The sequence below is a fragment of the Rhyacophila brunnea genome, unplaced genomic scaffold (genome assembly GCF_057557595.1).
Source record: "Rhyacophila brunnea isolate RB1 unplaced genomic scaffold, BYU_Rbru_1.0 scaffold_4, whole genome shotgun sequence".
Taxonomy (NCBI): Eukaryota; Metazoa; Arthropoda; class Insecta; order Trichoptera; family Rhyacophilidae; genus Rhyacophila; species Rhyacophila brunnea.
In genome coordinates this window covers 35,927,929-36,000,017 of record NW_028233068.1, presented here as the reverse complement: position 1 = coordinate 36,000,017, position 72,089 = coordinate 35,927,929, and the positions used below count along the sequence as shown (strand labels likewise).

The following is a 72,089-nucleotide window of genomic DNA, read 5'->3' as shown; positions in this document are numbered from 1 at the left end:
AGGGGCGGATATGGCAAAAGAAGAAATCTATCAGGGCCATATTTAGGGCCCATTTTGGATCCGCAACATTATAGACCGACACGTTATCGTTCGGCGCCGCGTCGTGTGCAACGGTAACATATAATAATATTATATACATATAGTTTAACAAGTTGTATAGTATAGGAACCCAGTCTTCTGTAAATATTCATCCATCAATATTGTTTACAATGCTTTCTGAGTAAGGGCATAACGAGAGGTAAACAGGTGAGTTAGATATTTTGTTTGTTAAAGCACGTGGCTATTTAGATTAAATGCACTTCAACTTTACACCTGCTCAACTTTGTTCAGTTCTCTACCTGATGCTCTTATATTCTTGCCGTGCTGCAATCTACCTACATTCGCTCAATAGGAATGGTAAACCTTTTGTTGTCGCTTCAATTGAAATTAAATGTATTTTTAAAAAGCTCTGTGTTATCACCATACATTTACATTTCATGAAAACCTTTCTATTTTACAACGTTTTTATTAGCTCGTATTCTTATTTGTCCGGTGGTTGTTTATCCAGTACAAATCTTGCAATCGGTTTTTAACTAACTTCCCGACTAGCTAGACATTTGAAACTTTTAGAATATATCAGAACACGATGCCAATGCATTCTTTTAATACTTTTAGCCATCTTTAAGTAGAATTGAATTCATTTTCAGTTAATTCTGTTTTGTATGAAAAGTTATTTCGGAAGAAATCCGTAATCCAATCCACTATTATTGGTGGCTAAGTGGGTGGTCCTAGCAACAAAATTATTAATATATACGAGCGTTACTATGGAAATCAAAATGAAATTTCAGTATTCTATATTTGTTTGTTTGTTTGTTATTTATTTACTTCATATCAAGTACAAGTTTGAGCATATTGAGCATAATAATTGAACAGAAAATTTAAAAACGTTGTATATAAAAGTTCTATTTATCTTGTAATTATTTCAAGTCAAAATAAAAAAAAAATCTTTTACACCTATATGTATTAAATTTCTCATGCAAATAAATTACTCGCTACTGTGGGTTTAGTTTATTCTTCGCCGCGTCATATCTTTAATGGCTACGGCGTGTCACAGAAGTGAAATTAGCAAAGGAAGCATAATTTTTTTCAGCTTGCAGGATAGCGTTGAAATTCCAATTTAGTATGCATGCTTTCCAATAGTGTTCCAAGTGTTCCATGCTTTAGATTTTACCATATTATTGTATCTATGGTTATCAGTCTATTGAGGGCTTTCCATGCTCCATACCTATTCGAGACTGGCTCTGGAGGGGAGATGATCTGATTATTTTTTCATTTTTCCACACTTTTATAGGCAAAGATTCGATTACTGCAGGAACAATGTCCTTTTTGACATTTAAGAAGGCTTTCATGCCGGAAACGTTTTCAATTTAAAATGCATGGTTATTTAAAAAAAAAAAAAACTTTATTAGTATTTTCACTCCTAAGCGGAGCATACGCTTTCACAGAATAGATTTCATATTTAGAGATTTTGTACAAGGAATTTGTGTTAACTATTTGTCCAATGCTGTCATTGTATCGAGTTGAAAACACATTGAAAAAAAACGTACAGTTTTTTGTCCAATCACAGAATCAAACCCATAACCCATGGATTCATATCGTGATGCTCTTCCGACGGTGCATGAGTAGGTTTTTTTTTGTCATCGTTTGTGTTGCGATGCTATCTATTACAATATTCTGATTCTGGTACAAATCTATAGACTAAATTATATTTAAACCATGTAATATTTATTTCTTAAAAATGAATAATGATTGTAACCGCTTTCATCCATTTCATCCACTGGACGGTTGTGTTGCTTAAGACGATACATCAGTGAAATGGCAAATAATTTTCAACTATAGGCGCGACGAAATTTTGGACTCGCTGGCATTCGGAGAGAGAACGTCGAGCTGGGAACACGTCAATTTCTTTCGTGATGGCGACGGGGGTATTAATTCTTAAATCGTGAAAAGATGACTAAAAACGTTTCCCATTTACTTGAAAAAGAAAATATGTCATTGAATATATTATTATTGTTACTAATAGAACAATAAAAAGAACATTAAATGGACGCATGTTGGATTTATATGACAAATTATATTTCGTTCGGCATGCGTTATTTGCACCCGCGACCCGCAATCCGCGCATCGCCTAGCCAAGATCTTTTTAGACCGTGCCTCAACTGAGGTAAGTATAGCCTTAATTAAACTATGTGGAATATTGTATAGATAGGTAATTAAATGTTTTTCCACCAAGCATAATAAAATTGACAGTTGCCGACTACGTTCGAACATTAAAAAAAAACACACACACACACACGCAATTTAACTGACGTGATTATTTGTTTGTTACTAAACTTTTTGATGAAAATTTCCCCAATATCCCTCTAATTATCTCAGATTTGTGCGTTAGCGTCCTGCCCTATCTAATCTGGATCTGTCACTGTTACAGTAAGTAGAAAGAAACAACAATTTCAATACAAAAATATATTATCGTTGTTCTGTTTTGTTCTATATAAAGTCAGTCGATAAATAAAAAACTTTTGGGATTTAGCTAATGGTTATGTATCTCTATTATATTAGTAATTTGTTTACCAATCAGTGACAAGGTCGTCTGAATGTGTCATTTCAGAACTTAAGCAAAGTGCAACCTTCATAGAAGATACCTACAGTCTGCTGTCTGCCGTATAAACCATAAACCTATGCTTATTTATACTTAAATGCAATTGAGTTCACTAACTATCGTAATGCTGTTTGGATAAATAGTTGTAATGAGTTTCAGAACAGATAAACGATTCAAATTTTGTTAATATCATAATTCATAATAGTATAATACCAGATGACATGCAATGTTCGTCACCAAAAAACATAAAAATGTCTTAATTGTTAACTATGGTAATATAATTCAGCCATTGAATTATTATGTAACATAAATGTTTATAATAAATGTATCATTTATTTTTTACGATAATTATGTACCTAAGTAGCAAAAAGATTAACAAAAATAATCAAATTTGCCGTCATTGGTGTGTTTTTAAGGAAGCTCTACAATATTAAACAAAAAAAAAGTGATTGAAAACATGGTTGATTTTATAACACAATAATGTAATTAAATGCTGCAATATGAATACTTTATACTACGAGTATACTATAACGTTTATAGAGACACTCCGGTACCTAGCCCTAAGCAACATAAGCTCCTATTGTCGATTATTCGTTGGTACCCATGAAGTATGTATAATAGTAAGGCTTCATACCTGATGCTTAGTTTATCTGAATTTGAGATCAGGTAAAATTTTAGTAATAATGTTTTTTATGCCTAGTTTTAGATGAATAAAACAATTAGTACTTACTTAAATAGAGCATAATATAAAAATTTGTCTGCTTTGCAGCGAACTCTTTCTTATAAGACCGTCAGAAGCCAACTTCAGGCTAATCCCCGAAGGGTGTCAATTAAGTGGAAGTTAATAATTACTGTATGTATTCTTCCTTCTGTCATGCTTTAGTATTTGAGGTTTGGAGCATAAGCACGAGGTTGAGCTATTTTATTGGCCAGCACCGACTCTGGCGATTCTTGCCATACGAGCCTTGCACCGTCTAGCTAGATTGCTAGATCGTTCTTGTGGTATCATTAGAGAGATACGGATGGTCATCATGTACTACGGAGTCCGAGTGGTTGTGCCACAAAGGCGTGGAGTGCCGCATTTTATGGCAGCATTCTAGGAACATCGATTTTCATAAATTCCAAAGAGAGCTTTGGTCAGATGCTACGTCTCTCAGCCATACAGGAGCACAAGTCGCTCTAGTGGTCGGAACAGTCGGCATTATACCTAATATGAAACTTGATTTCATTGTCAAGAAAAGTATTGTAAGATGTTGAGAAGATGCCAGACAACACGATACAGCCGCTAATCATGACCGGTTGAGTACTCCAAAAGAAGCCAGCCGGAAGTAGACTTAGGAAGGAATGGCAACTGTAGAAGAAACGCAAGAGACAAGAGTTGATGGAGATTTAGTGAAGGCCAAACTCATCTCTTGGGTAGCATAGAAGAAAATATGAAATATGTACCAAATAAGTATCTAAGTATCAAGTTATAAGTGTCTACAATAATGTTGGACGAGATATATTCGTATTTTGAGGTCATATTATTACAGTTCATACGTCGTTTAACACATGAATTTTATATGTAATTTGGTTGCATCTACATACTACAGGTAGGTATCCGTCATTATTAATGTCATCTGCGTGTTTAATGCACCTAAAGATTAAATGTTATCTCAATGCGCTTGACAAAATGCACTTTAGAGATTTGCATCTCTGTTATGACATCATGCTTATAGGGTTGCCAGAAACTAAATCCAATTGCGTGAAGTGGTGTTTTTGATAATGCGATGATCGCATAGCGGGTAGGTAGGCAAATGCATTTTTATTTGTACAACGTTTTCTTAGCTCGTATTCTTATTTGTCCGGTGGTTCTTTGTCAGGTACAAATCTTGCAATCGATTTTTAACTAACTTACCGACTAGCTAGACATTTGAAACTTTTAGAATATATCAGAACACGATGCCATTGTATTTTTTTTAAATACTCTTAGCCATATTTAAGTAAAATTGAATTCATTTTCAGTTAATTCTGTTTTGTATGAAGAGTTATTTAGACACCATTATTGGTTGCTAGGGGTCTGGGGTCCTAGCAACTAAATTATTAATATATACGGGCGTTACTATGGAAATCAATGTGACATGACAAAATGACATTTCAGTATTATTAATTTCTATCAAGTACATTTTTTTTGATCCTTTAAGCTAGTCAAGTCAAGTTTATATGATTCAACAGGAAATTTAAAAACGTTGTATCTAAAAAGTTCTTTTTATCTTGTAATTATTGTTCAATGTATTCAGTGCGATCATTGCACAAGTAAAAACGGTCTCAATGTAATGTACACATTCAATTAATTTGTAAAATCATAACCATAAGCTTTTATGTAATTGGAAATTTTGACTACATATTATGTATGTAATCACCTACTTAATAAATATATTATTGGTAAATAATACTAAACTTATAAATACTCTGTCAAGTTATATGCAAAAGACGTACGAACACAATTTTGTATTTTACGTTATTATTAATTATTATAATTAATTGATGACACATAGTCCAGTTTGCTAAATAATAATGTTCTACCTAAGCGATAGCGCTCACAGAACGCGTCGAGCGGGCGTGCAGTGTTTATTCATAACCATAATCACACGTCTCTTCCCGCGCATTACCCTTCACCTATGTAATATGCGGCTCAAGCAGCACAAAATAAATATTAATTACAGCGCCTCTCATAACAAAGCAATAAAAATATTATATTATTTCGCGGCTTGTAATTAAAATTTACGATGACATTATTCAACCAGCGAAATATAATGACACGAATAAAATAAAACAATGGGTCTCTGTTATTAAGTAATTGCTTTTCGCCCGTCCATCGACAACGCCACGAGCAGCGTATTTTGGTAGCCGTATTCAATGAATGGACTCTATTGTATTTTCTTTCATTCGTATCGCCGAGGAGCGGTGATTCGCGAAAAAAACGATGATTCATGCGGCGCGCGCGTATAATGCGTCGCCATATCCAGTGGGCGCTGGCGTATTCGATTACGTTGTATTTTCAATGATTTATGCGCCACTTGTAGAAATTTTGCGCGAGTGCGGCGCTTGACGCGTTCTGTGGGCACCATCGCTAAGAGAATCATAATATGGGCTTGCACGTTAGTGGAGGCATGTGGTTTTCTTCAATATTATTAGTATATATTATATTAGTTACAATATGTACAATAATTAGTTATTACAATAATATATTATACGCTCTCATATACAATTTATATATTAAAGAGTAATTTGGAATTGATTTTTTAACTACATACAAACGATTTTTTTGTGTAAATGGTATAATATGACAGCACATAAATGGATACTTTCAGCGGTATTCGCAAAACATGACAAGTATGCTGTGAATATAATTCATTAATTTGTCAACCACATTCGTATTTATCGGTTTACGCAAGGAACAAATTTAATTTGTACGAGAAACGTTTTGAGTATCTAAGCTTATTTACGAAGGCATTTTTTTCTTATTCACGTGCCACTACTACGATGACATTATTGTTCATCCATTATTATAAACATACCACATAAGCATGAAGTTCGATAGTTTTGACAGAAAATGTGACGTGCATTAGGCTGTAATAGAGCCGGTACACGTGGATGGATTTACTTGCACCAATTGTGTGTATTTTAAACTATCACGATAATAACTGTTTACACAGTGCTGACTGTCTCGTCGATGTCATTCTTTAAGAGTAAACGAGAAGCGATGTTGTCATTTTATGGTACTATTTGACAGTCGTGAAAATCGGTTAACCTCAAAATGAATCTGCATGGTGTAGTTCGTTTTTTTCCGGCAGGTTCGCCACTATTGTTCTACTATGCAGGCGAAGATCGAACAAATCCCAACTGTCGCGTGAAAATTCAGAAGGTTCTGAATGTTTTTGATTCACGCATGCAATATTGCAATAGATAATACATGTTTACGTACAGGTGCATTTTCTTGTTATGGACGAGATAATACGTACTGTCAGCAGTAAATCCATGCACGTGCAAACGGGGTATAAAATAGGCGGATATACCTAATAACGACTGCAATAATTAAATTAACCATATGTAATTCATGGGCAGTACCTAGAATAAATTGCAATCTGTGCAGTTGCAAGACTAAGTTGTTCCACTATAAGTCAATGTTTAGAAGTTACACAACCCTAGACGAACGTTGCTTGAACTTATGTTATTGATTCACGAGCATTATAAATCAGGGTCATGAAAATTTGAAAACGCTGTGACTATTTTCGATGACAGGAAATTATAGATGAGTATTTCAATGACGCAACGAATAAATAAAATTATTGAAAAAAAACCGCTAAGTAACAAGTTTTCAAAATACGTCACAAGAGTTAATTCAAAAAAAATAATATGTAATTATATGATAGTTCGCTGATCGTAGTAGCATTATACTATATGTACCTATCTAACTTTATAATATTTATAATTTGGTCACAGTAGGTACTGGATAGATAATTATTTAATCAATACTTCTTCTTCTTTCTTTCGACCATGTCCGATCCAAATAGGATCATATGAGCCTCCACAGAGTAGAGGTTTGTATTGACAGATTTTGTTTTTTACGAGAAATGGATGTCAGCCACTTGCTCAACTTATTAGGTCCATACCCTGACACACACAAATTGAAAAACAATATGTGTACTTGTCAGACCCAGGATTTGAACCTGGGACCCACGTCGTTATAGTCCAACGCTTAAACCGCGCGGCCACCGTGGGTGTTAATCAATACTAGGAACTGTAAATAAAATTACGTTTTTTTCGCATTTTGTGTGAGCTTATTCGACAATAAAATTATTAAAACGCGACATCAAAGCGACACATAAAAAAGAAATGCATGCCATTTGCTTGTAAATTTTGTAATAAAATGTAAATATCATATTATGCATTTCACTAGGTACTGAAAGATTAATTCTAAATGTATAATAATCACGGATTTTATATTTATTTAATGTATCCCTCATTCTAAATTAATAAAAAAATATATGTTTATTATGTAATATGAACAAAGGTGTTGAAAAAATCTTCTTCTATAGAGGGGAGAGAGAGACCCGAAATGTATGATGTATAAGCAATAAAGACCTTTGGTAGATAGCTACAAACGACTTTCATTGAAACTTTTAAGTGAGAGCTTTCTGGATTGCAGGAGAGGATCTGTTGCATACAAAGGGGAAATAACAGGATGCCTGGCGACGTAAATCGTTAGTATCAGACGTGAGGAACTCTTATCTGATTATTGTGGATCCGCTGAAAAAGCTTCTCAGTTTTAGTCTGTCACGCGAATATAAAAGTTCCCACCAGTGTTGCCATCTTTTTCTATGTTGATTATAGTACAATAGGGTAAAACTTATAGTTTTTCTGAAAAAAACTATAGTACAGGAACATTTTTCGTCTAGAATCCTTCAAAATTATAGTATTTTTCATATTTCGCGGATTCAAAAATTATAGTATTGTACTATAATTATAATACGGTTGGCAACACTGGTTCCCACTTTACAAATATGGTGAGATTCAGACATCGTGGAGTCATGTTAACATAATATATACCTTCCACGGAGGAATTTCAGTCATACAACAGGTCAAACCTGAAGCTATTGTGCGGATTGATGACTTATCGGTTTGACTGTGATTAGGGAATCCAATCCCGAGCCAAAATCTTGATCCCGGGATTTCGGGGTTACAATTTGACAATCCCGGGATTGGCATCTTTTTCAATAGTTAATATACAATTTTTATAAATGTACAAATAACGTTGATAAAATCGGTCAAAAATAAATCTAGTATAATTTATACAATGGCCTTTCCGCTTCATAAATCTAATTAGTCAGCCAAATATAAAACTGTCGTAAAACGTATTATATCATGGTGGAATCACTTTATTTAATAAACGGAGCATTTAATTACTTCTTAATTACCACATTTAAATGACATGCTAATTATATCCAATGGCCCCCTAATCAGGACACAACAGTTGTGGCGTTCACGCTGTAAGGATTAAAAGTGTGAAGCATTGTTTTTCCCAATCATTCTCATTTTTATTTATTTATGTGAAAAAATAAAATGAATTTGCAACACATGGGTAATAAATCAAACTTCATTCAAACTCAGTTTATTTCTAATATAGTTATATGTTATTAAAAGTATTTTTCTGTTGTATTTTCGTTTTTATTTTATTTTCTATAAAAATTGATAAAAAAAATCAATCCCGAAAGTTTCGGGATTATGTTTACCGATCCTGGGATTCATAGGTATCGAAAATGGGTCTAGGACGATTTGGCACCGGACAACTGGACGCCACGGAATTCGAAAATAAATAGACGTTAGGTACTTATAGGTACTTTAAAAAAAATATTCAATATTATTATTTATACTTCAATGATTATATTATGATTTAATAGTTGGTAAGAATGTAAATATGCAGACGTAAACAATGATTTGATCGTGCATATGTTCAAGTTCCAACGAAAAAAGAGTTCTTTATTTTTATATAAAGCCTAACAGGCGTATGCATATAACAGCAAACTGCATTCAAGCTATTTACTGTAAATTTGCATGCATAAACCTAAATGTATCTGACGGATAGTGACGTCACGTCGCCGACGTAATACGCGTCATGCCATGAATAATGTTACCTAATTTTAAATTTAAATTTCCCGAAAATTAATTTAAAATTTTGAAATTGTGAATCGGTGTAAAAATGTGCAAACGGTACCATATAAATTTAATAATTATAAATAAATAATTATCATGAACTTTAAATAATTTATTTGTTACAAAATCATATTTATTTTTTACTTCATAATGCACGAAATGATCAAAGTATACCCAGTAAATATTTCCATAATATGGCAATACAGCTTCACGGATCATTGTCAATATGTCAATATTATATTTACAAACACCTCCATTGAACCACGATCTCGATCATTTTTAAAAGCTTAGCATCATTTTTATTTTCATTTTTTAGCATCATCATGAATCCTATTGTGGCACAACGACGACGGGCAGTTAACTTCACGCAAGATGAAAAGGAATTATTAGTTAGCTGTGCCGATAGGGAAACATTGATAATCTCTGATGTATCTTTTTTACAGTCGCAAGCGTCTCCTCCTTTCTGTTTCACACACATTTTCGCAATAATTTATAAAACCTACGAAGGTTTCAAGCCTCCTACTAAACGTTTGTTGTGATGAAGTCATTGTGTATTAAAGTGACACTGACAGCTCGCGCAGATCGCCGCCATTTTAAGTTTGGTGCGCATTCCTGTGCGCATCTCGTGACGTATGCATTTTTTATAGTTTCCTTAATCGGCCGATAAACGGCTTACTACGTTTAACGCAGTTCAAATGTATATGAATACGGCAGTTAGGCATGGTAATTCTCAATTCGCGATAATTTTTTAAACATTATGTTAAGAGTAAAATGAATTCAAACTACTAAGTAGTAGATAGAAACTGATTAAAATACCTCGTCTACACTTGTTTACGATAGTGCCGCGCCCAATTGTCCGGAGGCCAGTCGTCCCATTCCCTCGAAAATAGCTCGGGATCCCGGGATTGGAATCCCTAACTGTGATCTATTATATGGCTAGTTCTGACTTTTTTTTTAAAACTTAATATGATATAATATATTATTATTATATTAGATGTGATAGTTAGGGATTGCAATACTGAATGAAAATACCAATATCGATATTTCCTATTGCATACCGGTATTCATGAAATAATATATGAAAAAAACAGTATCAACCAATACATATAAATATAAAATCTCTTTAAAATATTAATAGTTTTTGCAAACACATCTAAATAGGTACTTAAAAATATGTAAAGGTAAGATACGGTAGAGATTCTGATGTTTTAATTTCTATACTTTTATCCCGTAAGAAGTAAAACCAAATGATCCTCACTGTTTCAACAAAATTATATTTCTCCATTATTGTATATACTCTTTAGTAGATAAACATAAAAAAATCCGACTCAGGCAAGTTCACTATAATAGTGTATAATATATTGTTATTCTATCATGAAATATTCGCCACTAGGGCTGAGGTTACTAATGTTTATTCAAACGAACGACGTAACCCGACAAAAAAATTACAGCTGTCCATGTTAATTAATACATTTTGTTTTCACTTTCAATACCGAATCTATCGGTATTGTCTGCTATTTAAAACCGGTATTTCGGTATCGAAAAATACTGGAATACCGATTTTAAAAAACCGGTATTGCAATCCCTAGTGATAATATGATAAAATGATATTATTTTTAATATATTATTGTATGAAACGCATAATATCTAAAAGTTAGCAGATGAAATTTGAAATTAAAAGGGTAACTTTGTAGGGTAAATAAATAATACTATTATACTTTCATATACATACACAACACACAACATACTGAACTTCTAAGTCAACAAAAATACCAAAATTAAACAACCAAGTCAACAAAGACAAGAACACATTGCAACCAATTCACCCCTCCCACGAAGATCTCATACATGAACATATTATAACAAGAAACAAAAACCATCTTCCAATACGGCTGGTCACCGAGGAAGATCACTACCATAACCCTCCAAAGGAAAATAGAACTACGCTAACAAACCTAGCATCTATCCCACCAACCAAGTTTTACATATCCCCCTACAATAGAACAAAAGGGAAACGCTACAGAGGAAGACCCCATACGAGATGGCAAGACGACATCACAAAAACAGCGGGCCCAATTTGGCTACAAATAGCCAAAGACAGAGTCCAGTGGGATTTCTTTCTTTGGAGGTGGCCTTCACCCGAAGAGGGGTTCTTCAAACTAAACAAACTACCTAGTATCTTAGCATTAAAAATATTATTTAAGTTACTAAACGTTACATAGCACTGTTTAATATATAAACATTATTTATCAGTATTATATACAAAATAAAAATCTTAATATATATATATGAATTATACAAAAATATAGATAAACTATAAAAAATCATTGATAGATAGATATATATATATATATACATAATATACCTATATAATCATAGGTTATATATACATTAGATATAGTCAATTCACTGTCATTTACTTTTTTTGTTTGTAAGAAATAAAAAGGCTTTTTTTTATTATTTATGTTTATTATACATAAAAATTATACATACACAATAATCACGTATTGCAAAAACTGGTTTCAACTAATAATATGAAGAAAAAAAAACAAAGACGGTAATAAATAATAAATAAATCACTAATCTAGGTATGCTTGCACGATTGAATACGGATTTATGAATCTAATCTTTATTATTGTTTAAAATAGTACTAAGAATAAAAGTGCATTCATAAGCGTGTAAGAAGTTATTTTATAAACATAAAGCCATTTTAAAAATTCTGTCTATTTATACGGGAATATGTTATATATATATAAAAATTAGCACTATATTAAAAAAAAACAATCAGACAATTATGGAAAATTTCTAAAATCCCTGAAATAAAAATGAAAACATATTTCCATTTGTATATTTTCCACCTTGATGATAGTAAAACAATCATAATTACTACTACTTTATTCAAATTATTACCACCCAAATACACAGCGTTACAGCTGAGGGTATTCTAGAGCAGGAGTCGGCAAACTATTGGACCAAAGGAGCCAAATATGAGTGGCACAACAGTTTAAAAAATTTGAGAGCCATACGTATATTTTTATAAATATGATTTATTTAAATGAATTAATTACATTTTATAATTGTTTATTTATTAAGTGAAGAAGATTTCCCGAATAAAACTAACGTAAATATATGTTTTTATTGTTGAAATTATAAATATATATTATACAGAATATGGATTACATACAATTTTCATGCATTCCTTAAAACTAATGTGAACAATGACCTTCCTTGCATTTCTTTGTGTTTTTGTGAGTTTGGTATGTCACTTGTAGCTTTTAATTTCAGGCGCGACTCCAAATAATTGTCATCGGTTATTCTCCAAATGCTATTTATATTGTTCATGTTTGAAAATGATTGTTCACATACATATCATGTAGCCTCGAATATGAGTTCGGAAAGCTATTCCATGTATTAAAAATCGTAATATCTACCTTAATTATGTATATCTTTTAGTGCACTCCACTTGTGTTGTGAAATTAAATTGAATTTTGCTCTCTCCAAATCCTTCATTTTGGTAGCAAGACCTACAAATTTGGAGCTCCATAACTCTTTGCTTGTTAAATCCACCCATAAAATTGTATTTCAAAAGTGCTCATGTCAATATCAAATGTCGACTTTTGTAATGGGCGAATTTAAATCAACAATAATTATACCCTTTTGCATCAACCATCACGGACGAAACACTAGGATCACGATAATGTCATTATAATATATAATAATTATAATAAGTGTACAAATCAATGACAGAAAATAAAAATTGTGAAGTTTGCAAAGTTTTAGTAAAAATTGTGAATTGGGAAATAGTCAAAGAACCACACGCCAATCCCCAAAGAGCCGCAGTTTGCCGACCCCTGTTCTAGAGTGACAGTGTTTTTAGAATACTGCTCTTCTTGGCAACTCATATTAATATAAAAAAAAATCATTTCGGTCTGGTATCTATAGTTCTCTCAAAGCATTTTTCTCAACTTCAAATTGTTGTCAAAATTAAGTTACCGTTGTAAAATGATTGGTTTTCTATAGTTTATTTTTTTCACCTGGCATTACAACCCGGATCTTGACCTCTTCCAGAATCACCCCACTAGGCAGCTTTTTTACCCATCCATATTACATGTATCTGGCTAATAATTCTTATGCATTACGTTTCCGAACAATAGACCACAATTTTACTGGTTTTATCAGTATCGTGTATAAAGTGTATTTCTAACGGCGACTCATACTAGGAACGCAGAAACTTCAGAAGTTTTACAATACTGTGGACCAGAAATATTAATAGGTAGGTATTTTACACGTTTTTCACGATAAATAAACGTGCTTGTGTAATTATAGATAATGTAGTATCATATTTATACAAAATTTCACATAAAAAAAACTGTAAATAATTGTTGTCAACGTCCTTCTTAAAAAAGCCAGGGTTTCATAATCTTTCGAAGCCGAGGTCCAGAATTGGGTAGATATTTTTAATATGAACATTGGCTTTGGAACAGACCCCCTGTCATCAGAATAGTCACAGTGTTGTCGGATAGTGATAAGTAGGTATATAAATACAGTATGTGGGGAGTCACCACAATACATTTTAGCGAATTCTGAATACCAAAAAGCAGTAACTTTCGAAGTGCAGTGGCTCGAAGAGTAATAATGATGGACGTACAACCCATATAATCGACCCAGTTTTAGGTCGCGACCCATAGGCTAAGAACCCCTGTTCTAAGCGGACAAAATCAATCGTGACCATTATAAATTTATGTGAATAATTAAGTACTAACTTTGTAATATTGTCTTCAAAATAAAAAGTTTCAATAATGTGTCATATTCTATCACTTTAGTGTAGGTACTTACATATTTGAGAAACTGTGAGCATTTGAAATATTATATCCGGTCAACTTATAACCTGATCATCTAAATATTGACGTGGCCGCCGGCTTAAGCGCTGACCTCTCGTGTCGAGGGTACCAGGTTCGAATCCTGGGTCTGGCAAGTACACATATTGTTTTTCAATTTGTGTATGAGTCAGAGTATGGACCTAATAGGTTGAGCAAGTGGTTGACATCCATTTCTCATAAAAATAAAGATCTGTTAATATAAACTTCTACTCTGTGGAGGCCCATATGATCCTATTAGGATCTGACATGGTCGAAAGAAGAAGAAAAGAATTATTAGGATATAGATGCTGTTAACGCTTAAAATCTAAACATAATGGTACGTTTATACCTACCCCCCCCCCTTTACAGGTGCATGGATTTACTGCTGACAGTAAGTATTATCGCGGCCATAGCAAGAAAATATACGTGTAAACATGTATCATCATGCAGTTGCAAGATTGCATGCATGGATCAAAAAAGGTCGGGAGCTTCTGAATTTTCATGTGACAGTTGACATTTTTTCGATCTATGCCTGCGCAGTAGAACGATAGTAGCGAATCTGCCAGCAAAAAACGAACCACACTGCAACCGATTTTTCCGACCTGTCAAATAGTAGGTACCATAAAACGACAAGATCGCGTCTTCCTTACTTTTGAAGAAGGAGATTTGAGAGACAGTCGTTTTTGCCACGATAGTTTAAAATACGCTCTATTGCTGCCAGTAAATCCATGTACGTGTACAGAGGCGCTATTATTATTATTAATATTATTATATAAAAAGGTCATCAAAATTTCACTCGTATATAGCTTTGCATGTATGCCTTTCTTGTAGCCAGTTTCTAAATTGATGTGAAGGTTATGCCTAGAAATGATATAATTATGTACTAAAATAATATTTGGTACCTATATTTAAAAAGTGTTTATTGATTACCTACCTATCCATTGTTGTGAAATGTAAACTATTGATTAAAAATGTACTTTACCGCGATGTTGCCTTCAATAAGGTAGAATGTAGTGTAGATGGATGCTAGTAGGTGATGTTTGCTTTTCAGTAAACAAACTTGACTTTCTGACCCCATAAATACGAATCCATTTTGACACGTAAATAAGAAACGTTATTTACGGTGTTCGATTATGAACTTAGAAAGCAATAATTTTGTAAAAATAATAACCGACACTAAATTACTGTCCGCTTGATGATGTCGTTAAAATTCAAATTAAAATCTTTTGGACGACACACAACTAGTTTAATAAGTATTTACATAGATTAGTTTAATTATAATTCGAGTGCTTAAAGTCAGACAACGCTATCTACAAAAAAGTGTTTTTTTTTTTAAATAACGTTATTTTACATTTACGGCTACATGATAGTCAAACAACGTTATGTCAATCTTTTCTAATTTCTTATTAAATCGTCAGTAAAGTTTAACGCTAATTACATAAGTTACCCTTGTTTTCATATTTTTTTAAAACTATCCCTATAAATTTTTACATCATCATAAGCAAGATAAATGTACAATACACAATAAATTATAAAATGTTAACATTAGGTTTTAAATAAACATTTCCCTTGTTAAGTTACAAGAATCTAAAATAATGATTTTTGGCTCTCCTGTAAAGTTGCACTTTTGTAGATAGTGTTGTTTGACACTAAGCCCTCGAATTATTAGGTGTCATTCAAATATCAAAAGTACTATTTAAAATAATCAAAATATATTTAAGGCATTTAGCGTAGGTAATAGTGACGTCTCTAGAAAAAATGCCGCTCCATTTTTTTATACAGTATATTTTTATCATCCTTTCATGACCCCAATATCTAAGAAATATGTTGTATGAATTACATTACTAACAAAATATGTACCACTAAATCTAATTGAAATGCCATCTCTACTTCAATAGACAGTATTGCGAGTCCACGGTTTCAGATAAATTTAAAAATATACCTGTCAACTTTCAACACTTGCGAGTGACCGGCAAACATATTTGGATAAATTAATTAGGAAGGTATGTAGTATGTACCTCCCTATAAAATCTGTACGTATTATTGCTGGTCATCAAGAACGTGACGTCTAAGGACAACGGTTGTAAACTATACATGGCAAACCCGACAAAAAATTACATTCGTGTTACCAGTGAGCTGATTTTTTGTAATGGAAAGATATTTCCGTTATTTCTAAGTTTGGGTACCTATTTCTCTATATACTTAATGATTCTCCTCGATTTGCCGCCCTTCGAGTAACTGCCGCCCCCAAGCGATGCTCAATCTGCCTACCCCCACGGGACGTCACTGGTAGATAGCTATTGATGGTAAATTATAAAAAAAATAAAGAAGCCACTGTAATCAATCCGTAAATGGTTCGAAATAATCCGGGTCTGGTCTTATTTTACTGGTCCAATTCAGATCTTGTGATGGTGTATTGAAGTAATTGAAGAGCACTGATGATTTTAAGCCTCCTTCTTTGAACGATAACATGTTCAATTAATAAATATTATATCTTTTATACACTGAATTATTAATAATTTATTGCTCTAAAATTAAATTTGATTATTTTTATGAGAAGTTCAAAGCTATAATTTACCTACATAGATAATAAAAAATAAAATAGTTTGGTATTAAGACGCTCTTGCGTCATCTGTATAAAAATAAATCGTTATTTACCATAAACAAAACAACATTTTTATCATTCGCTGTCAGATTTGTTTTCGTAATTTTGTAAATAAGTGTTACTTACATCCTTTTGCTGAAAATTTGACGTCTTCATTCTTCGTTCTTATTACCTGACTACGGCGCTACCAACGGGTACGATTTGTGTAAGTGTGGCAAAAATAACAATTTATTAGATATCGGTACATAGTCATCTGATAATAATTGTGTATGGCTCTAAACAGGGTCCCTTAGTCCAAACGCGTAAAATCTGCTTTGCGCAAGGGCGGCTGAATTTAGAGAGCGGCCAAAAATCTTTTCGTTTTTGTTTTCATTTTAATAATATGTCGCGTAGATATATATTATAATGTTTACTTAAAAGTATGTCCTCCAGTCTGAATAAAAATTAACAAAAAATAATTATACTTAAATGAATGCACCAAATATAAAACATCGGTTTTAGCGTACGTTTTGTAATAATTACTTACACATTTAAAAGAATTATGTATTATGTCAGGTAGGTACAGCATTGCCAATTTAGCGTTATTCTCGCCAGATTTAGGTTTATTTTCGATAGGCATCTAGCTTGCAAAAAACGTAAATGGCTTGAGGCGTTTTTACTAGCATTTTTTGATCCATCCGACATCTCTAAATGTGCTGAAAATACGCAAGATATTTAGTTTATTTATTTTCATGCGCATACAATTTATGACTATCAGATACATACTCAATGCGGGTAGGTCTGTAGGTACTTATTTTAGTTGCGTGAGAAATAGCACAACAAAATTTTACACGTTGAAACAATAGGAGCATGCATAGCCTTATAGTGAACTGGTATCACATAATTGAATGTGTGCTTAGGTATGTAACACCAGTTTGATGATTATCGGAATGAAGGAAAGTTTTTGACTTCGTTCTTGGTAGAATAAGAATTTTATTTTCCTTCCAAATAGCTTATTTTCGTACCCCGTCAGACATGTTTTTGTCAACGACAGTTGGCAACACTGGGTAGGTATATCGACCAAGTTAATTTTCATCGCCTTCCGTACCGAGCCATATACCTACTCATTTTAGTTTGCAAATATTCTTCACAGTAATAATACAATAAAACCATTAATAATATTTTAAATGCAAATATTTTATATACAGGTGAACTTAATTATAAAACTTATCTGAGAAAATATATTTTTTTACATTCCGATTTTTTTAATGAATTTAGAAGGCGTGAGGCAAGGTACGCGTTGCTACTTCCGATAAAACAGTACCTAATTATTTTCCCGCAATATGGCCACTCAAATATCTGTCAATACATAAAAACATGGTCATTTGAAAAATGTCTGTAAACAGTTTTTATACAATCTTTATATGTTTACGGGCAGACGTATGTCGGTCTGGTTCGGCAAATATTTGAGTCCTCGACTACTTGTCGCACATTAGACAAATGCAGAATAATTTCCACTATAGCCGATGCACCTAAAGTTCTACATATTATGTAAGTACATATAGCGGGTAAATTTCTAACGTAAATATGTAAATTTGCAGTTCAAATTATAAATACTAACACCCGAGTTCTCCGATCAAAGTTCTTGCATGAATTTTAAAACATCACGTGTAGTTTTCATGCACCTTGGCACATGACCTTAGCGTCATTACTTCGCTGCCATGGCAACTTGGGCGGGTGCCAGGACCCGATCTCTCTCCAACAGAGAAGAAATCAGTCTGAGCAGTTCTTCCGAATTCACTGACCGGAATTATTCCACTTCCATAATCGTAGTCTTATCTCACGAATGTCTGACGCGGTCTGACGTCAGAATGCGATAGTAAAGTGCATTCCGTTTGAAATAACAGAACAGTGTCGAATACCCATGTGATTATAATAGTTTTTGTTTATTAGTGAGATAAATCAGTTGGTGATAAAATTGTTTGTTTTGATGATATTTTGGCAATGCTATGGTTTTATCATTAGCAGATAATAAGTAAGTTATAAAATAAATATCAAACATTTATATTATAGATAAGAGAAAACTGGTTGCGTGATGGCGACGGCGGGGGGGAGGGGGTTATGAAGGCAGCTTCCCATTCATGAGTAGCCGTTTAATAAAATAATATTATAACATACATAACTTGTCCGCTAATAATCCGCTAAGCAACCACACGGATCGATAGCTCTTTGACTAGAGCACTTGCCTGACAAGCGAAAGGTTTGATGGAATCCCACTCGGTCCAAGATTTTTTTTCGTGGATTTTTCTAATGCATTTGTAACTAGATAATGCCGCATTCTCACGTGGCGATTTTTATCGTTCAGCTGTCTGTTGAATATTGAATGAAAAATCGTTGAACCGATGATCATAATGAAGATGGCGCCAAGTAAATTCCAACCAATTTAAAACGTTTATAGAGCGAAGAACCCATGAACATCGACTAATCGCATGAAGTCGAAACAAGTTTGACATACCGATGCGGGTTGTTATCAGTATCACCATGGTTACTTGCCTATGGAGTTAGTTGGTACTAGAAGTTGGCGAATGTTCAATGAAGAGCTCAACTTTGTTGAAATGTGGTTCCCATTCATCAATAATTGGCGTTAAACTGTCATTCAACACACAAAAATCGCCACACAAGAACGCGGCATTATCTAGTTACAAATCCACTAAGAAAATCTTGGACCGAGTGAGATTCCATCAAACCTTTCGCTTGTCTGGCAAGTGCTCTAGTCAAAGAGCTATCGATCCGTGTGGGTTTTTAGCGGATTTTTCCAATACACACGATCTGACGGTGTTTCGAATTTCGTAAAAACAGCCATGATTATTAAATTTGATTTTAGATGCCGGCAGGATTGCACCATATTTTACCACGTTTTTCTTAGCTCGTATTCTTGTTTGTCCGGTGGTTGTTTATCCAGTACAAATCTTGCAATCAATTTTCACTAACTTCCCGACTAGCTAGACATTTGAAACTTTTAGAATATATAAGAACACGATACCAATGTATTCGTTTAATACTTTTAGCCATCTTTAAGTAGAATTGAATTAATTTTCAGTTAATTCTGTTTTGTATGAAAAGTTATTTCGGAAGAGATCCGTAATCCAATCCACTATTATTGGTTGCTAAGGGGGGGTGGTCCTAGCAACTAAATTATTAAGATATACGTCTGTTACTATGGATATCAAAATGACATTTTAGTATTCTATATTTGTTTGTTTGTTGCAAAATAGCAAAAAAATGATTTGTTGTAACCTTATTTGTCCTAAATTATTAATACATAGAATTGTCAAGTTTATATGATTCAACAGAAAATTTAAAAACGTGGTATATAAAAAGTTCTTTTTATCTTGTAATTATTTCTATTTTAATTTGAAATTTATTTTTATTAAAGTCAATTTTACTTTATTGAAAATATGAAACTAGAACTTGCGTCAGAAACATAGTAAGATGTATTATTATATGATTATACTGTTGAAAATTATTTGCCGTTTCACTTATGTACACTCTTAAGTAGGTAAAATTTAAATAATTATAATTTTGACCTATTTAACACGTCCACCTAATTCGCATTTATACTAGACTTCCGCATGAAAACTTATGTTACGGAAGGGTCACGGGTTTGAATCTTGCTGACTTAATGACGTGGATCACATGACGTGGTGTTTGATTATTAGAATAAAGAGTTGAACAAATAACTCGTAGCTAATCCTTTACCTACGGCGGATATATTATCATTAAGATGTTTACTATTAAAAACTTTCATTTTACATTTACGCCTCATTAGTGGAGGATATTATATAACTTAAAATATTGGAAACTCCTCTTTGTTTCATCCCGGGAATCAGTGTTACTCGTAATTATTTCGATCTGATTTCGACCCATTCCCTAACAATCAATGACGTCTCTCAGAGGTAGGCAGGACATGCGTTGCATATGGCTGCTAATGGAGGAACGAATACAAACATCTTATGAGAGCAGTGGCGGTTTTTTATAAAGCAGATGATACACTTAAGCTCGAAGAATAAAAAAAATCTGTCAACATGTATTATTGTAACAACTGTTGTATTGTAATTAACACTAAATGTAATACATACTGTTACGGCGGTTTATCGCACAGGCAAATTTTCACAAGGGTGCCTCCAAACCCGTCAGAGCCATACACCTTCACATCTCTACAACTGTTTTGAGAGTAGGTTTCGTAGAAATGTTTTAATTATTAATGAGTAGATGATGTGTATGTCAATTTACGATTTTTGAAACAAAAAATAAAAGAGGATTTAAAAGTTGATAGTTTTTTTTTATTAATTTTATGGTTACTTATTAGTCTTCTTATTACTATTGGGAATGTAACATTATCCATTCAGAGTAATATTTTTATTCCACAATACTTTTTTTGAACGAATTGACCGTTTAGTAGAATTGTTTAGTTCAACAAGTGACTAGATAGTATCTATAAAACAATTGAAATCAGAAAGCCACATGGCCTAATTATTTTCGTATTTATTAACCAAATATTCCATTTAACGGTTATAGCAGCTGCCAAATCCATTACGATAACAGTATTTTTTATTTGGTTGTAATCTGCTGAGAAGGAAAGTACATATTATTATAAAATTATAGTTCAGTAAAAATTTATGAAATTATTATAAATAAATAATTATACGATGGCTAATAAATAATAATAAAAGTATAATATGTAACATAAACATTTCACATGATTGTGTTCCGGTGATCTTTTTGTAAATTATCTGTTATTTTTGGTTGCATTGAATGAAGGTCTACCTTGCGTGGGTGATTTCAAAAGCATGTTTCTCTATAAAGCATGCATTGTACCTACATACATTTTACAGGATACGTTTTGGTGCTAATAACAAAGTTAAAAAATGCATAGATGAAATAGGTTGAAATTGTTTAATATTTTGTTTTTAAAACATTTATCGTAAGTACTATTTTAATACCTATAGCTATTAGGTATCTATGCATTTTGTTTTAGAATACTTAAATGTTTTCTCCAAACTATTTTTATTGAATATGTTTTTAATTTTGTTTTTTAATCAACATTATAAAAAAATATTTTGTATCTGTATTGGGATTCTATACGTACGGGTTTTGTGTATGGTTTCCATTCACCATCTAACCATTCAAGAAACCAAATGTCATACGTACACTCTACGTCTAGTTAGTGCGTAGTATTATTGATTATGGGTCTATTATCTGGAGTCCTTATGAAGTTTCCTACAAGCCTATTTTAGAGCACGTCCAGAAGAAATTTCTTCGATGTCTTTATTTTATATTATTCTAGCTGAAGTACCCGGCTTCGCACAGGGTCGCTTCGTGGTTATATTTATCTTAGATATTTAAAAAATAATAAGAGGTAATTATTTTTTTAATATTAAAATATCTGTGTAATACAATATGGCAATATGAAAATAATTCTAATAGGAGTAAAGGTCAAACAAAAGAACACTAAATTAAAATCGAATCCAAAATATGCAAACGTTATTAATGTTATTAATATGTAGTAAAAACAATCAAAATTGGATGGAACAAACAAACAACAAACTTTGTATTTTATATAATACTAATTTAGAAACCTTCGCGTGTGTGCGCACAACAACTGGCGAAAGTTTCATCGCAATCGGATGAATGGTATAGGAACGCATACAAATAGAAGAAGAAGATGATTTTCTCATTCAGAAATCTTTGTGGGCATGCGCACGACAACTCACCAAAGTTTCATTGCAATCGGGTGAATGGTATAGGAACGCATACGAATAGAAGAAGATGGTTGTACTAATTCGAAAACCTTTGCAGGCGTGCGCACAACAACTGGTCAACATTTTATCGCAATCGGATGAATGGTATAAGAACGCATACGAATAGAAGAAGATAGATAAGAAGAAAAAGAAGAAGATAATGGTTGTATCAATTCAGAAACCTTTGCGGTCGTGAGCACAACACTTGATCAGAATTTCATTGCAATCGGATGAATGGTATAGGAACGCATACGAATAGAAGAAGAAGAAGATTGTTGTAGTAATTCAGAAACCTTCGCGGGCGTGCGCACAAAACCGATCAAAATTTTATCGTAATCTGATGAATGGTATAAGAACGTATACGAATAGAAGAAGATAGATAAGAAGAAAAAGAAGAAGAAAATGGTTGTATCAATTCAGAAACCTTTGAGACGTGAGCACAACACTTGATCAAAATTTCATTGCATTCGGATGAATGGTATAGGAACGCATACGAATAGAAGAAGAAGAAGAAGATGGTTGTACTAATTTAGAAACCTTCGCGGGTGTTGGCACAATTACTGACGAAAGTTTTATTGCAATCGGATGAATGGAATAGGAACGCAACGAATAAAAGAATATAGAATAGAAGAAGAAGAAAAGATGGTTGTACCAATTCAGAAACCTTTGCGGGTGTTACCACAACAACTGACAAAGGTTTCATCGCACTCGGATGAATGGTATAGGGACCATACGAATAAAAGAAGATATAATGAAGAAGAAGAAAAGGAAGATGGTTTTTCTAATTCAGAAACCTTTGCGGGTGTGCGTACACTGACGAAAGTTTCGTCGCAATCGGATGAATGGTATTGGAACCATGCGAATGAAAGAGAATAGAATGAAGAAGATGATGATGATTTTTCTGATTCAGAAACCTTCGCGGGTGTGCATACAACCACTCACCAAAATTTCATCGGAATCGGGTGAATGGTATAGGAACGCATACGGGACAGACAGACAGACATTCATTTTTATATAAAAGATATAGCCTATACTCTTCGCGCAAGTGCAAGCAATAAGTTGACAAAGTTGTATCGCAATCGGATGAACGGTATGGCAGCGCATAAAATACGAACAAACAAATATTGATTTTTATATATTAGAAGATTACCTACTATTTTTTTTAATAATTCGTTAAACGATTACTTTTCGACTGGCTTTCTACAAGACATGCTCATTTTTCACTTTTTTGGATCTCGTATATCATTTCTGCCCTTGAAACATTTTTGCCTGCTATCACGAGGAATGGTTTACAATCCTGGCATTCTGAAGAATTTAAATTTATATGCGCCTGTGAATTATCTACGTGGTCATGCTGGCAGCCATGATCTATTCTGAGTCAGAACTGTTTCCTCGAGTCAAGCCTATCAGGCACCATTAGTGAGGGGTGCAAGACATTTTCAATTATGTACTTTGCATGTTGTTTTTGAAACTTTATTTTATTGTATAACATTGTTTGTTTGTTTTTATTTATTATTATTATTTTCTTCTACTTTATTGTGAGAGTAATATTTGTTATAATGTGAATCTCATGTTGTGGACGTCCTGAATTTTGATTTGTTATGTCCACAATGTTTTGTTTTCCTAAATAAATGAACACCCAATCTTAAATAATTCTGTTGAGTATTTTTATCTTATTCACTCATACCACATTAAATTTAGTCGGTAAGCTATTTCAGAGAGCATATTGATTATCATTCATAATATTTCACAAGTAGGTAGTCGTATCTATGTCTTTCCCGGAACTGTCGTTCAATGCGTTTACAAAAATTACGTCTACGGTATTCTAAGTAACTTTAGATTGGCAAATGCATGGTTATGTTATGACTGGTACAGCAATATAATAATATATAAGAATTATTATGGTATATTTACAAGAAATATTATCAACATCGTGCAAAGGCGCTAGGTGAAAATATTTGTTCGTAGAAGTTAGCATTAGCTATAAATGCGCGTGAGAATAAAGATAAGTACAAAATCAAGCAAAGAGGATAAATAGATTTTATTTGAACCGAAAAAATAAATATACGAGTAACATATTAAATCGAAACGGTTACATTTTTCGTATATCTTATGTAACTGTGATATCAGGACACTTATGCCTACTATGAAAGGTGCCAGGCGCACAAACTAGGGAGGGGGGGGGGGTTGTTTTCCGGTCCAGACCTCCCTCAGAAACGGAAAAAATACAAATTATTTAGGTAAATAAATTATTACTTCTTCTTAGTTTTCTCATGACTGAAGATCTCAGCGGTTGGCCCCACTCCTCTGGGCATTCTACGACATGCAAGGCCTACCCATGGCAGTCATGAATTGGTGCAACCATTTGGGGCATCCAATGTTTGTTTTAATATTCCGAAGCGACATGTCTAAAGGAAAAGACAGCGCGAACGACACAAACGGACACTAATTATCATTATATTTATGACTGTAAGGCCACACATCAATCATTTTTGGGTGGGGATGGGCCGCAATAGCTTGTAAATGAGCACGCTTAGCTATAGCTGCAGGGTAGATATTTATCGTTAGACTCTAAGCGCGGAGTGTCTGGGTATGAGTAATGTACGTACACTGAAAAGTGCAGTATTCCGCGGTTGGGGTAAATGTGTAGTAAACGTCAGTGGTATCAGTAAGATTTTGTCAATACCACCCCCTCATGCCGCCTTAAAAATTAATAAAAACATATTTTGGTAATTTTTTCAAAGTGGAGTCATCCAAACAATTTTTGTGCAAGCGCACTTGGAAGGTGCTAATTAGTACACATTACCATTAGGTATATTAATGATGCGATAAATGAAAGTGATGTCTAACTTTCTTTGTGTGGTGTAAGTTTTTTTTGTTAGCGTTGTATACTGCCAATTTTTTTTATATAATTCATATTTACGTATTACCAACTTTACTACAATAATTATAGTAGGTACAATATTAAAATTCTAGCGAAATACATATGCTAAAACTACTGTAATTTCGAAGAATACAATGCGAAAAATTTCTAATGTACAATATATAATCAGTATATATAAAAAATGGCAACACTGATATCATAAAACATGTAGTATTACAATTTGCGTAAATGATTTTGAGAGAATTTTAAATTGACCAGATAGTCTGGTTGAAGGTACGATATTGTGTTTAGTGTATTGAACTGTTTAAATACTTGCCCATTTTTTATCCTTCAAATTTATTATTCACACTGTCATTACTTGCTTTCTGAAAATTATTATAAATATTTTTTTATTTTTACAGATACTCCGGTGGACTAATAATAATATAATTAGAACCAGTTCGATTCTATAGAATAGAACATTTCAATGTCGTAGATCGGTTTATGATAAAATAATAATTTAAAAACAAATTTAATACATACATCAGGACTTATAAAAACCTATACACAGGAAAATGAAAATTATAAATATAAAATAACAATAATAAGATGGTACTTAATTAGTAATTACACACAATAATTTAGCTACATACAATTAATAATTAGTGATCGTTAAAAACTCTTGTGCCTTTACTACTATAAGAAGACTAAAATTGATATTTATACTTGAGACTGCTGTGATACCAAGATTGATAAAATTCATTTGAAGATCGCGAAAATAAAACAGTGCAAAAATGGCGATGGATCCAAGTTCTTTGGTCGTAGACTACATAGTGTTCCTAGTGTTCATAGTGGGAAGCTCATTGCTTCCGTTATGGAATCCACGCAAGAAGTCCAGTGGGCCTCAAACGAAGGCCAGTTATGTATTTGCAGCAGGAGGGAGCGTCTCCATGGCGGCGATGATGCTGTCTATCGCTAGAGGGACTTTGGGAGTGCGGTCTTTTCTTGGTAAGGTTATCAACTTCAATGTAATTTAACCTATATGTATCTCCGGCATTACATCAGTCAATTCTTGACTGGACATGGTGGCTTCGTCGGCAGGCTCTTTGAGCTTGGTCTTGTTACCCGTTTAACATGTCAATCACATCCTCTTGGAATGTCCTTAAATGTGTACAGAAAAGGAACAGCTGCTCAAGTCGGTTCAACCAGCTGTTGGGCTCATCGGACCGTCCGACCTAGTCGTCACAAAGGCCAATTTTGCTGCATTTAGAAAATTTGCGGCGTCATACTGCCAACGTGAAGATCTCTTCAATTAGAATATTTGGCAGTTTTGTATTAGCTTTTGTTACTTACAATTTTTATGATTGCCTATACGTGCTCATCTCTCCCAAAGGTATCTACTCTTAACTTAAAGTTATGTAAATTCAGTCAAAGCACATTTGAGTACATGGCGACCTTAGTCTTGGGTAACTGCTCCTGAGACATACCCAGTCATAAAAATATGTTGCTTCACTTCCAAAATTAGGGTCCCGTGATTTGCACAATTAAGACCGGGTGTGGTGCGGGGCGGTGTGATTTGGTGGTGCCATTAACTTCAATTTATCTATAATACTATTTGCGCTGATTTACAGTGATGTAGTTATAAATATTGGGCCGGATGCAAAAAGTATCAAAACTGCATTGTTCGTTTTTGTAAATAAATATATTACGAGTAGGATATTGTAATTTTTCATTCTAGTTGGTATTTTTGTACACACATACTTATTATTTATCTTATTGGTTACAATATAATAATATATCGCCTGTATATCTTGTAAAATTTAATTTTTAGTGCTAGCACCTATTTTATCGAATGGCTACATATGTGTAAGATTTATGGACCCATAATACGTCTAATAATTGAGGCGTAGAGTTACAAAACCCGCTCTGGGCGATTTTTCAAAAAAAATAGTTATGAATGTACGCAGGAGCTCTTTCGTAAGACCCATCTTCTGTTCTAGGTGAGAGTTTTAAATTCCTCTCTGTTTCTTCAAAAAATCAAAATAAATATCGAGGAGACTGACTAAACCCGCTCTTAAAATAAATTTGTTCTGGTAAAACCCTCTCTGCGTAACCGGCCAATCAGACGCCGCGATTTAAATAATGACTCTTCACGAAACCTTTAATCTCCATACAAACCGTCAAACCGTTTTCTCATGCGCGTCATAATTTTGCTTCAATTATTTTACTATTTTTTACTTTTAATAATGAATGTTTCAATAGTTAGTGTGACGGAATCTCAACAAGAAAAATCAAGGAAGCGTTTGAAAAATTCAGCTGCTTGGAAATGTAGCCTGTTACGCCAAGAAACGTATTTAAAAATTGACTATATTTTGCTGTATTGTCATGAATAACCCAGTGGTGGCTCATATTATTTTCTAGTTTTACGTATATTTTTTGTTGTCATTTATATTTAATATTCTGTGTGATATAATAAAATATCATAAGGTTCTTACATGTTTTTATCATTATTTGGTTTGTGTCAAAAATATAATTAAAGGAAAACTATTTTCTGTCGGAGAAATGCTTTTTGTTTGATAATTTGTACTATACAAATGATAGATTTAGTAGGTTATGTTACGTTAGGTTAGTTTTTTCATCTCCCTTGATAAACAATGACATTCCTTATCATTATCTCCACGGGACAAGTTTTTTTCGTCATAAAATTGTATCATTCGTTAATATGAACGATAATGAATTTTAATTCAAATATGTTTATTAATTTGTAGATTAGCTTAGTTGTAATAACGACACATAGTTAACAATGCTGTGCTATCTTGTAGAAATACCGTTACTTTTATAATACGTTTTTGCAATAAATTTCAGAAATTCCACGTTTACTATTATTTGTATATAAAAAGTAGCAGGAACAACAGAATATATGTAATAAATATTTATGTGGGAAAATAAGTAAGCTCATATTTCGCGACTTTTGTTTATCGGATTTGGTTTCTGAATTAAATGATATAAAATATTTAATATACCTAAGTAGATTATGAATAATATAGCTTAAAAATATTATCATTTTATTTTTAAATTTAATAAATAGGTTGGTAGTTAATGGTGGGTTTCCCACAGACATGGAATTTGGGGACACAGGTAATACAGGGATTAGCTAGATAAAGGCCGGTACTTAAGTCCGCTGGGTTTTTTTATTTATGCTATTGATATTATTAAAAAAATAGTTATTGTTATTTCAAATTATCTTATAATTACTCTTAAAAATATCTTTCTGATTCAAAATATGGTCATTAATATTAAAATTATTAAGAATTATTAGTGCACTTATACAATGATAAAAGATTAGTTACCTATTAAACAAATAATTTGCATGGTATGTAGGTAATAACTAATTGTCTCCAGAAAAAGTAACATTTTTTGATAATGGTTTTTTTTGTTTATTATAAAATAAAAGTACATGACATTAACATATTAAAATTAAAAAGTTTCACAAAGGCAATTTGACATAGTAAAAAGTAGGCAATATTCAACTAAATAACTATTTTTTTAAATCTAAAAAAAATATTTTCAAGAAAAGTAAATACCACTATTTTTAAAAAATATTACATACCAATATAACAGCTAAATATGTAGGTACAATGCGAAAAATATACAGCTACCATTAGGTAAGAATGGCTACAAAATATTTTCTAGACAAATTAAATTCTAAAATATATTACATAATTAAAATAAATACGGACCGCTACTAAACTATCATCTCCTGTCGACAATGTACCATTGTGCGACAAACTCCGCTCTTTTTAAAAAATTCCGCGTCGAACGCCGCTCTGTCAGGTAGAGACTGACAAAGACCGCTCTTGGGATAATTAAAATGCATTTATTTGAATAAATACAGCTTATACATTGGATTTGACATTTTATTATACTTTTTCGTATGTAACGGAAGAAATATATTATCTAAAATTACACTTAAATCATCATGATATGCCCAAAACAGTTTTTCGTCATTTACTCAAAACTCAAAAAAGTCTCTAGAGCGGGTTTTGTAACTCTACGCCTCAATTAAAAAGATCATTCCACAAATACTTTCTAAATAATAGTGACGGGAGAAATGCAAATTTCTAAAGTAATACATACTACATACCAAAAAGCAGTGTTATTTTGTGTAGTTTATTTTTGTGCTATCTTCTTTAATAAAAAGTTTTTATTGTCACTGAAAAAAAATGTTTTTAATTTGTGTGGTTGATGGAAGACGATATTTTTTTCACGATTCGAAGATTTTTAGATTTATTCTTCCTTACATTCGTGTTCAAAAAAATACTTTTAATTACTAATTTTTCGATATTCCTGGAATTCCTAAATGAACTGAAACGCACCGGAGCGCAGATACTGTTCGTGAATTCCCCGAGACTACGCTCCATCTCATGGAAAATCAAATATAGCTTTCCGCTTCGTGAATTATTAAAAAAGTATAAAAAATAATATTTAATTTATATTTTTTTTAAATTTATACGAAACTTGACGGAATCATAGAAAACAATATACATATATTTATGACGAGACGTAAACCTCGATCTACATCTCCGGCGGCGACAAGATTGTGCTTTAATCTTGCATGCCGCAAGTTATTATATTTGGCCGTCTGAGCTTTTTAGGTATATACCACACAAATCTAATACCTATACTTAATTTTATGTACTTAATACATAATAATATATTTACGTAAATATGTTAATATCTTTGAAAAATTTACGAGCGCTCCGGTTTGTAATTTTTTTTTATTTCGAGCACTGAAGTTGGTATAGCAAGGATTTTTAGTTTACTGGATTTTTCTTCAACACTAGTCACAGTGGAGTTATTTTTGTGTGTAGGTACACAATAATTTTGTGAACGATTAAATTAAATAGTGCCACAATAATTTCAACACAAAATTCAGACTGAGAAGCCCTTGTCCGGCTAGGGCTCAATGTTTAGCACACTATTGCGATTATGTAGCCCCATCGCTGTTGTTTTGTTGTTCAGTGTTCATGCATGACAATAATTATTACTATTATTTTAGGTAGCAGTGTTTACTCATAACTGGCACAAATTATTTATTTTATTATATTTTCTGAATTATTAATTTTATTAGGTAAGTAGGTTAGGTTAGTTTACTTATTGTTTTCAAAATGTGTTATTAAAAACAAGAGAGTTTTGTTTAGTGAAGAGTGCACAGTAAATAATACTGAATTTTATTGTATGCAGCGCTCTAAATATAAAATTGTAATGTTTATGTACTTCCCTAATTATTTTATGTGGGTATTATAAAAAAATAAGTAAGTAAGTAGATTGTTTAAGATTTGATTAGCAGTCTTTAAACGTATGGCAAGTAAGATTAGAGCATAGTGTTGTCAACGCCGTAGACTGAAATCGAAATTAGACTACGATTCCGACAAGTTTTGTATAAATTTAAACAATATATAAAGTAAATTAATTTTATTACTTATTAATAATTCACGAACCGGAAAGCAATATTTAAATTTTCTACGAGACAGCAATAATCTCGGAGATTTCATGAACGGGTGCTGTGCTTCGGTGCGTTCCAGTCCATTTCGAGCGCTGATTATATGGTATTGAAATAATGGTTACGTATCAACCCCTATTCAGGGGCTTTGGATAAAAATGAGAAACGGCAACAAAAACCATTGAAATGGATCTAAATAGTCAATTTAACTAATAGAGAAACTATCATTAAAAACTAAATTTAATTTTCAGGATTTCCATCTGAACTCTTCTATCGAGGGAGCGCGATGTGGGAGACGTTATACGGAATGCTCTTCGCGTATCCGATTGTCTCCTTCGTCTTCGTTCCAGTCTACTACTCCCTGGGCATCACGTCAGTATATCAGTACCTGGACCTCAGGTTCAAGTCCAGGGCTGTGAGGTGCCTGGCCTCCGCAACGTACATTTGGAGGCAGGTGCTGAATCTCGGTGTGACGGTTTTCACTCCCTGTGTTGCGCTGAATACAGTGATTGGGATTCCTTACTGGGCGTCTATTCTTGGAATCACGGTCATCAGCATTTTGTTTACTGTTATGGTGAGCAGACTTATTGAACTGAATTTTATTTTCATATCAAAATTTAATCTTAACTTTATTTAGCCCCATGGTGGAGTAGGCAAGAGTAAGGATGTCACGCTGACAGGAAAAGTATCGATGTCTAGAATTGGCATTGTGTCGAAAGAAAGTAACGGTACATATCGGAAGAAAAGGATTGTATCAAAAATAATCCTTGTTCGTGAGACCCTTTTTTTAAGTCCAACCAGAAAGTATCGTTTCGATAGCTGGTATCCATATTGTATTGTATCTGTCAAAAAGTATCGATACTTTTTTGACATCCCATCGCTAGACTGACTGTGTCTGATGCTGTGGACACGGGTTTGAATCCCGAGTCTAGTGGAATTCATATATTTTTTTCAATGCGTGTTTGATTCAGAGCAAGGACCCAATGGGTTGAGCGAATGGATAACAACTATTTCTCTCTCTTTGGATGCTAATGGCGAAGGGTGGAGGTAGGCTGTTAAGATCCGACATAAGTAGTAGGTATACACTAAACTTTGTCAGTCATTCGTATTTCTTTTTATTGAACCAAGATTACAATGTTTGTTAGTTAATAAAATTCAATTAAACCCGGCCTAATCCAAGCCATAATAGTCAAAGAATATTCGTTTATCTATAAAGTAACTAAAATTATGCCATTCAACCATACATAATTAGAAGAATATTTTTTATCGATTATGGTTTGGCTTAGGGAAAAACTAACCAACACCATCTGTAATATTATGTATTCTTAATTCAACGAAAACAAATAGGTAGGTTTGACTGAAAAAAGTGTGCACCATTTTTGACGGATCACTCATAGCATACCTAATACTATTATGGTTTGATTTACACAGGACTTAATTTAATCTTAAAAACTAACCAGCACCATCTGCAAATTGTATTCTTAGTTCAATGTAAACAAATAAGCATGACAGGAAAAGCTTAGTGTGCACTATTATTTATGTCGAATCTTAACAGCCTACCTCCACCTCTCGCCACTGCTAGATGCTCGTGTCCATCGCTGACAAATGAAAATGATAATATCAAAGAGAGTAACATAATTATATACATTTTTTTTTACATTTAATTTTTTGACTTATTTGTGAGCAAACATGTCATATTGTGGGATAGTAGGTTTGTTATAAAAATATGTGTCTATATTATGATCTACCATAGCTTCAAAGTAAAAAACAGTCACTAAGGAATGTATCGTTTACTTTCATTTCACAAACCTTTCAATTTGCAAAAGTAGAAGTAAGAGATGCTTACATACTTAGTAAAAGGTAATGGATATTTTTATTAAATATCAAAAGCCTAGAAAGTTGCCGCAAGACTCGTTTTTCAGTCACGACTTATTTATCAAAAAAGGGCTAAAAGATTTGTATTTTTATGCGAGAATTTGTTGTTGGTGATTTTGTACACAAATTCTGATCACACAATAACTATAATTATTGGTAGTGTATAAAATAAATAGAAGTATAAAAATGTTTTCATGTGATTTTTATAATTTCCAGGGAGGTTTAAGCGCAGCAATAAAAGCTGATGTTATCCAGGGAATCACCATGATCATCATCAGCTTTGCGATCATCATCCAATGTTGCTTCGAAGTCGGAGGACCAGCACCGGTCTACGAGATATCTTCTGAGAGAGGTCGGCTCAAATTCTTTGAGTGAGTGATATATTATTATTATTTTTGTTTGCATCAACCAGTCCAAGGACAGTAGATAAGCAAGGAGAGATTTGTTGAACATGGGGTAAACAATCATGTTACGGTTATCTACCAATAAAATTAAAACCTTTAAATATAATTATTATAATAATTAGGTAGGTATCTACTAACTACATAGGTATTCTAATTCTACTGTTTATTTATAAAACCATTATTCAAAAGTGACAACAAAATGACATAATCGCTGTGAAGTAAAATAAAGCACTTAGAAGTACCAAACAATTAATTATGTTATTTAATACTGGTAATTAGGTAGCACTAATTTTATAGTTTAGTTTAGATACTATTATTGTCATAATACCTACTCATAATAATATTCCTACCAATAATAAAATTGTGACACTGACATCTAGGAAAATTTTATAGTAGGTCTACCAAGAAAAATATTAATGAGAATGCAACAGTGACATCTATGAACACAAAAAAAAATCATGTTCATTAAAAATATTTATTACAATATTGCCATATTATTATTATCATAAGGTATGACTTCTATGTTGTTGGTGATACGCCACCATCATTGCATGGGATCATTCATCATACAAGTGAAAATGATCTAATTTGAATGTAATCATTCAATTTAGTCACGATGATCAGATAAGTAAAATTACCATTTTATAGCTCAATCTGCCCCCTCAGTTTTCTACAGTGTTTGTATTGCCCAAAAAATACTACTTTTAGCAGGAAAACTGGTATTTTTTAGATTGAAACTAATGACATTATTAAAACAATGAAAAATTAAATTTTTTAATTTTGATTATAAATTTCAGTTTCAAATGGGATTCAACGGTTCGCGTGGATACTATGTCAGCCTGGGTTGGACAGATGTTCATGTCTCTTTCTCTGTTTGGTTGTCAGCAGAACTTTGTTCAGAGATACTGCAGCATGGAATCGGAAAAAAAAGTTCGCCAGTAAGTGTTACATAACTAAACTATCCACGGTTTGTTTTGATAAAAATTATGGTTATTTTGGTTACCTTGAGTTTACACAATATACCTGATGCGAAATATAATTTCATGAATGGTGTAGGTACCTGTACATTAAAATGAAACATTTTTCAATAATTTAATTAATCACAAATAAATTTTATTCTTTCGTAAACAGATGAACGTGGTTTAAAAATTCACTATACCTACTACTGCCCCCATAAGCAAAAAGGCAGCTATTTGTCAAAGTCACATTTTGAGATAATGAGACATTAATGTTTTTTCAACTTTTCTTAATAAATTTTTAAATAATGTGGATGATTTGAGCAAAAATTAACATTTAAGCAAAAATCAGTATATTTTCAATCGATGCTGTGTTTTTGCTTATGAAACTCATTATAATATCTTTTTGTTTAGAATAACTACCGTTTTTGTGAAAAAAACGAAAAACAATAATATGTCAATTATTATACTGAAATAAATTTTATACCGCTTTTGACTTTATGTCAAATGTTTCAGAATTTCATGTAGAGCATTATCTGTACACTAACTCAATTTGTGATTTTTGTCGAAAAGCTGCCTTTTTCCTTATGAGGGCAGTACATTGCAATAAGGTTACATTTTTTGAATATGTGTTCATGTTTTTACAGCATTACATATGATCCTATTCTGCCAACATGTCTATTTTAATATTGAGATGTTTTATCTACTGTTGTGTTTCTGAGTAATAAGCCAATGGTCAAAACTGTAAGATGTAAAACTCGGGGCTTTATTGATAATAGTTACTCATTCATTGAAGAAGAAAAGTATATCAACCTTGGTTTTTCTTTATTTATATTATCATATTGTGATGATTACCCGTGATGGGCCTCGGGTTTGAATCCTGGGCTTGCAAATACATGTTGTTTTTTCAATGTGTGTTTGGACCCATAGCATGGCTCTAATACAGTGGTGCACAACCTCTTTGAAAGAAGGGCCAATTTATCCATTTTCTAATTTTTCATGGGGCGCATATCAAAAGAAAAATTATCTACACTGGTATTGTATTGGAAGAAAAATATTGATGTCAAAGTGCGATACTTTTTTGACAGCCCTACTGATAATACAATGAAAAGATAGTCACCAATAGACAATAATGTAATTTTGTAATTTTGTTTCTTTTGTCAAAAACGAATTGATTCGATAAAAATAAATAAAATAATGACAATTATATCTCATATTTTTCAGAACTCTGCTATCCAATATTCCGGTGATAACCGTCCTGTTCAGTTTATCTTGGGTGGCTGGCATGGGTATCTTTGCCACTTACGCTGACTGCGATCCCTTGACTGCCGGGTACACCAAGAAGATGGATGAAATCTTGCCGTTCTTCGTTGAAGACAAGTTTAACTACTTACCTGGACTGATGGGACTCTTCATGGGAAGTCTTTTTAACGGAGCATTGAGGTAAAAATTAGAATGTCATCTGGATTTATCAAGTATTATAATATTATTATAATATATGCTACATCCTCACGTGCAACCAAGGGGTGGTTCCAGAGTGAATTTGTCTTGAATTATCGTGCAATGATCACGTCATGAATCAAAAAAGTGCAGAAGCTTCTGAATTTTCACGCGACAATTGGACCGCGCAATATCAGTAGAATAATAGTAGCAAACCTGCCGGTAAAAAAATGAATTACACTGCACAGAGACTATGCAGAGACTCATGTTGAGTTTCACCGATTTACACTACCTTTCAAATAGTACCATAAAATGACAACATCGCGTCTCGCGTAAGCGTAATCTTGAAGAATGAGAATGGCGAGAACGTCGGCAATTTTACATGTAAACAGTTATTATTGTGATAGTTTAAAATACCTGGTGCAAATAAATCAATACACATACGGGTACTATTATCTAAGTTATCTGATAAAAAGAATGAAGCCAGTCTGAACACAATAAACATTTTAGTTATTAACGTGTGCGACATTAATGATTGGTAATTTACAAATATTACCTATAAATCAGCTAATTGCTTTAAATAATATACTGCATAATTATGCGGTACTCACTTGGATAATTCTTCAAATCCCCGAGTGCCCACTTTAGAAAATCATGTTTGAGTTTAATATCACTCAAATGATGCATGCACACTACTGCATGTTGGCGATTTTGGTGTGATATTTTTGATAATCTGAAATTTTTTCCTTACAGTATTTCAGTTTCCAATCTGAATTCGCTCGCCACAGTTACATGGGAAGATTTCCTTTCACAAGCTCCCGCCTTCAAAGGATTAAAAGATCGCCAACAGTTAGCAGTCATAAAGATCCTCGGTGCAATATATGGTGTCATCATTATGGGGGTCAGTTTTGGAGTGGGACTTTTATCCGGTGTCATTGAGAGCAGTATGCTGATGACATCTGCAACTTCTGGACCCCTGCTTGGAGTATTCTTGCTAGCAATGCTTGTGCCTTGTGCTACAAGAAAGGTTTGTGATGTCACATTATCAGTAATCAAGCAATAATTTACTGCTAATTTGGGTTCACTCATTTGATGCCGCTGTTGTGATTCTGGATAATCGGTGTCAATTTGGCGCAGTAAAATATTTTTGTTATTTTTAAATATTTCTTTAAACCCTAGAAATTTAGCTACAAAGACAAGAGTGGCAAGACCTTGTGTTAAGTAGCCCACCACCCATTCCATTTAATGTTTTATTTTATGATTTTATGTAGTACCTATTTGATACGCGATTTGTTTAAATAAAAACCTTGTGACTACTCGGTAAATTCAGTTATAACCTATTTAATGCTGGGAGGTATTAGCATGGCAGTAGGTACCCAGAAGGCCGCAAATTTGTATGAAAAAATAATACCAGCTTATAAACATTATTTTTAAATATATTAGGCTCGTATCTTTCAACCTGAACGAAACAAATCAAATTAAACCAGAGACAATATACGTACAAATTGTATGAGTAGAAAGTAGACCGGAAATGGTTTGAGATTTGACGTTTGGTTCAGTGTATCATTGAAAATCAAACCGTTCTCGGACCGTCAGAAATGGTATGACATGAAACGTCAAACCGATTCGGACGATCCATAGACTAATGGCAATCTGTCAAAGTGTTGACAAGCATTATTCGGCATTTATATATCGTGAGGTGTTCATAATAATTAATATGTCACTTGAATTATGTATATTATAGATTAATAATTAATACCTATTATTCATAAGTAACCATACGCGAACAAGACGCCGCTTTTGGTCTTATTATCTCAAAATCCAGCCATATTTTCTATGCAAAGAGTTCGATTTAATATCATTACTATAATTATTATGTCAGACCAAGAATTTATTTTCATTTTATTTATATTTTGTAACGGAGATTCTAATTTACAAACTGTGTTAAATCAACCCGGAATGATCTTTATATTACCTACCTAACGAATTTTATCAATTTAATATGTTCGATTGTCATCTAAGTCACAAAATCATACTGTCAAAATGAACAAGTGATCAATTATAAAAAGCTCTCATCAAAAGTAATTTTTAAAAATTTATCATACCTATTAATCTTATAAATTAACTAAATGGCTACCTATTCACGAAGCATTCTTTATATTTTGTACATTTAAAATGAATAAATACGAATTTGATTTATATATATATATATAAAAAGGATTTCAAGTTATACACATTTATATTTTTATGAAAATCGATGTTATTTAAAATAAATATAAAAAATATTAAAACGATGAATTAGTCAAAAATCTAAACGACAAAAATCTAAAACTTAATAAACTAAATTTTAATAATAAATATGACCATAAAATGTAATATAATAATAAGATGTGACCCTGCAACGAATTCACATTTTATTACATTTTTTTACAATTGCAAGTATATTATCTTAAAATTAAAAAATAAATAAAAATTCTTTTTAATGTATTCAGATACATATTTATTAATTAATACAGTTAAAATTGTAAATTATCAAAAAAAATACTGAAATTGCAAGCTTCATATTTTTCCGCTAGGTTCTCTGCCTCTCCCCCTTAAGTACTGGCAACACTAATTAGTCGTCAGAAAAGCGTTTCCGTGGACATTTACCAAACGGTCCCAAACCAAACGGTTAAATTTCGTTTGTTTGATTCAGGTTGAATGATACAGACTTATTAAAAACACTTTTATTTCGGTTAAGTATTTCACCATGATTCCAAGAGATGGCAGTGTGTGTACAATATATTAAATTATTTAAACCAATCCGCTAGTATGAGTATAAAGTATAGTGCATATTATACGCGCTCATTTTTTATGGCTAGCCTTGCACGCACGGAATTGTAGAGTGTATAAACGCGCTTGTGGTATATATCCGGTTAAATACATCTAGTCACTACTAAACATACACACCCGCTAGACCCTCTGTCACCCCTATGAAGATAACCTCAAGTCCTTAGGTTATAATAGTTGTTGATATTTTTCTGATAACCATAAGTAAAAGTACATTACCATGTTTGCTCTTATACTGAGAATATGGGGCTCTTCAGAGTGGGGGTTGTATCGCTTTGTTTATGAGGAACCGTTGTTAGCCATTATAGCGGAGTAAGAATTATGTGCCATTAAATTTATTAAAGCATAATACAATAATTATGTCTCTATAAATGCTAAACTTTTTCCGGTGTAATTTTTTGTTTTCAGGGAGCTGTAGCAGGGATGATTGCGAGTCACGTTATGGTTATGTGGGTGACTGTTGGACATCTGATGGCTGATACCAAACAAGTTGAAATGCTTCCTCTTTCAGTTTCTGTAAGTTTATGCGGCATGTAATGCAGCTAGTGGTCTCTAGTGACAGAATGTGAAGCGGTTCGAGGTTGAGAATTATTTCAACCGTACCGAAGCTTAATTCAATATATTATTCTAATTAAAAAAAAGATTTCAAGTTTAATTTTTTTAGAAATATTCATGTTTCTCAACCCTTTAAATGCCAGGAGATATTAGAATGGTGGGACCCGGCAGGCCACGAATTTCTATGAAAAAATAAAACCTTAGAAACAACAATAGAGTACTCTCTCAGTAATCCGCCACCTCAAAAACCAGACAAGTGTCCAATTAGTGAAAGTGGCGGATTATAGTGCATACATACAAAAAATGGTAAAAATTAAAACAGGTAGGTATTTCGTAAATATAGTTTTTTTTTGTTAAGAAATTAGTACACTAGCAAATTACGGTTTTATTTATAATCAAAATATTTAATATAATAATGTTTATTATTATATTAAATATATTTAATTAACAATTATATTAACATATAAGTATTTACTAAATTATACATATTATTTATAAATATTAAGTTTATTAATTAAATATTAAACAGTACATCACTTGACACAACCAGTTGTTGTAAGGTTACAGGTGTATGTAAAATATATTTATATGTGAACGCTGTCAGTCAGAGAATAAGAGTGACTATTTACCTAAAAGAAAATTGAAGTCTCCACGTGTATAAATTTGTGATAAAGAAAAAGCAGTATGCTCGATAACCAAATTTTTGTAAATAATACTATTATATTTGTTTCTAGGGTTGCACAAATGAATCATTCTCGGCTCACATTATGAAGCCGGGACCACAATGGCCGCTATCAAGCATTCCTCTTGAAGTTAACCTCAACACGACACACTTCTTAGACCACTTCAATCACCTGGATACTACTACTGTCACACCACCTACTAGCTCGTAAGTGTACAATATTGATTGATCCATGGATATTTATCGGTATTATAAACTATTTTCAACGAAGAAGAATCATTTGTAGACTTGAGTAATATAAAAAAACATGAAGCACTATATTACATGATAGCCTAAATAAAGGTGAAATAATATCGAATTGAATGAAATGTACCTACTTACATGTTATTATTTGGTGGCATAAGTACCTAATTATAATTCACGCATCAGACCTCATTGTAGCCCACCGTAGTTGGTAGACCGCTCATCTCTGAAGCAGAGGGTATGAGGTTTGAATCTCGCATTTCCTAAAATTACGTGTTTTTTATCAATGTGTCTTTGAACCAGAGCAAGGACCATGTAGGTTGAGCAAATGGCTAACAACCATTTCTCATAAAAATGTCCATTAATAAAACTCTCACAATGTGGATACCCATATGCTCCGCTTAAGAGTGAAAATGGAAGGTTTTAGGGGTCACCTTATGACATCATGTCCTAATGGAGAGGAGGAGGTCTGATATAATGTAACGATTTGTGATGAAAGATACAGCGGGAGGGGATTATAAAAATGTGACCAAATTGGTAAGGAGGTTGTAAAAGATACCCAAAATCGTGTGACATTATGGATCACCCATTATTGATACCAGTTCTGTATTAGGTTACAGATTTAACAACTATTTCATGCAAACTGAACAAGTGGATAGAAACAATCAAAGATGGTAATTACTTTGTTGTAATAACCACTATTCATTGTTTGTGGTCAAAATACACCCTGCATTGGTTGCAAGCAGTTCTATATATTATAATATATATATATTTTTTTTAATTCCAGGAATCCTTTCCAGCCCCTCTACTTGATGACATACATGTATTACGCTTTGATGGGAACAATGATAACAGTTGTAGTTGGAATTATCGTCAGTTTACTTGCACCAACTAACGACAGTGACGTTTATGACGAAAAACTCTTGCATCCCGTCATTTTAAAGCTGAGCAAAATGCTACCTGGAAAACCGAGGAAATTTTTACACACTGAAGCAAGCTCCACAAACCAGTGTCTTCCTGGATCTTCAACAGAATCAAACGGAAACGCCAAAAAAGATTCGAAGGAAATCGATAATCTTGGATTTGAAATGCTGGATAACTTGGACAAGCATGTTGTCGAGATTGAAACAATCAAACAAGCAAATGGAGTAAAACTGAATAATAATTCTTCAAACCCGGATATTCAAAATGTTAGTCGACATTTTGATAATTATAGTGATAAGAATGGAAGTCTTTCGGGAACAATTAAACGAAATGTCAATGGGTTCGTCACTGAGAAATTTAGGGCACTAACCGACGAGGAAATTAACAAAGGAGATGTGACAAAGTTTTGATGTTCAGCAACAGTTTTGTTTAGGATTTATCATAAATGTAATCATGCCGTCATGCTGATATAGTGAAAGGGTATGATATTATTATAATGTGAAGAAAATGAACAATTACATGAGTGATTGTGAAACACAATCATTTTGAATGATTTTGCCAAATCCATTGTGAAATTATTGGACATTAAGATAATATATTAATTGACACTCTTTTATTTGGGTAATATTTATTGTAAAAAGATTATGTGACAATGGTATACCTAAGTACCTACATTCTTCTTTATGGTATAGTTTACTCTGTGGCCGTAAGAATGTTATTCCATGATTATAGAATGAAGTTTCGAGAGAATAGAAATCTTCCTAAACAGAATAATATAAGCTATATTAAATTAATTGACATTTAAATGAATGTTTAAAAATTGCTTTTAAGTCAAATAAATCATTCGCTGTAGGTATTCAAAATAATTGAAGACTGACGCGTTATTTTGAAGTCTCTTAATGGTTACTTATTTAAGTGAAAGTATTATGTGGATAAAGGGTAAATTTATTACTTATATATTGTAATTAAGAATAATTAGATAAATGTGTAAAATTCTGGGCTATCGATTGCCGGATTTATTTTCTATTATTGAAAGTTATTTCAAAAATCATTGTACATTACAGCAGTTAGTTTTTTCATAATAATATGCAACATTGCTACATTGCAAGATTTTGACAGTTCTCGTATTTTTTCTATGTTACTGATGAAGTTTGATTTCCAACCACATTGTAGTGGGTTCTGTATTATAGACATTACTGGAATAAAATATTTATATTAATTTATGCCAGTACGTAATGTTAGTAATTAATTATTCATGTGTCTATCTATTAGGATCGAAGTAATATAGGTAATAACTTCCTAGAAGATAGACAATTTGATGATATAGAATTAGGACATTCACGCTGGAAACATATTACGATCATTAGGTCATGTGAGCCCACGTGACCTCGCGCTACGGGAAATAAGTGTGCAATCAAAGAATGTGGTCTATAAATAGAAGGATCCTTACATGTTATTTCTGTTATGACATTTAAAATCATTCAGCAAATACATTAAGCATTGTTAAGTTGGTAAACTCCACATATTTTAACATTGCTCAGTTGTCATTCCAATTTTATTACTCATTTTTGTGTTTGTTGTGAGATTACTTACTGCAATAATTGCACTAATTATAAACGAATTTACACAAATTTTTAAGGATTTTTAAACTAAATAATAATGTCTAAGTGTCGTATTCTTGGCTGCTTATCTAGTCATCGTGACTGATTAACTTTTCATACACCTGTAGATTGGCAAATAAATGTCATAGTAAAAGTGTGATATTCTCTTCAAATGAGCTTGCAATGCGAAGTGATTTGTAGCTAATTTATTATTTGGATCAGTGGTTTTTTTTTGCTTCAATTTCATACATTTAGACCCTATCTCTATAGAAAGAGGTTTTCAACATCTTTGTGGGCAATGTTGCTTTACATGATAGGTAGGTATGTAAAATGTTGTTTGACTGATGCTGCCACTTGTAGTACATTTTGAGCCGAAAATGAAAAGTGTTGTAGAACGTTTTTATAATTTCTGACGGTTTACAGTTGATTTTAGTGGTTTGGAAGGGTTACTCCTTAAGGACAGATAATTGATACAATGTGTTTGTAGGTTGTCAATTTTTATAACAGAATGTTCTGATTGTTTTAGCATAAATTGTGTACTCACTTGACGTGATGAAAATGTGCTCCTAGCATAATGCACGTCACAGATGGGTGCAGTGCAATTATTATATTGTAGTTTATGATAAAATTGTTGTTGATATCATAATTCTCATTTATAATTTTTTATACTGTCAGTAAAAATGAATGTTATTATTGATAATATGGGCAGCTTCCTGTTTCTTTTGATAGTGTTTATTAGGTTTGTTCTTTCTAGTATTATGGACAATTTGCTGACGATTGACAATTTTCACGATGCTTTGATTTTGTTTCTACTGTCTCATTGCTAACAAAGCATTTGTAAACCATCAGATTATTTCGAATGTTACCAATCAATGGTTGAAGGATAACATATTATACAGTGATAGTCTTTATCTAGAAGTGTCAACTTATGGTGTAAAATATTTGCATAATATTATCGCTTTAATAAAAATTACACATTTCAAATCTTGTTTGAAATGTTAATAAAGTATTACTATTTTTGATTTCATATAATACCGATATTTCTGTGTCTCACAATTTTCCTTATTTGAATTTTGAAGAGCTAATAAAAAGGTGTTACAGACAAAATCTTTCGATACTGTACTTGTTAGTAAATATGAATATTTTTCTTCCGAAACGATACTGAAATACAGTATCGACACTTTTTTTCTTTCAAAAAGACATCTCTAGATAATATTATGTACCTACACTAAAAAAAGTCTCTCAAACCAGTGGGCAATTGCTGTATGTGATTTGTAGTGGGAACAAACCTAATGTAAATGATAATTGAATGGGTATGCTGGGTATGGGAATGGGCTATGCCGAAGCCGTGATCGACAGGCCGCACATACAAATTTCGCGAGATATCATGTCCGACTTTTAACTCAAATTACTAGCCACTGTCTATTGATATGCATAATATAAAGAATTAAACACACAGTGACATCTGTTTGAATGATTATGAAATACTACGCCACAAATTATCGGAATGACAGCGATTTTAGTAAGAGCTTCGCTCTACATTCAACGTGTGTCGTTAAAAATCTGCGGCCTGTCAGATACTACCATAGTAATATTGTGAGGCTTAGAAAAGGTTAAGGGCCTGATGCATAGATGAAAGTGGAAACAATGACAGATAGCAAAACAGTGACTTATATAGGAATATAGTTTTCTATGATCAAAAGTGTTGTCATTTCGAAAACTACGATTTTTACAATAGTAAAAAAGATTAAAACTGCACAATATAAGTTGAATTAGCACAAATTTTATTGATTTATGATGTAAACTTTCAACAATTTAATGGTTGCTTTATCTATGGTTGATTGAATAAAAATGCACGCAACATACTCTTCATGTTCACTAATATTATTATTCACAAATGTCTCCATTGATTAACTGCGAAATCTGAAAAATCTACAAGGTTTGACATTCCCTCAATGGTAGCAAATTATTCCGAAACCATATCGCATATCCGTTAAAATAGAGTCATAAGTAAAAAAAACATGATTTTGAGTAAAGTATACAGATTCACAAAAAATTTCCATCTGCTAAAAAATAGTCATAATTTTAGCTTTAATATTTAACCACTAGATGGAATTGTAACGGTATTATATTGTGACTAAGGATTGCAATACCGAATGAAAATATCAATACCGGTTTTTCGGTATTTATTATTGAATACCGGTATTATACTGGTTTTTCTTAAACATTAAAAAAAACTAAAGTAGGTGCTTGTCAATAAAATAATATAGCTATTTAAAATATTATTTTATAGCAAAAACCTACATAGGTAGGTACCTACATTTATTATGTTGACATTTAAAAATATATATTGATTATAATTGTAGAACTAGTTATTTTTTTACAAATAATTTGAATAATATATTGATAATTTTAACTAAAGCCCTCAAAAGTTCATCAAGTGCAAATAAGTCCGGCTGCAGGAAAAGCTTCTTAAATTCAACGCTTGTACAGTCATCAATAATTATAGAATAATTGAACATTTTTGTCACGGATGTTTCCTATTTCGAAATAATATGATAATTCATAGCGACAATTACGTATATAAATATATTTGATGAAATTAGTTTTATTATTTTTTCATCTCTGTTGGATTCACTCAATATATTTGCATTTTAGCAGCACATAATTTATAATTCATTTTCAAAAACGTAAACGAGTGTGCTTTCTTAAAACCGAATATTCCGGTATTTTGGATTTAAAAAAACAGTATTTCGGTATTAATAAATACTGGAATACCGGTGATGCAATCCCTAATTGAGACTTATTTGAACGTTTTCGTTGTGGAACAGTGTCATTTTTGACTTTATGACGCGTCGGTGTGTGCACGTATTGTATTTTGTATCTCAAATATAGTTATAAAGTGGAAAGTGACTATATTGGCATCATTCGAATTGAATATTTTTTGTTGAAAAATTCCCAAAACTTATATAAAAATGTGTCACAACTCAAGTTTTTCACGATTTTCTTTCTGTAAAATGAGTTTTTTCACAATGTAACAGCATTTTTAACAATGAATCCAAATATATAATATACATAAATGGGCATGACTCTAAAGAGTAATGCGGAAAACATACAAAAACATGATTTTGACAATTTTCAGATTAGTTTTTTGGCTCTACTGAAAAATCAAAAACTTTGAGTTATGACTCTATTTTATCGGAGGTGCGATATATTTACTAGATTTCTGTTTACAAAACATCATTATTTGACAGTGGCTGTCACTTGAGTTTCAATGACGCCGTAATTGGTGCCACCTGTTCATTGTTATGCATTATAATAATAATATCTTATTTATCCGAAAATCGGCCGACTAAAGCATATTAAGCCGACTTAATTAAATCAGTATTACTATGCATAAGGTCTTAAGGGGGGACATGCTCAGCGTAGGTCAAAATGGAGCTTTTGTTCTATTTTCAAAGCATGATCCTGGACATACCTTAAACGTTGTAGATAATCTATTTATATAATTTTAAAGCCTTATTATCCTTTATATTTATTTTAAACATTTTATGACTGCATAAAGTATTTTTATTACATAAAATAATATTCTTTTAAACCTCTCGCTCTAATGATTTAGAATATAGTCATATTTCGTTACATAACTGTGCAGTGGTGTTAAGATTTTTTACATTTATTAATTTTTAAACCCGTTTATAAAACCATTAGTGTAATTTATGACGAGATAATTTTAGTAAAATATTTACGATAAAAAAATATTTTGATAATGTCTGTGATCCCAAATTTGACAAGAATTAGGCATTTTATTATTCAAAAAATAGGCAAGATTAACACATTTGAAAATAATTCTAAAGATACTAATTATAAGCTATGTCTTTGACCATTCAAGTGTGATAAACATCCTTTGAATAATGATTGATTTATAATAATTATTGACCTAAGAATAAGGTAGTGTTTTTTTTAAATACGCCACTTCTTTTGTCATCCCCCAGTGGTTAAGCTACAACATAGGCCGTAGCCATAAATTGACAAACTAAAATTGAAGTAGGGAGTGAGATCACCTCCTAACCGAAAAAAAAATCTTTTTTTTAAACGGTACATGTTCAAACACGCGCGTTAACATCATTTTATTCCCTACTTCAATTATAGTTTGTCAATTTATGGCTACGGCCGTATGTTGTAGCTTAACCACTAGGGAATGCCAAAAGAAATGGCGTATTTCAAAAAATCACTGCCTTATTCTTAGGTCAATAATTATTATAAAGCAATCATTATTCGTAGGATGTTTATCACACTTAAATGGTCAAAGACATAGCTTATAATGAGTATCTTTAGAATTATCTTCAAATGTGTTAATCTTGCCCATTTTTTGAATAATAAAATGCCTAATTCTTGTCAAATTTGGGATCACAGAGATTATCAATATATTTTATTATAAATATTTTACTAAAATTATCTCGTCATAAATTATACTAATGGTTTTATAAATGCGTTTAAAAATTAACAAAAATACTTTATGCAGTCATCAAATATGTTTAAAATAAATATAAAGGATAATAAGGCTTCAAAATTATACAAATAGATTATCTACAACGTTTACGGTATGTACGGTATGTCCTATGCTTTGAAAATAGAAAAAAAAACTCCATTTTGACCCACGCTGAGCACGTCCGCCCTTAAAAGTAATTCGTACTTAACAATTACATTACCGTAGCTATTATTTGTGAAATTGTTGGTAGTTTTAGGAATATCGTTAATTAAAAATAATATATATTTATAGGTATTATACTGAATGCCTGGGAAGTCTCATTAAATAAATAACGACTATTATTTTTAATATAATATAATTTAACGCTATGCACCCCGTCATCCGCAGTGGAGTAGTAGACAGAATTACATCTATAAATCCATGGGTTGCGGTTTGACACCCGTGGCTGGCTCAATGTCATGTATTGTTTTTTTGGGTGTGTGTTTGGGATCCAGAGCACATAGCTAGTGAGTTGAGCAAATGGCTAACAGCCAAAACTAAACCTTCACTCTGTGGAGGTCCATATCTCCTTGAAGCAGAAATGGTAATGCAGCTATGACTAATAATTATTAATATTTTTTTGACAAACACAATGAACCATCGAGTTCCTAAATTATTAGGTAGGTAGGCATATGAATTAAATAATATTATTTTTATTGTGGTATTAGTTATATAGCTCTCTGATATTACTCATTTTTTATATATTTTTATTTATTTTAAATATCTATACTTATAATATGTACATTATTTTATTACACTATTAATGAAGGCACATGTGATAATATTATTATTGTTAAATTGCACTTATTAAAATAAATTAGTTTATAAATCTCAAAATGTTCATTTTGTTAATTTTGCGACAATAATAGATTTTGCTAATAATATTAAAAAAAGAATTTTTTTAAAGTGAGTCCTCAGATATTCAAAAATCTCTACATGATCCTAACTATAAGATGGCAGCAGACCAATGGATTTTTTCAAGTTTATCCATATTCACTCCCAGGTGGAGCATTTGGTAACATTATCACCTATAAGCAGTATGGTAAATCTTCCTGTTTTACAGTAGGTATTTAAGTGTTCTGAATGTGTAGTTGATTATAAGATTCTGTTTCGATGTTACACAAAAATTTCTCAACCGGTTCTATGCCTTCAGCGAGTTTTCTCGCTCTATGAGGTCGTGATAGCCACACAAATTTCACGAGTTACCTCGTCCGACTTTAAACCCATTCACTATGTCCAACGCAACTGGTGCGTTGCCCATCAGATGGCCATTAGATATAATTAGCATGTTATTAAAATGTGGTAATTAAATATTAATTAAAAGGTCCGCAGTGAATGGTTTTGAAAAAAATTGTGAAGTAAAGTTGTGAAGAAAATTGTCCACTGTCAATTGATTTGCATAATCCAAAAAACTAAACACACAGTGACATCTTGAATAGGTAATTATGAAATACTAAGCCATCATTATCGTTATTATAGCGATTTTAATAAGAGCTTCACTCTACATTCAACATGTGTCACTAAAAATCTGCAACCTGACAGATACTGCCATGATAATATCATGAGGCATAGAAAAGGTTAAGAACATTCTTAGTTGATAGTACCTATAAATAATACCTATTGTTGAATATTCATGAACAGCATTTTATAGGTATCATTGAATACAGCACAATCAGATTATTGTAAAAAAATATCATATTATCCACAAATTAAGGTGTATTTCGTGTTTTCATAAAAAAATACTGCTATTTAGGATAAAATTACCTCGCTGTCTAACTTTGGCACACAATATTTTTTCTTTATTTATAGCAGGTAAATTATGTTGTTAATTTTATCACCTTCTTTAATAATGAACTTCAGAAAGTGTTTGGTGAAATATTACTATATCACATCATAACCGACAGTAGAGTAGTACCAAAGTGCCTATCTCTGAAGCCATGGAATATGAACTCAATGGAATTAATGAATTACTGACTAATTTATCGCAAACGTATGTAATAATAAATATTATAACCTTTGCACTGTGGAGTTCCATAGTTAGGTTTAGAGTGAAAATGCTTATTAATTTTACCATTTTTTTTGCTACATATATGAAAATGAAGCAAAGACAATGTGTGCGATAGTTAGGTAAATGGAATCGAAGTTACTAAAATACAAAAATAAAATGATCTTATTTTTTAAAAATCACTTTATTCTAATTGTACTTAAATGACTTTTGTATTTTTGAAATGTTTACTTTTTGTGATAGTAATTTAGTCCATTAATAAATGGTATTATAAAAATGTATGGTGATCTTTAAATCTGGGGATGTATTATGTATATTGCAAATTGTCAAGAAAAGAAGTAGAAAGTGCAGTCGCTTGACTATAGTTTTAATACAAATAATCAAAAGTATACGGCTTCATTGTCTTGTGACCAGAGAAATTTCAAGATAAAGATAAATAAAATAGAACATTCCGTATTAATTGTTATATTATATTTTTATATTTTAAACAATGATTTTATAATTTATAATAATATAGTGTAGGCAAAAAAAGTATTGTGAAATTATATTTTTTTATAAGAATGACGAATCAGGGAAATATATATATTTTTAATTGTGTTTCTTAAATATTGTGACATGGTACGTTAGGCACCGCCAAAATATAAATCAGTGATATTTTATATTGGTAGCTTACCAGTTACATACAAACAAACATTGTGTCTAAATTTTGTAATCATTTTGAATAAACTGATGAAGAAACACCGGTACAGAAAGAAAAAACATACATAGTAATTTTTTGGTGTTACATAATATTATAATATTATCTATTACACTTCTATTCACCAATATAAGTATTACCAATTTGTAATTTGCTGGTAACTAAAAATGCATTGCATGCCTATAAGCTATTTGTATTAGAGTATTTAATAGTAAGTAGGTACTTATTTTCACTGGCTGTTTAAAAAATATGATTATTATTACTATCAATTTTTGTGTTTTTAAAAATAGTATTGTGATGGAAAGGAAAATAATGATGTTGTGGGAATGTGGTGCCTTGAAAACAAAAATGTATTATAACACATGAGAATATGTATTTTTGAATAGATAACGCCATTTTGTAACAATAATTAGTGATACAGTGGGATTAAATTACATCCCATTCAAATTAAAAGATGAAAATTACCATTGTTCGTTTTATTGGCAGAAGTGAAGAATTTACTTACAAATCTATATTCCTACTTATTATAACATTTTATCATTCATTTTCATTTCCCATTTTTACTAAAGATATATTAAAGATTCTATAGATATTATAGAAGATGGAGCATTCTTCTAAAGCTTCTTGCTGAAGCATGTTCAGTTTGACATAAGTATATTTTTTTATGCAACAACCTTCAGTTTGTATGAAAAGTGGTAGACCAGGGTGTCTATGTTCAATTTCAATTAAATTCAATTTTTTTTAAACATATTGTGGACATTACAAATTATAAGTTTAAGACGTTCACAACATGACATTTAGAAACAAAGATATATAAATATAACAGTATTACATAATAAAATATAGATGATGATGATAGAATAATAGATGCGTAGATAAATTAGATAGGTACAAGAAAGTACACCGGATGAGTTAAGCAGACCCTATTTTAAGAATTTATAAAAAAAGTCCACCTAAACTCATTCTCACGTAGGTGGAATTTATCAACACCCGAAGCAATTTCGTTGAACATAGTTATCGCAATCCCAATTGACATTACCAGTGGCAGGTTGGTTCTGCACCTTGTGAGAATAAACAATTGGTCTCTATTTCTAAGATAGTTATCAGGGACACACAGGTCAACACTGCCCAGAATGGCAGAGTTCTCATTTATACCTCGTATAAATCGAAAAAAATACGTAGCTAAATAAAGATTTCTTCTAAATTGCAGACTGCAGTATGTAAGCGTGCCTAAGAGAAAGTCAGTTGGATAAAGCCACGGATAGTATCCATACAACATCAAGTAAATGAGTCTCAAGAATTTCTTCTGTACCTCTCCACCTTAAGGCCATACTTCAACTGATGCGGTGCCCAAACAATAGATCCACTCTCAAGTCTGCTTCGAACTAAAGAATTGAATAAAAGTTTTAATACCGTAACATCTGAAAACACCCGGGAAGTACGCATGACGAAGCCCAACATTTTAAGCGCTTTGTTACAAATGGTAACTATATGGCTAATAAATGTCAGTTTACTCTCAAACGTAATGCCAAGATCCCTTACAGATAATATTCGTGACAGAACTCTGCCATGCATCAAGTAACTTCGTAATCGTAACTTGTGACATAACGTCACACGACGACATGACGTAATTGTGATCAATACACGCATCGAGGCGAGCCGCCCAAGCACACGGCTCACCATAGATATTATTATGCTGAAACACCTATTTGTGTATGGGGACAATGAATAACGCCAGTATTCGAATTCGATACTCGAATGCTATTGATTCACTCCGATAGTACGTCACAATGATGTCATATGACGTCATGTCGACCGGGCGACTTCAACTCGCAAGTTACAACATAAGGCCCTAGAGGTCTTTTTTTACTTGACTTGACTATAAAATTAATCATGTCATTGCAACATCGATTTATTTTGTCATTCGCAGGTATTGACAGTATAATGTGAGAAACTAACGACATCTACAATTGAGTTGACGTTATTGGTAAGATCGCGGTTTCAGAAATCGTGAAAACTGTATAATATGTTTGTCCAAATATTTTTTAGAAGCTATTTACGGTGTAGCTTGGAAAAATTGTATTCTTAGTTCAATGAAAACAAATATTTATGACGAACAAAGTTTAGTATTCACTATTTATACCGAATATTAACAGCCTACCTCCACCCTTCGCCACTGATATATTATATATACACACACATATATAATAAATATAAAAGTAAAAAAAAAAACAAATAATATATACTTAAAAGAAAAGGATGAAATCTCTGTCATTGATGGAGTCCAATCCACTTTTATTTGCCCGATATAGAAACGTCACCAGCAAGTTCCTGAATGAAAGGCGAACATAATTAGGGGGGCTTAGTTTATTTGGAAAGTTTCCTTAGCCAGGCTTTGTCGGGGCGTTATCGTCGTGTTGACATCCTCCGTCTTGCGCCCCTCTCCACATCTTTTCCATCATTCACTCCAGCCAGTCGAATGAAGAATGAAAGCCGCGCGAAATTATTGCGCGACAGTGCCGCAGGAGGAATAAACATTTTCCGCTGGATTAATTATAATTATAAAGAGTGAACATAACATTTATTATTATGACGTCTTTAATTTCTGCACATGAAGTGTTCGACCATATTGCCAGAAAAGATTCGAGGAGCCGGAAGAGGAGGGTGATCACCGGTAGCATTAAAAGAAGGAGGCCGTGAAGTCATGCGACTGGATTCTTTTTCTCACTACAGAAAACACAATACCTCCTCAACGATGCAGTTAATTACTGGATTTTATCTTAACAGATATTTTGTATGAGGAACTGTTGTAAGCGAGTCGCCTAACTTAATGTCATAATAGTAGCACATATCGACGTCCCGTGAGGATAATATGCAGGTCATGGCAAACCAAACTATTGTTGTATCATAATAAGCAAACTTTTTATTAGTGGGCCTCCAAACGTGTCAGTGTCTCAGACGTACCCAAACCACCGCTGTTTGAAAGTATGTTTCGTGGAATTGCTCTAACCGTCTAATTGTCTAATAATCTAATCGTCAGTAGATGTGTAAGTAATTTTTTTAAGACTATTCCAGCGAGCATAGGATTTGAAATTGATAATGAAAGGGGACGGCATTTTAAGTCTGCTTAAGGGCGGACGTGCTCAGCGTGGGTCAAAATGGAGCTTTTATTCTATTTTAAAAGCATGATCCTGGACATTCCTTAAACGTTGTAGATAATCTATTTGTATAATTTTGAAGCCTTATTATCCTTTATATTGATTTTAAACATTTGATGACTGCATAACGTATTTTTATAACATAAAATAGTATTCTTTTAAACCTCTCGCTCTAATGTTTTAGAATATAGTCATATTTCAGTACATAAATGTGCAGTGGTGTTAAGATTTTTTACATTAATATTAATTTTTAAACGCATTTATAAAACCATCAGTATAATTTATATCGACATTATTATAGTGAAATATTTACGATAAAAATTATATTGATGATCTCTGTGATCCCAAATTTGACAAGAATTAGGCATTTTATAATTCAAAAAATGGGCAAGATTAACACATTTGAAGATAATTCTAAAGATATTAATTATAAGCTATGTCTTTGACCATTCAAGTGTGATAAACATACTATGAATAATGATTGCTTTATAATAATTATTGACCTAAGAATAAGGTAGTGTTTTTTTGAAATACGCCATTTCTTTTGGCATTCCCCAGTGGTTAAGCTACAACATACGGCTTTAGCCATAAATAGGGACGTCACTGCGAACATTCACTGAAAATGCTAATACGTAAATTTATCAGACGCGGGATTTGAACTCACAACTTACGGTTTTAGGACGTTGCGTGGTTGATTTTATGTTCTGATTTGTCTCTGTTTCTCGCAAAAAACAAATAACCGTTTACGAAAAAACACAAATTTAATTGAAACATCCTTTTTCGAGTTGCAAACGGAAAATCCTAATTCAAATTCCAGCCTCTGATTGCATTCGATTGTCCACTTTTAACGATATCTCAATATAGGTACTACACAAAAATATATGTACCTATATCATGGGCCTCACAAGGGGGGGGGGGCGCTATTATACTTTAAGAATATTACCATTTTAAAATATGTGATTGTGTGGTGCATATTATGAATATTGTGTGTTGATATTCGAAAACTTCATAACACAAATGAATTTATTAAAAAATACAAAAAATCGTTAAAGATACACTGAATACCCTTAATTTTACCTGGAATACCATTTGGGAAACGTTTCTGTAGAGCGTCTTTTTTAACCCTAGTGATAGATAGGGGAAACCGACATTGATCCTGGCCTAAGGGCTCGCTTCAGGATGTGGGGGCCATGACCTATATAGATTAGACTGTGTTTCGGTACTGGTTAAAACCGTTCGACTTTAACTGATTTTAAGAAATGATATTATAACTTCATTGGTTAAATAATTGTGTTACATTTTACTAGACACGCATTTATTTAATTTAATTTTATATACCTATTACATACGGAGGTGACTTATTTTGAGAACAACCGGCATTCTTATGTAAAACGGTAATCGTAGAATCGAGCCATAAATGCGTTAACATATTACTTGAGTGTTATTATATTATTATGTAAGCATAATACGACCCTGATATTCTAGTCTTATGTCAACGTTAATGTTTTTTAATGATAACTTCTCCCGCCGCCGCTGTATTGTCCCAACATTGTCACAATATCCGAGAAGCTATATGCGAAAGCATATTCTTCTAAGAAACGAGCTTTTCATAAAGCTCCAGAACAAAAAGCCTCCTTATGAATTTCCTGTATAGAAATAAATCACAATTCAAGATACGTACAGAATATACATATTCTACATGACAATACTCTACATACCTTAGGCTTAGAACATTAGTATAAATAAATTATGAATATAAGTGGCAATTCATTATGTTATCAATGTTATCATGTACCTAGTTTATATTACCAATTATTATTATCTATCTCACATTTCAAAACATAATTTATCAAATTGTTTTATTATTTCAATTTATTTATTTCAATTAGCACGGCGGAGCAGTGTTAAAGCGGCCGCCTCTGAAGCCGTTGTTGCGGATTCGAATCGTGTGTATGTAATCGTGTGTAATCAAAATATTGTTACTTTTAATGCATGTATATAATATGTTTGATTTGGGGCAAGGGTTTACTGGATTAGGCACACAGCCGATAACTATTTTTACAACTCGTATTCTTGTTTGTCCGGTGGTTGTTTGTCCAGTACAAATCTTGCAATAGATTTTAAACTAACTTCCCGACTGGCTAGACATGTGAAACTTTTAGAATATAATATCAGAACACGATGCCAATGCATTCTTTTAATACTTTCAGCCATCTTTAAGCTGAATTGAATTCATTGTCAGTTAATTCTGTTTTGTATATTTCGGAAAAAAATCGTTAAAAGGATGTATCTATAGTCTATGGTTAAAAGTAATATTTACTACTCACTATTATTGGTTGCTAAGTGGGTCCTAGCAACTAAATTATTAATATATACGTGCGTTACTATGGAAATCAATATGAAATGTCAAAATGACATTTCAGTATTCTATATTTGTATGTTTGTTTGTTTTTTATTTACTTCATATCAAGTACAAGTTTGAGCATATTTAGCATAATAATCCAACAGAAAATTTAAAAACGTTGTATATAAAAAGTTTTTTTTATCTCGTAATTATTCTTACAACAGTTTATAAAAATATAATACCAACGCTGTGGGGGCTGATATGCTTTATTTATGAGTAAAATTACACAATACTAGTTTCTTATGTGTGAGACCATTATTATTGTGTCATACACGTATAAAATTTGGATTTATATTCTAAATGGGAGGTCTCCTTGCTAAAGACTGTAGCAACACTTCCTGATGTCGTATACGTAAGGCCTCGCTAAACACTTTATAAGTGAGATGTTGAAATGAGGTCGCCAAAAGCTACATCGATGTAGCCGCGACATCTCCGCTATCTAGCCATTTCATGAGTAGAGTTTGGTAATACGCCATCCAGATTGATGATGGATGTGGGCAGTAGTGGTTGTCCCCGACGCAGGCGAGCCGGTCGCTCCATATAACGTACTGGAATCGTATAACTTTGCGTATTTTTCACAATCTGAGTGTAAAAAAGTCAATCAAGAATATTTAAAAAAATCAGGCAAACATTGGTTACTATAAATTATTGTTGTCCATATTATTTTTAATACCTAATGGCGATTTATGAAACAAGTAACTAACATAAGTAAAATGTGCTCCAAATATGTCAGCGCCTTAGAGGACTAAAACCACCATTGGATGTGGACTCCAGTTCCATTTAGTTCATGTTTTTTCAAGGATTATAAGTATATTTCTGAGGCTGTAGATAAATGTAATTGAACCTATACATACCTATCATACTATACATCTAAAGCCATTCATTTATCATCTAATTTTTGGGTGCTTTCTGAATAATTTATATATTGAAAGTCTCTGTGGCAGACCCATAAATCTAAATTGTCTGCAGGTTTGCAAGGTCATGTCACCCATTTGGTCGACGTCCAAAGTGAGGCGACTCATCTTTTTGAGGTGGAGGAAGTCGATATCGCGACCTTAGATCGGTCGAAATTCGCGTTAGGTTGATATCGTGACCTTAAATTGCGAAATTCGCACGAGGAAAAAAGTCGAACGGTTCGCAATGACAGGCATTTTTTTCTTGCTTATCTTTTGCTTTGATTGATGTTTCTTTGCGTTATATTTAACTTCAAATACATAAAAAATAACATTGGTAAGGGCGCCCTTCAGAATTATAATGACATCTTGAAAATTTTCATTTCATTATTTATGATAATACACAAAAAAAGAAAAATAACACAGCAAAGCTTGACAATTCTGAACTGTTAAAAATATTTAAAACCATTTGAAATTGGAATTCTTTGTCATTAATTTTGTTTAAGTATCGATAAGTAATAATTTATTATCATATTCATTAAGTATTAGTCGCTTTTTCAATACGTTTCTTCGTTTTCTTCGCGACACTACAACCATATGTGGGTCTTGGCCTCCTCCAGCATCTGCCTCCATTCAGGTCTATCCAAAGCAGCTTCTCTCCAGTTTAGGATACACAAGGTTCTTAAATCCGTCTCATCACTACCCCTCCATTTTGTACACTTTCGACTAGGTCTTCATTTGCCTACGTACTTACTACATTATAATATGTATGACAGTTTTATTCAAATTTATAATATTCAGGATATAATCTTCATATAAATTTAAGAGTTCAAGTCAATGTAGGTGTGTATTTCATTACAAAATAAACTTCTAATCGTAATAGTGTATAGAGAATGAATCTGGTGGAGACATTTCAAAGTTGTTTGCTTATTTTTCTTGTTAATAATTATATATATAGGTATGGATGTATCATAATAAAAAAAACGCAATTTATTTCATTTGAAATTCTGATGAGATGGAAATAGGTTATATTGTCGCTCGTGAGTATTAACCGATGGAAAAATGTACTCATATAGTGGTACCAAGGGGGCACTAAACGATTATAGGTAGGTACGCATTAAAAGCAGCTGGATTGACAAACTCATCAATCTAGGCAAATGTAGGTACGTGGTAGAGAAAAACTGGAGACCGAGAAGAGTGAGAGAAGCTAGAGGAGATCTTTATCTAGTAGTGGACTGACCCTAGCTAATGATGATACTTAAAACGAAACTGTTCTATCAAAAATAGTACAAAGTGACAACATAATTAATTAACTTTTATTATCAACATCGAATCAGATACGAATGGTAGCTACATGAATATATAATAAATTGTTAGAGTCGTGTAACAATATGCAGATGACACGCATGTTATATTGGTTAACTCTTCAGTTTAATCAGTGTATGTGATCGACATACCGCTTTTAAATCAATGCCTCCACAAAATCTTTATTCCTATGCAAATAATTTATGGTTATCAATCGACTACTCATACCCCAATTTCATGTAAAAACGTGATTTCTCATAACTTCCATTTTAAATGCTTTATAGGTAGCATTAAAACTGAATGACAAAGAATTAATATTAAAGAGATTAAAATATTAAAAAGAGTAGAACTATTAAGACTATATAGGTATCTTTAAGATGTTTTATTGTATTTAGTTAGTTACCACAATGTTACATATCCGTTCATATAGCCCATTCTATACTTCATAAGAAACTGGTTTGAAATGAAAAAAATAATATAGAGTGGCAACGTGATTAGTTTTGTCTTTAAGACCGAAGTACGATATCAACTCTATTGATTTTTCCGATTCAGTGTTTAGTTACAGTGAAGCAAGTTTAAAATGAAATTCCTATTGGCGGTTGAAGAGTCAGTGTACCCTTATCTAATTTGGCGTTTTCCACGAGTCGCGGAGCTCTATCGCTCCAAGGCTTCGATCAGTGGAAACTCTCACTTTTCCCGGCGGGAAAGAAAACTCACTGCGAGTGTGTCGATACAGAACGCCGTGACGCCAAGTATTTTTACTTTATGGCGCTTTTGCGAGAAAAGCTGGAGCGTATAAAAGACATTTTAATTAAACCTTTAAAAACTTTCAGTTCAAGGTAAGTTTTCACTTTAAAAGGAAATATTATATTTTAATAACGATACTTTATTGTACAACTTCACTAAACTATAATAAAAGTGCACTGTGAGTTTTCATTTAAACATGTTTGAAGATTGAATTACAATATATTATATGATGTTGGTAAAGTGTCAAAATAGAAATCCATGAAGCATAGAATGATATATTATGGCAATGACTACTGAAGAGAGAAAAATCCACACACATTTGTAATAACAGATAGCAATTCAAAGAAATCACTTTTCCTTACAACACGGCAGAAACTAGTTGACGATTTATATAACTTCATGAAGTATGAATGATGAATAGGCAATATAAAAATAAGTGAGTAGGTTTAACATACTTATTGGAAATCCATTATATAAATAAAAAAAATACATTTTTGCCTGTAGGTATACTATAGTGTTATAAACCTTATATGTCTCATAGCTATAACTAATTTAAATTAGTTCTGATTATAATTTTGGTTTTAGATAATTATTTTTAAGTTGTTTGTTGTAATATGAATTTTAATCTCTCTATAGTGATATCGATATGAGATTTTAAATGTTTCCCGTTCCGCCAGGTGCTGTAAGTTGGAACTGATCCTTCATTACATACGTGCCACCCAATGCTGGCTAGGCAACTGATGACCTCATCGCCTCTTTTGTCATTTTTCGGGCTCCCCCACCAGCTGTTTTTTGCATTGAAATCTCCTCCTATTATATATTCGCCTTTATCTTTTCCTAATTTTTCAATTTTTTGGAGTGTTACCAATGTTGAGGATGGTGGTGGTATATAAATTGATCCAATCGTTAGCTGCAAGGTTCCAGATTTCAAGGTTGCAAATGCATTGCACTGGTCAGATATGTCGCTTCTCCAAAGGAGGCGGAGGTTAGGATTGGAGACGATTATTACGGCTTTGCAGGGGTTTTCCGATGTTCCGTCGGCCTGATATATTGTTAGATTATGGGGAGATGTTACTCTGCCCGTATTTCCGACGTAAGGCTCTTGAAGAAGTAATATATCATAGTATTTGGCCTGAGCTATTATGTGATCCATTGCTGAGCGGCATCGCTGAAGATTTTGTTGAAGAAAAATAATATTTTTGACTGCCTTATTCCTAGAAGTTTGATTTTTCTTTTGGTCTGATGTCCATTGGTCGACTGTTGCTATCTGGCTATGACCGATATTGGCGTGTACTAATTTTATTTTAGCAGCCATAATCAATTGAGTTGAGAGACTTTTTTAAATATGCTTCTTGTGCAGGGCATAGTTTTTCCCCTGTTTTGTGACTATCTCTTCACCAAACACAACACACAAAATTGCTAACTGGACAGTAGAAGACCAACACAACCCCATCTCAGACCACAACCCAATCACCTTTACTTGGAACAATACAATTAGCGTACTCTCACCCATGACCGACTCAACACGCATTTTTATAACAAATGAAAAAACCGACTGGAGAAAAATAAATGAATTGACAAGGGAAAACATGGCCGAGCTTAACATAGATAAGCAGTTCCTTGAAAACATACATACAACTCCTGAACTCGACACTGCAGTGAAAACGGTCACCTCGGCAATCTCTATCGCATGCCATAAAATACTCCCACAAAAAACGCAACATGATATCAGGAAAAATCCAATCTGGTGGAACGCTGAATTAACAAAAATGAAAAGAATAACTCTCAGATCAAAACGGAAATTACAGAACTCAAGTGACATCATGCGACCACAAAAGCTCACTGACTATATCGACAAAAGAGAAGCATACAAAATAGCCATTGAGGAAGCAAAAATTAAAAGCGCTAAATTATTTTATGAATCTCAGACGCCAATGACAGCATGGTCTTCGCTATACAAAATAACAAAAAAAACTAATGCCAGCAATATTCAATCGACACTTACTACAGAGGGAGTAAAGCACTCATCCGCAAAAGACTCTGCAAAAGCCCTAATGGAAAAATTCTTTCCATACGATGATCCAACAACAGATACACCGATTCAACACTACATCAGACACACATCAGAAAACCATATTCCGGGCGGAGAGGATGATATCCAATTCACACTTACTGAGATCCTATCCGCCTTACAGAATATGACTCCAAAAAAGGCACCTGGACACGACAACCTCACATTAGATATCTGCCAAAATTTCGCAAAAAACTTCCCTGAAGAAATTCTACTACTATACAATAAATGTCTGACACTCGTTCACTTCCCGAAGTCCTGGAAAATAGCGATCATTAAGGCCGTTCCTAAGCCTGGGAAAGATGCTATGGACACAAAATCGTACAGGCCTATCGGCCTCCTTCCCGTTTTCGGAAAAGTGCTAGAAAAACTAGCAATTCAGAGAGTGCACTGGCATCTTACAAAAAACAACAAATTGAGCACTAAACAGTTTGGCTTTACCCCTCAAACATCAACAGAACACGCACTAAACAAAGCCGTACACATAATCTCAACGCATCTCGAATTGAAAGAATCACTCATAGCAATTTCCCTAGACATTCAAGGTGCATTTGATAACGCATGGTGGCCACACATAAAAAACGCCCTTGCAATCAAGTCAACACCGCCTAACTTGTACAAACTGTTTTGCAGTTATCTACAAGATAGGGAAGTAAAACTAAAGTATGCAGACGAAGAAATAAAACAAGACCAAACCCAAGGTTGCATCCAAGGCTCAACTTGTGGCCCAACACTATGGAATATCGCCTTAGACAGTCTATTAATAATACTCTTACCCCACAATACACACATACAAGCCTTTGCTGACGATGTGTTAATATTGATAGCAGCAAAAGACACCGACGAACTGGAATTAAAAACCAATAGCGTGCTTCAAAAAGTAAACTCATGGGGTGAAGACGTAAAACTAACCTTCTCAGATATTAAGACAAATATAATGTTTATCAACAAAAGGAAAATACGAACACCAGAAATCCAGTGGAAAGGAAAACCGAAAGAGTTGGTCGATTCCTTTAAAATTCTTGGCATAATACTAGACAGGCACATAAATTGGGCGAAACACGTCGACTACATATGTAAGAAAGCAGCTCAAATGGGAAAATTCTTTTTAAAAACAGCAAGAGCCACTTGGGGGGCGTCTCCTGAAGTTTTAAAAATCATATATCATGGAGCTGTGGAGCCAACCTTAACTTACGCGGCATCGGTCTGGAATAAAGCAACTCACAGAAAGTCGATCCAAAAAAGACTGAATTCCGCGCAAAGACCTTTCGCAATATCAATTTGCAAGGGATATCGCACAATATCGCTAACGTCAGCACAAGCCCTGGCAGGAATAGCGCCAATAGATATAAAAATACAAGAACTTACAGGAATATACCAAGTTAAAACAAGCCACATACTTCCCCGACACTTACCTACAGACAGAACATACGAAAACAAAATACACTACACACAACTTCCACATCCTGGTAACAGACATCTAGAAAATATAGAACACATAGGAACAGTTGACGAAGACACTAAAACAAAATACCACATCACAGGATTGGAGATCTACACAGATGGCAGTCTAATCGATAACAAAGTAGGGGCAGCTTTTGTAGCCTACGAAAATGGAACATTAATAACACCCCGAAAATTTAAGCTCGAAAGCTACTGCACTGTTTTCCAAGCAGAAATATTTGCTATCAGAGAATCTCTCGAGTGGACACTCAAAAGATTAAAGTTCCACAGACACGACTATGTAAACATATTCTCAGATAGCCAATCCAGTCTGGTAGCTCTCCAAAACCCATCATCGACACACCCACTTGTAAGAGACATTTTAACACTGTCAACACAGCTTCGAATGATAGGAACAAACCCCAGATTCTTCTGGATAAGAAGTCACACAGGGATAGCCGAAAACGAGGAAGCTGACAAATACGCCAAACAAGCCACAACAGACAAAAGACCTTTAACCTATACACACTTCCCTCTGAGTTACGCAAAACAAAAACTAAACGAAGATACCATAGAGCTATGGAACCACAGATACACAACATCCGCCACAGGATCAATAACGCAGAAATTTATTCCAAACATAAACTGTGCCATCACTCTTACCAGGAACTTAAAAATATCACACGAACTCACACAGATACTAACAGGCCACGGATCGGTGCGAGCTTATCTAAAAAGATTTGAATTGAGGGATGACGACTGTTGTCCATGTGACGGCAACACATCTCAAACTGTGTGGCATGTCATCAATGACTGCCCTATACTAGAAAGGGAGCGATGGACTCTCAGGACTCGATGTAGACAACATAATCACGAAATTGACCTCCAAAAGCCTCACGAAGCACTAAGCAATAGAACAACACAAGAACACTACACAAAATATTTAATCCTGGCCATAAAGAAAATTAAAGATATAAATGGAGGCACCTAATTAGCCCCACATCAATGCAACTAACCCACCCAACCACCTTGTACGAAAAAGCAAGGGTATTGTTATTATTAAAAAAAAAAAAATCTCTCTATATTCCACCACCTCTCCTGGCTAATTTTGGCGGTTCTACAGTGGTTCCCGATCTTCCACCAAAGTTTCTACCCTCTCTTTACTACACGCGCAAATGACAATGCAATGCGCGTTATTGAAATTTTTTGAGTTATCATATACCATTATCTCGAAAAATATATAAAAGACACCCATGTTTTTTATACATTTATACCTGAAATACATCAATGAGAAAATGTATTTATTTTGTAAAAAAATAGGTAGAATCATTCATGTATTGCCATCGTAGTCGAATTGTCAAGTCGGTACGTTAAGTAGGCGAAAAAGTTTTTCAGTGTCACAAAAAACGGAATAAATTAATTTGGTACAGTTCGGTTATGAGGAATACAGCGGCAAACACATTTTGAAAATAGCCGATATACTGGATTATTTGTTAGATTAACCTAACCAAACCTAACCTAACCTAATTAAACCTAACCTAAACTAACCCAAACTAACAAGTAATCCAGTATATCGGGTATTTTCGAAATGTGTTTACCGCTTCATAACCGAACTGTACCATTAATTTATATATTATGGAGTAAATTAATATAACTGGTATAATTGATTATTTTTAATAAAATAATTATAAAACTTTGTCTGTTGGACCAATAAAGTTAAAATATTGTATTTTAAGTAGCCAGATACTAGACAATATACCTACAACCATTGCATTTTTAAAACCTTCAATGTTTGAAAGCTTGTCTATTGAATAAGACCCTTTCTGAAGTACCCAAAACAATCACTTTAACTGCGGTTTCGATCCCAGCAGTACAGACTTCTGTTGTAAATCGTTTTCCTTGAGTAAAAGTGGAAAATTCATTCCCACAGCATCGCTATAAATAATTTCGTTGAAGGAAAACGTGTGTAATTTTCCGAAGAGCGTCTCCCGAATGAAAAATCAATTATGGAAACTTGAGAGGCATATTTGTTGTTGAGTTTTATCGTAATTTCATCAAATAGCACCTCGTATATCTTGGAGAATTTACATTGTGAGTTAATGAGATTGAGAATTTTCGCGGGAAAACTTTTGAAGGTAATTTATGTTGCAAAACATTTTAGTGAATGCAAAATTAGATATATCATATTATTATGTACTTACCTAGTTATAAATTATAATATACTGACTCACAGCAATCCAACATGTAACAGAGTAGATAGCAATACATAATATATTGCTGGAAGTCTTTCCCATTCCTATCCATATCTTCCGGTTCTGTGCGTTTGTGACGTTTGTGCCGTCGTTATGATACACACAATTAATTAATGAGTTGCATGTTCGAATCAGCGCCATGACATCTCTATGTTATGTATAGGTAAGTATTGCAAATATCTAATACCGATCTCATAATTATACCGTATCACACCATCGTCTTGCTAGATGGGAAACAATTAGCTTTCCTTAGTCCATTATCGCAGTCATTATCTGAAGACAATCAAATCAAAGGCACCCTTATTCTGGACTACCCACAAATCTCTCATAAATAAATATTGTATTATTGACGTCTAACTTTATACTTAAGGGGGGACATGCTCAGCGTAGGTCAAAATGGAGCTTTTATTGCATTTTCAAAGCATGATCCTGGACATTCCTTAAACGTTGTAGATAATCTATTTATATAACTTTGAAGCCTTATTATCCTTCATATTTATTTTAAACATTTGATCACTGCATAAAGTATTTTTATTACATAAATATTATTCTTTTAAACCCCTCGCTCTAATGTTTTAGAATATAGTAATATTTCAGTACATGCATGTGCAGTGGTGTTAAGATTTTTTACATTTATTAATTTTTAAACGCATTTATAAAACCATTAGTATAATTTATGTTTACACCCACGGTGGCCGCGCGGCATAAACGTTGGACTATCATGTCGTGGGTCCCAGGTTCGAATCCTGGGTCTGGCAAGTACACATATTGTTTTTCAATATGTGTGTGAGTCAGGGTATGGACCTAATAAGTTGAGCAAGTGGCTGACATCCATTTCTCCTAAAAAAAATCTGTTAATACAAAACCTCTACTCTGTGGAGGCCCATATGATCCTATTAGGATCGGACATGGTCGAAAAAAAAAAATAATAATTTATGTAGACATTATTTTAGTGAAGTATTTACGATAAAAAAATTATGTTGATAATCTCTGTGATCCCAAATTTGACAAGAATTAGGCATTTTATTATTCAAAAAATGGGCAAGATTAACAGATTTTAAGATAATTCTAAAGATACTAATTATAAGCTATGTCTTTGACCATTCAAGTGTGATAAACATCCTATGAATAATGATTGCTTTATAATAATTATTGACCTTAGCATGTCCGCCATGTGTATAATAATTATTGACCTTGGCATGTCCGCCCTTAAGAGTATGTATGTATAGGTTACCAGTGGATTAAAATAAGTAAAATTTTATATATTTTTTAATATCCACAAACCCACAATAGCTATCTCACCGCTTCAAATATTACATAAAGGATTATATAAAATAAATAGATACAAATAAAGTGCACTTAAACGTATTTGGACCGATAGTAACTTCATTTATATGCAATTCATATTGTTCAATTACGTTATAGTTAATCAATAAATTGTTCAAGCATGTACTCGTATCGATAAGCACTTGAATGAATTCAACGTAAGCTTTTATCATAGGGTAAGTGCTTATGAGTGGTGACTGTATTGATGTATTATACACAAGCGTTAAAAGTATTCGACCAAAACAATACGAAACGTACCTATGTAATGAGGCAACCATAATTTAAAATTTTAGTCACAACGTCAGTTCTATCATTTTTACCGGTCATGAAAATATTTATAATATAATTTAGATAGTATGCAGTTATTTTTTTGTACACTTTCAAGATATTATTTTTAATAATTTATCAAAATCTTTTTCTTAAAATGCATTTTAAATTTAACGGACGTAACCAACCAGTCTTAAAGACAAAGAGTGAAAAAGTAAAAATAAATAAACAACAATAATTGAGAGTTGCGTAGATGAAAGATGAATTCGAAAAATGGATATTATGATGCTGTTTGTTAAAAGCCGTATTTGAATGTTTTCGTTTATCAGCTCATCGTAGTCAGACCGAAATAACTTTTAGTGAAAAGTGTGAATAATATAAGGTTTGGGAGTAAGTAATAGATTTTTTATTATAGAAAAAACGTAATTTTAAAAACATTAGAAACATACCCATTGGAAAAAAAATAGAAAAAAGTTACTCGATCGAACCGAATAGTTAATCGAAGTCACGTCTTTTATTTTCCGGGTGAGTGTTTTTTTAAGATGCTATCGATCCTTCTATGCTTTATCCAAACTAATTCTTATTTATTTTGTTTTAACTGAGGCAATTCAAATTTCAACGATCAGGAAGGAATATGGTCCATTACCAGTTACTACGCTTACTACGCTAGCTAAATTTTATTATTGACATTTTCGTTCTTTTTCAACATTATGTTTTTCCTTAATATTACTTACGTTCCTATCTATCGCGCTCCTTAATTGTTTGTATTTATTTTAAAACTATTAAATTATAATGATTATTTATCGCTTTGTCACTAAGGCAATAATTATCTTAATATTATAATATAGGTAGATATAGCTTTCTTTAAATGCCAAATATGATAATATCAGTTGGGTGATTTACGCCAACTGAAACATTATCACATGTTTAAAGAAACTCTGAAACTAAGAATTTGGATGAGATTTTTTTGAGTTTGCTAAAAATTACATTAACGCTGTGACGAAATTAATTTGTAAAAATGTCTGATGAACATTTTTTACGAGAATTTACGCCAAAAAGTTTTGCAGATAAAGTAACATGATAAAAAACAACGAGTAAAGTTTTCCCTCATCAACAGAAAAAGAAACGGAATAAACGTAAAAAAAACAGCACATTTTTCGCAAATTTAATTAGCTTACGTTAGAGGATTTCAAATACGGAGATACTCATCACTCTACCCATTAAAGTAAGTACCTAAGTACTACTGTTAAAAGCAAACAAATGAGTTATTGTCGTTAATTATTGAAAAGGCCATTTGGTAATTATTTATTTATACTAAGTAACAACCCGTAAAGATCGGAAAGTTATGCACTGTCGAGTAGTGGCAATTTCTAAGGGATGGTAAATCTAAAGGAAATCTAATCTAATCTAAGGGAAAAGAGAATGACACAGCTTGTGAGAGTCAGTTTCGTGGAGAGGAGATTTTTTTCATGCCAGTGACAGTTTGACTTTGCCCATTCTAAACTATATTATTTATATGCATGTCAGAAGTTTAAATTGTTATCGAATTTTCTAGAATATAAATAATACAATACAGGAAATAAAGAATTTAATACTTAACTTTACAGGAAGCAACGTTTTAACTCTGCTTAGGGTGGCACTTTACCTTGCCTTAGACTGTCTTCACATTATATTACTTACAACTAACAGCCCGAGGAGGATTTTGAAACCTCTCAAAGTCGTCTTACATAGTCCTGTCCAGTGGCGCGCTTAGTGACGTAGGGGCCCGACGCACTGACTGATGAGCCCCTCTGCGATAAAAAAAATGAACAATCTAATTTTAATTTTTCAAATAAATCCATGTATTCAAACAATTAAAATTTTTATTTTGTATAAATTATACAAACATGGTTTAATTGAAACAGTCTCATTTCTTACAAACCATAATACATAAGTAAGTACTGTCATTTCCCTCCATTTTAGAAAGTGAGAAGCACGCTGTCACTTTTATTTTTGTATAGTTTTTCGTCTGGATTCGGCATGTGGAGGTGGACAATTAACACACCGGAATTGTGATGGAAGCGGCGAGGTTTATTTAAGTTAATATTATATAATAGTTACATTTTTAATAATTTATTTTACGGAGGACGAAATGTTTTGTGTTTACTGTTTATCTGTTTGCAGTGTATTACCCACCATCTTGTGTTTCGCTTTCAACGAGAGCGTTGTCGAAAAATGGCGATGTTGCAAATATTTTTCAACGGTCGTAATCTACGGCAGTGCCGGCTCTATTATTATTTATTTTCGTAATCAGCCCGTACTATTTGTTGGATTTGATACCGACTCGGGCCTCTCAAGATACATAGAGACATCCCCAAATGGGGACCATTCGGGGGTGTAACAGTACTTACAGCAGAATACCAACCAGTTTATTATTTGGAAAATAATTTTCATGAATTTATATTTACAATCGAATATAATGGAATTCTGTGAATTACAATAATAGAGATATTATGTACTTGCTCCCCAAATTGAACGTAGACTCCACTATTGTAACATAAATCATACTCCATCTTCACTTTTGGCTCTAAGTCCGTTTTCAGATTCATCTAAGGATGTCAATACTACTAAATTATTTTCTACGAATTACGTAGGTATAGGCGCAATACTTAAAATGAGCGTATCTAGGTACATAACTCATTACAGTAGAGGTTATCGTTATGCCGGGTCCATACTTCGCGACAACCTCGTTAAATTTTACGATAAGTATGATAATTATCGTAAAATTTAACGAGGTTGTCGCGCGACATGTTGCCAGTGTGGACCCGGTATAAGACCACGTTGCTGGCTATTTTCTCAATTTATTCACTTCTCGCCTGGATTAAACTCGCAAGACGTATATCTTATGAATTTTATCTATGCCTGGGACTAAAACCCATGACTTGCTTCGAATCTTGCATACTGGTCTATACATATCTACACGCTACATGGGTACGTATTAAGTATGTTAATTGAGTTTGAATGCATTATCTACCAGGTTATATGAATTTATTACTCGGACTATTCACCTTGATCAAAGCTTCGCAACTTTTTCTCTCCTATCGCGCCGTTTTAGAGTATATATTTATTTAGCACCCCCATATATTATTATAATCATACTTTTTCACATTTGAGATTTATTTTCAATAAATATTTTAAATATATTATTATATATTATTGAATTTGTTTTTATACAAGTAGAATGTATCATTATTTAAAACCGGTGGCCGCGCGGCTTAAGCGTTGGACTATCACGCCGTGGGTCCCAGGTTCGAATCCAGGGTCTGGCAAGTACACATATTGTTTTTCAATTTGTGCGTGAGTCAGGGTATGGACCTAATAGGTTGAGCAAGTGGCTGACATCCATTTCTCGTAAAAAAAATAATCTGTTAATACAAACCTCTACTCTGTGGAGGCCAATGACATTATCAATAGACGACGCACTCAGTACAGTAGCTAGCAAGTAAATTCACTCATAGCGACATTCGCACGTGCATAGGTAGACATCACGCAATATCTATTATGCGATATCACGCATCGGGAATTTATAGCAATATTACCTTTATTGTAATGGCGTTAGAACAGTGTTTCTAGTATCAATGTTCGTTTGAGCGAGCCCGTTCGAACCGAACCATTCGGCAAACCCAACAAAAAGCATCGGGAATTTATAATAATATCACCTTTGTTGTAAAATCGTTAGAACAGATTATGCCATTCGGCAGACCCGACAAAAAAAGTGAGTATCATTTTTTTTTCCAGATGCTTCGTCCATATTAATGTCATTGGTGGAGGCCCATATGATCCTATTAGGATCAAACATGGTCGAAAAAAAAAAAAAAACACATACCCACTGTTGGAAAAACGATTTGATTGTATGAACAGTTACATTTCACAAGTAGAACAGTTAATGTTCAATGTAAAATTTTTTGTTAAAAATGAATTTAATATTTTTTTATTTAAGATTGAATAAACACAAGGTTTCAAGAATGTTAGATTCTTTATTATAGAAATAACATAATTTTGAATACCCAACAAAACCTAAGAAATAATTCGCATAAATCATAGATGGATGGATAGCGTAGAGGTGAAAGCACTCTCCCGAAAAGTGAAAGACGCGAGTTAATATTCCATTAGGTTTTTCTAGAATTTTATAATACTATGCATCTTTCTGAGGTTTTTCAAAATTATGTTGATAATATATTTATATTCTATTACCATGTTCGATCCAAAGAAGATCATATGGGCCTCCACAGTATGGAGGTTGTATAAACATATTTTTGTTTTTACGAGAAATGAATGTTAGCCACTTATTCTACATATAAGGTCCATACTCTGGGTTTAAACATATTACATTGAATAACAACATGTGAATTTGCCAGTTCCAGTGATTTGAACCAGGGACTCACGACATTATAAGCCTGAGGCGCAACCGATAATTCAATAAAATTCTTTGAGTCAGAAAATGGAAATTGGAATGGATTTGTATTTTTTCCCCTTTTATGTAGCCTGAAACTTCCTATCATACCGTATTTTCCAACTCCTTAAATACTTTCCTCATACCTTCTACTATACCCCTTGATTCTTCGAGTGCCTCCAAAAAGGATAATTGCCCCACTTTGGAAAACACTGATCTATTTATATATAGGAATAAAAATGAATGAAGTTTAGTAAAAAAAAATAATATAATATAACTAGAATTTTATGTTAGTGTGATTGTTGTTATTGTTTAAAAATACGCTTTTTGCTATAATAGTCAGTTCGATTTTTCAAAGGGAAACCCAGCTCGAAACATTTGCAAACAATCTCCTTTGACTTTGTTATTTACTTGCACTTGAGAAAAGGTTCTGAAATGCGCAACTGGCGGCCACTTTGCATAATACCGTGTCAAAGCCTTCGACGCTTTTCCGGCCGTTTTGTTTTTTCCGCTCCCTCTGCGTTTGGCGTTTTCCCGATAGGCGGCGCGGCGGTCGCGCAGGAAATTGCATTTCATCTTCATTTTTTTATTATTATTTTCTTTCGCCGAAAATGGCGGGCGATGCAAATGATGTTTTCGATGTTGGCACTTTGTCACGCAAATATTTATTGAGGCATTAGCCAAGTATAATAAATTATATCAATCACTTAGGCATATCCTGCGGTGCGGTCGAAAGCGCGAACATGATAAATTGGCTTTGCCGGCACATAAATTCCGAAAATATATTCCCTCAACACGATATGTTTTATGAAGCGAGCAGGATATTGCTGGAAAAATTTCAATTTATTAGATGACTCAGTAAATAATATTGTCACTGTATTTTATAAACAATACATCATTAACACTAATTCCAGTATGATACCGTTTCTACCATCTTTTTTGAATTCAATAAGGAGCATTAAAATGATGAGTTGTTTTATATGGTAAGATGTGTAGAACATTGAATAAAGTTACGACCATTTTTTTTTGTTATAACCACTTTCGACATAATTTTTACATCACTTTTTTAATTACAATTGATTTCACGATTCTCTAAAAATCAACGCGAAGAAAACCAATGTATGCGCAACAACACTTATCTCGATCAAGGCTACCCTTTGATCAGTGACGAACAACGGCGTTGCCAATCTTTTTTTTGTTTAATTTTTCTTGCCAGATCTAGATTTTTTAATAAATATCTAGCTTGCATAATACGCATCTGGCGTATGGCGTTAAAACACCACACACAACTTATAATTTCTCATAATTATTAATTCTCATATTACACAAATTTGCTAGAAAACCAACTTGCTGGGCATTTTTAATATATTATTAAATGTAACATAACGATATTTAAATGATGACAAAATTTTTATAGGTACCTGATAATTTTTTGGTTGTTTGACTTCGGTATTTATCAGTCGATAAACAATTAATTATCCTTCGATATGTTTTGTTCTCACAAAATAAAAATTATGATTTATTTTCATTTAAAATGGTAGTTTCTAGACATTTTTTAAATTTAAGAAAATCTAGCAATTATTTTCTGTTAACTACATTATTTTATAATCATTTCTGGCATATTTTTGTCAGTGACAGTTGGCAATACTGGAGCACATAATTATTGAGGGTGACAACATCCGGTATTTAAAGGCAAATTTTGCACAAGCATTCAACCCGGTTCTGAATGTCTTAGTCTCCCAATTGTAGGTACTCGGTCAGAATAAAGCACCACATCTTCAGTGTTGTAGATATTATGTTACAGAGATCTTGAATAGATATACCAAAATAACCTGGGTCACTAAATCCGATTTCTATGAAATACTTTATAAAAAATTATCATCAATTAGAATTTTGGTTCGATTTACAATGAGTACGTTCAGCCTATAACATCCTCTATATTAGGGCTTCACAAACTTTTTCGTCGAAGGGACAATTATTTTGAAATCAAAAATATTTGGTGGGCCGCTCTTTCTTATTATATTATTTAATTTAATATTTTCTGTTTTTAAAAAGACATAAAGCAAGAAAATAAAAAAAATACTAATTCATTGTGTAAACTTATATTT

General features: G+C 32.8%; 1 protein-coding gene across 1 annotated transcript; it reads left to right on the top strand.

The window, feature by feature from the left end:
• Positions 1-26,147: 26,147 nt before the first annotated feature.
• On the top strand, positions 26,148-45,194 carry LOC147067304 (sodium/iodide cotransporter). Its single transcript, XM_085953897.1, has 9 exons — positions 26,148-26,449; positions 31,196-31,518; positions 33,036-33,190; positions 34,021-34,161; positions 35,404-35,622; positions 36,373-36,646; positions 38,857-38,964; positions 39,738-39,892; positions 40,716-45,194. Exons 1-9 carry the CDS (start codon positions 26,236-26,238, stop codon positions 41,260-41,262), a joined length of 2,136 nt encoding a protein of 711 aa, XP_085810023.1. The 5' UTR covers positions 26,148-26,235; the 3' UTR covers positions 41,263-45,194.
• The last annotated feature ends 26,895 nt before the right edge of the window (positions 45,195-72,089 follow it).

Coding starts and splice junctions, on each gene's coding strand:
- LOC147067304 (XM_085953897.1), top strand. CDS start 26,236: ATGGCGATGGATCCAAGTTCTTTGGTCGTAGACTACATAGTGTTCCTA. Junction 31,519..33,035: donor GCATTTTGTTTACTGTTATG/GTGAGCAGACTT, acceptor TATAATTTCCAG/GGAGGTTTAAGCGCAGCAAT. Junction 34,162..35,403: donor TCGGAAAAAAAAGTTCGCCA/GTAAGTGTTACA, acceptor CATATTTTTCAG/AACTCTGCTATCCAATATTC.